The sequence below is a fragment of the Podarcis pityusensis genome (assembly GCF_964106645.2).
Source record: "Podarcis pityusensis genome assembly, chromosome: 5".
In the NCBI taxonomy this organism is placed as follows: domain Eukaryota; kingdom Metazoa; phylum Chordata; class Lepidosauria; order Squamata; family Lacertidae; genus Podarcis; species Podarcis pityusensis.
In genome coordinates, this window is record NC_138032.1 from 24,024,524 (window position 1) to 24,096,612 (window position 72,089).

Below are 72,089 nucleotides of genomic sequence, written 5' to 3' on the forward strand. Positions count from 1 at the left end.
TATGACTTCTTCATGCGTAGCTAAATACACAGAATATTTTAAATGATCTGTTTGGTACTGACGCTTGTTGCTGTGTTGGCTCTAGAGGTACAAAACAGGTAAGGAGAGGGAGCTTTTGCTATTTCAGATTCCGCTGTTTACTCAAATGGGATTGAAAAGCACATACTTGACGCTTCCACTGAAATGGATGTTTAAAACTTTGGTCAAATGCACATTTACTTGTGTGTAAATCCATTTTAAAACTCATTAGAATTATTTTGTTGTTGTTGAGTCGTGTCCAACTCTTCGTGACCCCATGGACCACAGCACGCCAGGCACTCCTGTCTTCCACTGTCTCCTGCAGGAATTTACTTTCAAGTAAATATATATATGGGATCAGACTATATTGTTACAGACCACCCCAGTCCCTGCCACATGGGATTCCAGGGGTCTTGGCCTTCAACCAGGGTCTCTGCTCCTTTGGAGAACTGAAGATGCGGCAGAGGCTGTCTTAGCTTTCAGAAATGTGATTTATTCACATGTTTACACCTGAATTTAGATCAAGAGAGTCCAGATCTTACAGCATGGTCATCTCAAAAGGGGCTTGTTCCCCACAGCAGTGCAGCACTGCTGTCCAAGGCATCGCTTCCAGGCTGCCTTCAGCCAGCCTACCCAAGATGGATCTCTATGGGTTTTTCTTCTTCCTCCCAGCACACTCAAAACCACTCTTTTCCTGTCACCTCTCACACAAACCCCATTACCTTCGCAACCTCTGTCTGCCCAGGCCCAATGATTCCTCTTAGATGGGTCATTAACCCCTTTTGTCACGTTAACACCTTTGCTCATCACTAGCCTGGCCAGGCTGGTTTGCATACAGGGTTGCCATACAGTCATACCTTGGAAGTTGAACAGAATCTGTTCCGGAAGTCCATTCGACTTCCAAAACTTTTGGAAACCAAAGTGCAGCTTCTGACTGACTGCAGGAAGCTCCTGTAGCCAATCCGATGCCACGGACGCCACACCGGACATTTGGCTTCCGAAAATCGTTCGAAAACCAGAACACTCACTTCTGGGTTTTGATCATTCGGGAGCCGATTTGTTCGGGAACCATGGCGTTTGAGATCCAAGGTACGGCTATATTTCAAAGAGTGAAAATTTTAACACAAAAGCTGATGAGCTTTTTCACCTATTTTTAATGAACATCACCCAAATATCCACAATTCTGATATGGGCTGGCTGCCATATTCCTGGGTTTTTCAGGACATTTTTGCTGCTTTACAGAAATTCTGCCTGGTCACCATTTTCGAAGAACGAATCCTGGCTATGTCGAGGAAATTCTGGGCGTATGACAGCCCTCCATAAGCCAGCCCAGGGATTCCTTGTCTGGCACAGTTCTGCAGCTCATATTTCCATTCATGTCTCAAATAAGCAAAATCCTACCATTTATTAACGTCTAGGGTGTAGGGCGCCCCCCCAACTTAAACAAAATAATGCTTAATTCTACATGGATCCCACTGGACAAGCAGGTTTCATGATGGAGGGTGGAAGTCGGAGAACGAGCCCCTTCTGAAATCTGTTACTTGAAAGTTGACAACTACTTACAACTTGATGTTTGTATTTTGAAACCCCATCATTAAGTTCTATAGTTCTGGGTAGCTAAAGAAAACCCCATCTTGCTGCATGGTAAGGCCAGCTCTATGTTGTTGTTGTTTAGTCGTTTAGTCGTGTCTGACTCTTCATGACCCCATGGACCAGAGCACGCCAGGCACTCCTGTCTTCCACTGCCTCCCGCAGTTTGGTCAAACTCATGCTGGTAGCTTCGAGAACACTGTCCAACCATCTCGTCCTCTGTCATCCCCTTCTCCTTGTGCCCTCCATCTTTCCCAACATCAGGGTCTTTTCCAGGGAGTCTTCTCTTCTCATGAGGTGGCCAAAGTCTTGGAGCCTCAGCTTCAGGATCTGTCCTTCCAGTGAGCACTCAGGGCTGATTTCCTTAAGAATGGAGAGGTTTGATCTTCTTGCAGTTCATGGGACTCTCAAGAGTCTCCTCCAGCACCATAAATCAAAAGCATCAATTATTTGGCGATCAGCCTTCTTTATGGTCCAGCTTTCACTTCCATACTTCACTACTGGGAAAACCATAGCTTTTACTATACGGACCTTTGTTGGCAAGGTGATGTCTCTGCTTTTTAAGATGCTGTCTAGGTTTGTCAATGCTCTATGTGTACAGAAAAATAGTCAGAAACAAAATGCTTCTTAAAAATAAACAAGAAGTTTGCAGCCGACTCCATGCTGCTCTAGGCCCCTGCGTTTTTACTTTTTATTTTACTTTTTATATGTTTGCAGAAGGACAGGACAATCTATATCACTCTGATAGAGGAATAGCTAGGATTAGATTTTTATTTTTAAAGGTCTACAGAGGAAGTATACGGTCTTCATAATCAGACAATAGTATGTTTGCATTGGCAGTTACTCATACGTTCGCGAATATGCCGTCTTATCTGAAATGTACATTATGACTAATTTATCTCATAAGCAGTTTCACTGTGAGCTCTGTATTACAGGAATTTTTGGCTTGTCTTCAGCACCAATTCATATTGCATAATTTATAGATGACATAATCATACCAAAAGAAGGTTAAATGAAGAAAGGGGGGGTATAGACTTCCTGAGTTGCTAGCCCTTTAGCACTGGAAATTGCCACTTGAATTATGATAAGTGTGTGTAAGAGAGCAATAGTATGTCTAGAATCTTTCTTGCCTTTTTTTTTTAAAAAAAGAGGAGCTCTTTGATACTTCCAAAAAAATAAAAGGAATGGCTGGCTGCATACATACCAGTCATTTAAACCACATTAACCCTCAAAAGAATCCTGGGAAGTATAGCTTACCCCACCCCTCACAGAGCTACAATTCCCAGCAACCTTAACAAACTACAGCTCCCAAGATTATCTGGGGGAGGGGGTAAAGGTGCTTTAAATGTGTAGGCAGAGAATGGAATAGATGTCAATTGATCAAGAGGCAACCTAGCATGTGTGTGCATTACATTGTAATTTAAGGTGCTTCCAGATGGGTGTTTATTGTGAGATTGGTACTCCTCCTGAATGCATGTTTTGGGTACTACTACCACTACTAATAACAATAATTATTATTAATTTATTACTTATACCCCGTCCATCTGGCCCCACCACTCTGGGCGGCTCCCAACAGAATATTGAAAACACGATAAAACATCAAACTTCCCTAAACAGGGCTGCCTTCAGATGTCTTCTAAAAGTCAGATAGTTGTTTATTTTCTTGATATTTGGTGGAAGAGCCTTCTGCCTGGTTCCCTGTAACCTCGCATGACAATGTTGGCACCCTAATGGCAGCCCGCATCCCCAACCACCTCCATCAATGTTTTAATATCTGGATTGAACTTTCCTGGGGGAAATTGGGTAAGTTGAACCTATAGCCATCACTTTCTTTGCGATATCTTAGCATCACATTCTCCCATATGCTTTCGGAGAGGCAAGCCATTGCTTGCAGCTGCCTCACCAAAGTGCTTGCCCATCCTTGCAGACCACTGCAATGCCTGGAGACCAGACAGTCAAGTCGTGTTTCCACAGCAGTGACCAGAGGAGGAATGAGCACTGGGGGGGGGGGGGGGGCGCAGAGAGAAGAAACTCCATGGTGCCTTTGCAGTAACAAAACCCGATGCTTTAATCTGCCTCACCTGCAGCAAAACATGTCTCTCCTGTATCGGTCTCTATAGCCACAGCAGGCACTGCAGCTGTCCGACACTTTGACACACTCCTGTATTGTTTTCTGAGACAGACGGATGCCAAGAGTATCTTACCCATTGTAAACGCAGCCAATTGCTATGCTCTGCAGGTGAGGGCTTCCTGCAGATACCATCTTATCGGGAAGTCAGTGCTGCAGAATTTAGAAAACAGGACACTCTTTCCTTAAATATTAGACCAGGGGTAGGCAACCTAAGGCCCATGGGCCGGATGCGGCCCAATCGCCTTCTCAATCCAGCCCACGGACGGTCCGGGAATCAGCATGTTTTCACATGAGTAGAATGTGTCCTTTTATATAAAATGCATCTCTGGGTTATTTGTGGGGCATAGGAATTCGTTCATTCCCCCCCCCCCCATATAGTCCGGCCCACCACATGGTCTGAGGGACAGTGGACCGGCCCATGGCTGAAAAAGGTTGCTGACCCCTGTAGTAGACAGACACCACCTCTGTTGTCTTTTAGATGCCCACTGAAGACCTCCCTCCTCCAACAAATCTTTTAACTAGAGATCATTCCCAATCTGAATCTGTATTGGAATTGCTTTAACAATATTTCATTGTCTTCTATTCTGTGTCTTTGCCAACCTGGGCTCTCTTGGGAGGAGGAATATACTCAGGGCTTTTTTTTCAGCTGGAACTTGCAGGAACTCAATTCTGGCACCTCCCAGATGGGCACCATTGCCATTATAAGAGAACAAGGAAGGCGTTTGTGGTGAGTTCCGGCACCTTTTTTTCTAAGCACTGTATATACTTTTAAATAATCATAGTCATAGTCAAAAATAATACCGATTTTACAGAGGGTTAAACTGAGTCAACTTCAGAACCAATTACTCAGGATGCCACAGTGATTCAGTGGCTGAAGCGTTAGTCTGTGGGTGTTCCTTTTGGCTTATCTAGCAAGACCCATTGTGCAAGAGGATAAAGTGACAAAAGATGGTTGTAACAGACTAATATAGCTACCCCTGTGGAATGTGCCATGTATGTGTTATATAAGTTCAAATTATAGGTGACGACATTAATTGATACCTGGGAGACCAGGGTTCAAATCCCTGCTCAGCCCTGAAAACTCACTGGGTGACCTTGGGCCAGTCACTGTCTCTCAGCCTAATCCACCTCACAGGGTTGTTGTGTGGATAAAATGAGGAGGAAGAAAGCTACCTTGTATGCCACCTTGAACTACTTGAAAGAAAGGTGGGATATACTGTACTTCTGCCATTCAGAATAGCATGGGTTTAAAATATCTCAGCCTCATAATGCAGAGGTTAACAATGGCTGCTAACAATTATTATTTTTTTTTTAAAAAGGAAATGAGAATCATCCCTAACACAGGATGTTCAGTTATTCCAGTAAGATTGGATGAAATGGGAGGAGCAGTCCGATCATTTACGGAGTCCTCAAATCACAAATTTGATTAGTTCATTTTTGGAGAGCGGCTTCTGTTTCATTAGTGTTGGTTTGCCGGTGGAAAAGCGTGGCATAAAATCTTTATTATTTGGGCATTATTTGGGTGGAGAATGAGGAGGTCTTGAATGCAACCCAGTCCCACTGACCTTATTTGTATAATACCCTGCTTGCAGCAGACGGTGAATTCTCCTAAGGAGAGCATAAGCTCCACCACATATTGCCACTTTCCCATCACTGAGAGGGAACTTGTTCTACAAGCTCAGACATCTTGGCTCTGAGTAATCTTGAAAGAATGTGTCCTCCTTCGCACCCATCCATTCAGCAAGAGCAGAGCTTCAGTAACAACCAGGGACATGGAGTTTAAAGATGTGTAATGCAATTTTTGAATGCCAAGGCTGCAATGCTGTGCCAATCTACTCATGCATAAACCCAATGGGAGCGACTCCACCTTTAAATAACTCGTGGCAGCACTGCAAGCTACATTTCATTTAAAGTTGCACCAGAGGAGACTTTGCCATCTCCTTCCAGCGTTTAAAATGCTAAGCCTTTTAACAGCAAGCCTTTCAAGTGGGATTTTGTTCACAGTTTTTATCTGCCTCGGATTGAAATGGTATTTTTTACATGTGTTTATTGTGGCTGTTTTTATTGTTAAATCCCTTCAGGATATTGAATGCTAAGCGATTAATGAATGAAATAAGTAAGAAGTTCAATCCTGCCCGTGATGGGACTTAACAAATGCAGTAACTAGAGTAAAGTTTCTCCCACTAGGCAAATTGAGAGGAACACCTCTATCCTAGTACACTGAGGCCACATTCACACCATACATTTAAATCACTATGATGCCACTTTAAAAAGCCATGGCAAAGAACCCTGAGAACTGTAGTTTCTTTAGGGTGCTGAGAGTTGTTAGGAGGTCCACGTTCCCCTACAGAGCCACAATCCACAGGGCGGTTTAACAGCCAGTCCCTTTCCCAGGGAACTCTGGGAATTGTAGTTCCAGGATGGCTCCTCATAACGACCTTAACAAATTACACTTCCCAGGATTCTTTGAAGCTGTTTGAAGTGGTTTCATGGTGCCTTTCATGAATGTGGCTCTAGTAATGGAACCCACCAGAGAAGAAGAAGAAGACGAAGAAGAAGAAGAAGAAGAAGAGGAGGAAGAAGAAGGGTTTGGATTTGATATCCCGCTTTATCACTACCCTAAGGAGTCTCAAAGAGGCTCACAATCTCCTTTCCCTTCCTCACCCACAACAAACACTCTGTGAGGTGAGTGAGGCTGAGAGACTTTAGAGAAGTGTGACTAGCCCAAGGTCACCCAGCAGCTGCATGTGGAGGAGCAGGGAATCGAACCCGGTTCACCAGATTACGAGTCCACTGCTCTTAACCACTACACCACACTGGCTCTCATGTGTTCCTGGGCTTAATCCTTAGTGGAGCCCCACGACCTGATGTAACAGCTAAATGATGCTAGGTGGGCCACTTAGACATCACCCGAAAAGAGGACAAAAGAGGGCAGAGATTTACAGGAAATGTGCAAATGTCCGTTTTTATGCACGAGAACATAAAATGAGCCCGTTGAATCAGGGCAAAGGCCCATCTACTCCCACAGCAGCCAACCAGGCTTTTGCTCTCCCCTTCTTAGAAGAGTTTTTCATTTTTAAACTAGACCTGGACTGGAAGTATCTTCAAAGAGAGGAATCCCCATAAATAGAACGTGTCTGTAAAGCAAGACACATGACTTCCCCAGAGGTGGAACCAAGTGGAAACTGCTACCAGAACTCAAAATATATGTAAGGGAGAGTTGCTCGGGAAGTCCAACACAGGGTGCTTTCTAATGGGTCGTTCCCCCTCACCCAGTTTTAATGAATGTGTGTGTGTATGTGTTTTGTTGTTTTTGTAAAGACACCCTTGAGCTGCCTGCAGTGAGACAAGGCACCTAATAAATTTAATTAATTAATTAAGTCCTGCTGAATGCATTGTGGTAATGGTTTTCAGCGTAATCCGCCACACGTGTTAAGAGCTGGAGAAAATAGCTCCTTAGAACTCAGCAAGAGGCAATTGGTGGAAATCACAGTTGTGTGTTGTTTGGACTGCTAGAAGCAAAATGATTGGCTTGTACTCAGGTAAGGATCAAACAGATACAGGGGCATGGTGACAGATAGATAGATACCAAAGTATCGCTCGTGGGGCCCCTCAATCCTCTGGAGAAGTTGGCCCCTCAGCCAGATAGAGAGGCCTGGGAGGCAGCATTCATCCCCGGCCCTGAGGTTCTTCACCCTAGTCTACTGTTGTATCACTCATCTCCCCCAAAATGTGAAGGCTATGTCTCCTTACAAGGCTCTTGTCAGGCAACAAGGCTCGTCTTACTCTGTATCATTAAAGGAGGACTGATGTATATTTGCTTCAATTGCTTTGGCTCTGGCAGAAAATTCTGTGATATCCCTGAGAAGAAGACCACTGTCCGGAAAGGCCCTTGAATTGTGCCTAGAAAGAAGACAATAGGGAGCCAGTGCAAACTTTGGAGCATTAGTATAACAGCTGTGGTGAAAGTAGATTACATGTTTTGCTGGCACCATGCTATTATCCCCAAACTCTATGCACATTCCATACCAGCCTGTCCCATTTTTGCAACCGTAACTGTCTCCTTGTGACTCACCCCCTCTGCAAAATTGTGTTCTGCCCTTTTCATGGGATGCTTTTTGTCTCCAAATAGATATCCCCATGGTCTCTCTCTTCTTTTTGTATATAATTTTTATTAAATGTTCTGTTTTACAATTTAAAGTACTCATTTTTACATCCTTAAAATATCAGCAAATTCCCATCTTCTTCTTCCATGGTCCGTTTTACATATCATAAATCCCTGCATATTTTACAGAAACTATACCATTCAGTATTCCATTATTCCATCCATCATGACTTATTTACACTGTTTAATTTATCTTAATGCTGCCAGCGTTTTCAGCGGCACACAGTTATTTCCTATATATTCAATAAACATTTTCCAGTCTTCTCTAAATGTATGTTCTTCTTGTTCTCTTATTCTGTATGTTAAATCCCCAAGCTGTGCATATTCTGTCAACTTAAGTTGCCACTCTTCTTTGGTTGGGACCTCGCTCGTTTTCCATTTTTGGGCTAACGAAATACAGTAGTTGAAATAAAAAAATTCCTTCCTGTAGCACCTTAAAGACCAACTAAGTTAGTTCTTGGTATAAGCTTTCGTGTGCATGCACACTTCTTCAGATACACACAGGTAGCCGTGTTGGTCTGCCATAGTCGAAATAAAAAAATTCCTTCCTGTAGCACCTTAAAGACCAACTAAGTTAGTTCTTGGTATAAGCTTTCCTGTGTATCTGAAGAAGTGTGCATGCACACGAAAGCTTATACCAAGAACTAACTTAGTTGGTCTTTAAGGTGCTACAGGAAGGATTTTTTTATTTCGACTATGGCAGACCAACACGGCTACCCATCTGTAACTGAAATACAGTAGTGGCATACATAAATATCCCCATGATCTCAATACACAAAACTGGGTTCCCAGATTAATGCACATGTCTGGGTGATCTTCTCAGTTACAGATGACAGACAAGCTAGCAGGCAACTACTTGACTGAGATGTAACTTACAGCTTGGTTCTCTTGTATTGGCACCACATGGTTTTCCTGCTGCGAGTGCTTCCCCCTTCACACACACACACACACACACACACACACACACGCCTGATCAGCATCAGTGCAGAAGACAAGCCAAACAGGGAACTGCACAGGCATGAGAACTACACTTTTGCTGATTGAGCAAATAGTTTGTAACATCAGCAAAGGGAGCCCAGCCAGCATTATCCTAAGAGCTGGCCTGTCCCCCAGATGAGAACAACAGTGGAAGTCTATCCAGATTACAATTATCCATAAATTCTAGAACCTGGTGATGTCAGAGGCTTGCAACACAACTGGCCCTAAGGGTCTGTCTGTCTGTGTTGCAGTGAACAGAAACCCACACTGGCCTGGTGTTGGTTCACAGCTTGGCTTGCATCTCTCCTGTACGTGACTCTTAAAATTGCTGCTGAATTACAGGTAAGCTCTATGCTAGAAGAGCAATAATGAACTGGCCCTTGGCAGAAAACCGGTCAATAAGTATGTTTCTTTCTTCTTTTGGCCCACTGTTGGGGGACTTTGGGTTGCTTGCAAAAGCAGCAGTTCAAAGCAGAATACATGCCGAATAGATGGACTGGGAGAGATTAATGTATATCAGATACAGAGCTATCTCCTTTATCCATCTGTCATGGAGGCTTTATCTGAGTTCCCTGCATTGCAGGGTTTTGGACTAGATGACCCTTGGGGTCCCTTCCAGGTCTATAGTTCTGTGATTCTATGATACTTCTGCCTAGGCTTTTGCTTGTTTTCTCCAGGTACCAAGCATTTTGGGGATGGGTGACTCGAAAACTACAAGTACATAGAACTACCTTTGAAGGTGACTCAGAAACTACAATGAATCCAGAATGTGGCAGCTAAACTGGTGACTGGGAGCAGCTGCCGAGACCATATAACACCAGTCCTAAAAGATCTACATTGGCTCCCAGTACATTTCTGAGCACAACCCAAAGTGTTGGGGCTGACCTTTAAAGCCCTAAATGGATTTGGCCCTGTATACCTGAAGGAGCGTCTCCACTCCCATCATTCAGCCTGGACATTGAGGTCCAGGTCTGAAGGCCTTCTGGTGGTTTCCTCACTGCAAGAAATGAAGTTACAGGGAACCAGCCTTCTCAGTAGTGGCACCTGCCCTGTGGAATGCCCTTCCGTCAGATGTCAAGGAAATAATCAACTATCTTACTTTTGGAAGACATCTGAAGGCAACCCTGTATTGGGACATTTTTAACGTTTCATGTTTTACTGTGGTTTTATAATTTGTTGGAAGCTACTCAGAGTGGCCAGGGCAACCCAGTCAGATGGGTGCCATATTATTATTATTATTATTATTATTATTATTATTAGTGGAATAGTCTTTTTCCAGCTACATGCTAGTATTTTAACCCATAGTAAGAAACCTTGAAGAGCTGCGGCCAATCAGTGTAGACAAAACTGAGGTAGATGGACCAATGGTCTGACTGGGTATAAGGCAGCCCCACCACCACTTTCTGGGCACTGCCCAGGAGAAAGGAGCAGAACCACTGCATAACAGTGCCATTAAGTTCAATGGGTCTACTTTGAGTAAAATGAAGTTGAATACCACCCCAAGATAAAAGAATAAAAAATTAATACAATATTGACAATTGAGGAAAATAGGTAAAGCTGGTAAAATGATGAAGCTATCACCATGTGGAGATATGGATTGGAAGAAATTTTATTTTAAAATTATTTTATTTTTTTGCTGAATATGAAAAGAGAAAATTAATGATAACATGCCCTGTGTTTTCTTTGCTGTAAATTACATTTTTCTATTTGTTTGCTGCAGGTTACTGTTGGAGCTGCAATTTATTGCAATTTTGGAAAAAGGGAAATACTGTAAAAGGGAAAATAATGCGTCCAGGATTGTGCTATTGTAAGCAACAACTTCCCAGCCGAGGGGGTTAAAGAGATGTCAAGTTCAAAAGAAGCATACTGAACTCTTCCCACTTTCGCTGTTTAACATAATGGTTCAGATTCTACTCTTGATGTGTCATTCCTCCCATGTGACAGGATATATGACTGTAAAGTTGGCAGGGATTTTGCTCTTTATGCTACGCTGTGCTCACAAGTGGCTGCAAGGAATGATAATCTGCTCATTGGCACATGTATTGAGCAACAGTCATAGCTGGAATGAAAGAGATTCCTTCATTTCCTGTGTCTGTATGATAAGAAACAGAAACTGCTCAAAGGCTGCCAGACCACCTTCCTTCTCCTGTCAGGACTTTTAAAGTACATATACCTGTAAGTGAAACATACATAGTACAATCTACTCAACACATGGGGTTCAGCAGGTAAGCAAGTTATAGCATTGCAGCCTTAAGCAGACTGCTTTAATGAAAGGAGTATGAAGGAAGGAAACAAAAAATGGGATGAGCACATGGACCATATCAAGAAAAGAAAGCCCATATCAAATACATTAGAAAGTAAAAGCTTCACATATAATTATGCAGAACACATAGACAAAATTTTATACTGTATTTACAAAAACTGAAAATGAACAATACAGTGGTACCTCTGGTTACGTACTTAATTCGTTCTGGAGGTCCGTTCTTAACCTGAAACTGTTCTTAGCCTGAAGCACCACTTTAGCTAATGGGGCCTCCCACTGCCGCCACACGATTTCTGTTCTCATCCTGAAGCAAAGTTCTTACCCCGAGGTAATATTTCTGGGTTAGTGGAGTCTGTAACCTGAAGCATATGTAACCTGAAGCGTATGTAACCCGAGGTACCACTGTAATGAGAAAATTACCCATCAGGATAAGCGCCTCAGAAACCAGACTCTTCCCAAATATTTTCCTGAGAGGGGAAGCTTTTACAGCAAAAGCCGCTAACTATGCAAATTAAAATCACATTAATTCCAATGGACTTGAAAGGATATTAATGTTGCAGAATCCCTTACAGCCAGGTTGGGTATTCTGTGGCTCTCCAGATGTAATCAGAAGTCAGCTCCTCTGGCCCCCAGCCAGCAAGGCCAAGGGTCTGGCATGATGGACTTTGTAGTCCAATGACTTCTGGAGGGCCACGAAGTACCCATCCCAGCTATATAACTTCTAGACACTTTTATCACTCCTCACTTCCTCTGACCTCAGGAGGGGGAATATCATTGATGTGTCGCTTTCTCTCCTTCGGGATCTTAGCAATATAGATTTACAAGCCCAAGGCATGAAAAGATAAGGCCACTTAATGATCATGCCTGTTAATCTTTCCCAAGGCTGTGCTGCGCTAACTTCAGACTCTGGCTTTTTGCAAAGGAGCTATTTGGATACAAATCTCAAAAGAACCAAATCCTGATTGAACTCACACTCCTTTCCCGTTCTGTACAATGGCAGTATTCGAGGGCTTAAAACAAAACAAAACAAAACAAAAACCCTCTTCATGATTAGGATTCGAGAGTTGGCATTGAATACGTGCAGGATAGTGTTATCAACGGCTACTGGTCATTATGGCCCCATGTTATCTCCAGCATCAGAGACAGCATGCTTCTGAATACCAGTTGTTGGGAATGACAAACTGGAATGTGTGGTTACCTCCATGTCCTTCTGGTGAGATTTCCAGAGGTATCTGGTCAGCCAGTGTAGAAAACAGGAGGCTGGACTACCCAGGCCAGCCTAGTAGCTGGAGGCATGGCGTGGCTGTGCCTTTCTCCTGACCTCCATCCAGCAGAGTCACTACAGCATACAGAGAGTGGATGTGGTGTTGGGAAGATTGGTGCAGTGCTAACACGGCAGCAAGAGCACCAGATTGGCTCCACCAGCGTGTTTGCACCGTGCCAGCCCCTCTCTCTCCATCTCAGTATACTGCCGTGATGGAGTAGGTCGAAGGTCAGGTGAGTGGCACATACAACAACACCCTCTACTGGGTCAGCCCATGCCAACCTGCTGCCTTCAAGATGTTTGAACGAAGGCTGACATAGGCCTTTCGTCTGATTCTGCAGGGTCTTACAGCATACTGATGAATCTGTTAAGGAAATAATACTTGCCCTAGCATAGGGCAAGAGAAGCACTCAAGTCAATACAGGTAGGTTTGAGCTTAGATGTGTGCTGTGCTTTTTTATTGTTGTTGTGTGAATTCTTTTGGGAAAGCATGATCAAACTTTACGTGTAAATAACTAAAAATATATTTTTGGAAATGGGTTAGATGCTGCAAGCTGAATTCCCAGCAGTCTTTCTTGAAACAAAATTGCCACAGAGGTCACTTCCAGTTCAGCCTAGGGCCATTTTGGCTCATGTTGATAAGTAGAACCCCAGGGTTACAAAACTATAGTTGCAGGCCCTCCTCAACCAAACTGGGGGTCTTCCAGAGGTTTTGGGCTACATCTCCCCTCATTCCTGACTTTCGACATTGCTTACTGGGGCCAATAAGTGCAATGGGCCAAAGCGTTGAGATTGGCACCAGGTTGACAAAGGTCATTCTACGCATTCCCTTGCCCGAAGTCCTCCGGTGTTTGTCAATCTAATGGTTCAAGCTTGAGGGAATGTAGTCTGAGCACATTTTCTGCTAGTGCCTGTCCTGTCTCCAACAGCAAAGAGGCTTTCTGGCAATCACTGACTCATTCTGTTCAAACACACCAAATTGGCATTTGTAGCTAAAGGCAGAATGATGAAACCAGATCTCTCTCTTTTTTTTCTTTTTCTTTTTAAGAAAGTGACTTTCCTGTTCAGCTGCTGTGTAGATTTGACCCAAGGCAGTAGCAGTATGTTTAATTTGATAGTAGACAAAACTCGTTTGTTCCTACTTAGAATCATGCACTGAAACATAATATATAGGAGAGGGAAAGGTAAGCAGGGGGAGTCCTGTTTCCTGGATGGGGAATATTTTTCAGTCTGGGGGTTGAATTTCCCAGTGGAAAATATTCATACTAGCAGGTGAGGCAAAGGATGCTGCTCTAACCATTGTACAGGCCACACTGCAGTCATGCAAAAGGACAGAGGCTTCCAGTGGTGGGTGGTGCCCACTGGGACAGGTAGGGCAGAAAGAAGGGAGAGCAAATGTAGGTGGCACAGGAGCCAATGACAGGCAAAGCCATCTAATTCTAGATCTGTTCCCATCCACCTCCCTGCTGAGTTCAAGAGGACAAGACTGTGACTAAGTAGGAGGGGGAAGCTGATCACTCTGGGAAGATTGCATTTCTCAGAGCTCCCTATGCACACTACCTTAAACTGTGTTTCATGTGTCTGTCATGAGAACCCACAATGGGGCATTTTAGGGTGGGATGGACAGGGACCCAGTGGATCCCAAACAAGTGTATTCCCCAGAAAGAGGCCCAGTCAGGCCCCTGTGGTGCAAAAGACTGGAGCTGGGTTTTTTTTTTTTCCAGAATAAGAGAGAGGAAGGGAAAGGAGGAGGAGAACTAGTTTCTGCTCCTGCCACTAATGCAGCAATGAAATAAAATACATATAAGCGGAGCTAGGAGAAGGGGAGACGACAGCAGCAACAGGAAGAGGAAAAGAAGAGTTGGGGGTGGCTCCTGCTGCTTGCCTCAGGCTGCCTATACCTTTGCGCCGGCCCTGCACACAACTCAGAGAAAGATGTAACATTTAAAATGTGGGGTAGCTTTCTGTCAGGCACAACTGTTGAAAACCACTTCCTTTTCTTTATGACTGAAACCATGGGCCTTTAAAACAATTATAACTTGATTTATACTCAGTGGGGCCTCAAGAAGCTGGGGGGTGGGGGGGAATCATTTGTACATTGCAATTGGAGTGTGTGGGATGTTAAGGGAGGGGCAGTACCTCTCATGCTCCTTCTAGGGTAGTTTGTCTCTCTACCCATCTGGCTCTAGTCTGCATATTGTGTCATGATTGTGTTATGTGATCAGATTGTACTGTGGACAAACCTACAGGGAGATTATATCACACCTTTCGCAACATACATACGACCTGTCTGATTGCAACTCATTGACCTGAGTGTGAAGAAGTTCCCAGCTCTCCTGCAGGTTAGACCAGCGGTAATATTTCTTCTTTGTCTCAGTTCAACCCCAGAACCTGAATGAGGGCAACTCCAAGATTTGAAAGTTTGAGGGCACAACTACCAGCTAACTCCCCATTCAGTGCTGGATGAATTCAGTCAGTTTTTCCTTTGCCAGTACTGTAAAAGTGTGTCACAAGCAATCTGGCATACGAGGGGAGAAATAATTGGTGGTCAAAAGCATGCAGTCAAACCCCAGGTTCCAAACTAAGAAGCTTTAGTCTCATTAGGCAAAAGGGATGAGGAAGAAATTTCCAGCAGAGGATAGGACCCAGAAGACAAGACCTGGATCACTCAGCTTAAATTACAAGAGAAAGTATTTAGGCTAAACATTAAGGCTAATGTCCTCAGGATACTAGCTGTTGGACAGTGGAAGAGACTGTGTTGGAAGTTGGTGGGTTCTCTAGCTACTGTTAGAGGTTTGCCACAGACTATCAAAGAACGTTAGTTGCCATTCACTGGGCCCCATTGGCCTTCTCCTGTCCTAACCCTAATCTTATAGTTACTATGAAAAGGTTTTCTGGAAGAGAGAAAGCTTGAAAACCACTATTCTAAACTCTGAGTTTGTCTGTAAACAAATTTATGGGCTACCTTCTTGGGCACCACCTGCGCAAGTTCAGTGATGGTGATTTTATTAGTCACTTGACACATAAGTCTTACCTATTACATAAAACACATATTCCAATTAAAAATTCAGAGAAAGTGATAGATCACTTGGAAGAAAGTTCATTTTGGCAATATGTAATGTTTACTGAGGCCCCAAAATAGGATGAACAGTACATAGTCTACTGTACTTACACTGCTACACCATCAGTGGTAGGCTTGAACATTTACCTTACTAACTTTTGTAGGAAACTCAAACAGGTTTCTATCTTTGCAGTTCAGTTTATCTGTCATGGATAGTTTAGTTGAGTTTTAGTTGAGATTCCAACATTGCAGGAAGGTTGGACGAGGTGACCTGTCCAGCTCTACAATTCTATGATTCTATGCCTTACCTCACATTGGTTATTCCTTAGAATTATAATAGTCTATGGTTTGTTAAATGCATTAGTCAGAGGAGGAGGGCATCCTATCTCGTTGAGCAACGTGAGGAGTCCTTTTCAGCTGACAAGGTCAAAGTCCTTCATCAGGTCTATGAAGGCGATGCTCTCGGTATTTCTCCTGCACTGGAACAGTGAGAAAATCATGTCAACTGTTGACCTTTCAGCTCGAAAGCCACATTGTGACTTGGGATAGACCCAAGTTTCAGCAAGTAACTGTAATCCCACAGTACTCAGAAGGGAGATTCCACCATGGTAGTTGTTACAATCACCTTTGTCCTTATAGCTCAACAACTCTTGCTCCCTAAAAAAAATTCTCAACAACTCTGGTCTATCCTCTAATGACCAATGTGTAGATCACTGCCAGTTTTTTAAATAGTGTGAGTAGATCCCAACCTCTTGGGAGTTGGACGTGCCTGTTATAAGGGGTCACAATGCTGGAGTCACACAGATCTTGTGGCACGAATCCTTTTCCCCAACACTGCAAGAGGAGGCCATGGCGGTGTGTCATGAGGGATTGAGGCTGGCTTTTAGCACTTCTGTTGGGATTCCACCCTGTCCTGCAGCTTTCCCATGTCCCTGGGAGTTGATGATGTTCTTCAGCTTGTCAAGGGAGGGAGGGACACCCAGCTCTTCCAAACATCTGGATGCTGTCAGTTGCTGTGTTGGATACCATGTTTCATCATGAATACAGTTCTTGATAGTGCTCTGCCCTTTGCTGCTTAATAATAATACAGTGGTACCTTGGGTTAAGTACTTAATTCGTTCCGGAGGTCTGTTCTTAACCTGAAACTGTTCTTAACCTGAAGCACCACTTTAGCTAATGGGGCCTCCTGCTGCTGCCGCCCTGCCGGAGCCCGATTTCTGTTCTTATCCTGAAGCAAAGTCCTTAACCTGAAGCACTATTTCTGGGTTAGCGGAGTCTGTAACCTGAAGCGTATGTAACCTGAGGTACCACTGTACTAATACTAATACTTGAATTTGTATTGTTTATATTTATTTCTTCATTTGATTGCAAAGGTAATCCAACTACTCTGAACTTAGCATCTCAATGGGAATCATCTGATGGGCTTGTTCCAGCCCTGAAGAATGCACAATTATTTTATAGAGTATGCAGGATACAGCTGCCTTGCACGGAAGGGAGGAGTCAGCTATTTCCATTGTAGCAACAAAGCATGCAGGTTTTCCCAGTAGGAACCTGTCCATGAGTTTTGCTTCCATGGGCTTTACTGCTTTACAGATCAGGTCCTTTGAGACGGAGGAGGAGAGAGAAATGAAACATTCATTTTTTATTTTTTATTATTATTTAGGGATAAAAAAAAAATAGAGGAAGCAAGCAAGTGCTGGGTAAAAACAAAATAAAAACAAAATTGGCTGCATGGTAAACGATTGTTCTTCTGGGGATATACTGTATTAGCTCATTCAGAACCGAAGCCATTTTATTTCCAGGTGTCTTGAAACTCAGTACAAAACATACTGAGACTATCATAATAAAACATGATTGGAGCTGAACTGTTGCACACAACACAGGCATTAATAATGCTTTTTATATGAGCGCCTGGCCTATGTTATACATAATTTATTTTTAATTCTTAGGTGCTTAATGTGCTTCATTTTTTCCCCTCTACATCAGCAGTTGGCAGCAGCTGTAATGTGAGAAAACGTCTGAATGATCATCGCTCTTAGACTCAACATTTATGATTGCTTAAGGGCTTTGTGTCTCTGACAGCAACAAATAAAGTTCGCTTGCACACAACTCTGGGAAAGTCACTAAAAGATAACACGACCAGAGAGAAAATCCTAAGCATCTGAAATAAATACAAGCTAAGCATTTCCCCCCTAAATGTGTTATCTCGGCCTGAAAATTTACTGCTGGCAACAGGGATTTCTGGAGTCTATTAAAGGAAAATGCTATATATTTATGTTGCACAAGGCCTATAGATGAAATCACAGCTGCACATATAAAAGCAGCCAGTTCTCTTTTAAGCAGGGATTCCAAAAGGCAGGGACCCACAGCCCATATTCATGTAAGTAATAACACTCGTTTGATAGAATGAGGGTACCTGCAGGGACACACGTCTGAGAAATGAAATCAAAGGGCGGACATCTTCAAACATCACTCCTTCTTAGGAAAGCAGATCTCATAGTGGTTTCTTTTTCCTTTCAAAATATGTTTTGTTTTAATCGCCTACTAGTGATCTGGCTGCAGTAATAGCCACGGTGATCTCAGATTTAATATTCTTAACTACTTGGAGCCAACATAGTCCCGTCAGCTAGAGAAACCATGGAGCTGGGTTTATTCCCACCTTAGCTATTCATGGCCTTGGACAAATCACTCTTCTCTTATAGTCAATATGGTGCCATCCTGATATGAACTTCAACTCCCAACAAGACCAGCCAGCATGGCCAATAGTCAGGGATGTTAGGAGTTGTCGTTTGCAACATCTGGAGAGCATCACATTGGCTACCCCTGTCTTCGCCTAAGGCAGGAGTGGGGAACATGTGGTCCTCCAAATATTGCTGGACTCCAAGTCCCATTGGCCCCAGACAGCAGAAACAAGGATTAAGGGATGGTGGGAGTTTGTATTCCAGGAAATCTGGGAGACCACAGAATCCCTACCCCTGGCCTTAGGGGATATCTTCACAACAGGGATGCCCCATCCCATTTTGCCACCTGAGGCCAAAGCCTCTCATATACCAGGGTTGTGTGGCTTCACCTGCAGCTTCTGGGTTATGGTGAGATCTTGTGAGAAGTCTGTGAGATTTCACTGGAACCAAGAAGCCACAGTCACTGCTCCTTGCTTCTCTGGTGGTGTCAGCTGGAGTGTGTGCCCACCCCCAGGGAGAAGTGAGAAGTGATGGCAGTGTTAAGATCTCATGGGAGCTCAAGATCTCGCGAGATCGCCGGAAGATGCTGCAGGTTCTTCTTCTCACTTCTCTGGCAGCAGTGGCAGAGGTGGAGAAGCAGCCCATGGGGTGGGGGTGGGGTGTTGCCTCTTGAGATTCCGCCACCTGAGGTGGCTGCCTCAGTCTGCCTCATGTTCACCAGTTGCTTCACACGTTGAAGTAACTGCCGTTCCTGCTTCCTGGGAATGGGGTGCAGCCTTGTGCTCATCTCAAAAAGGAATTGGACCTTTCCAATGCGGAAAAGTCACTTCTTGGATCTACATCACAGATTCTATTTGCACAAAGCTTCCTTCACAGTCGTCCTCCTCATTTCCCCACCCTCCTTGCCTTGTACCTTTCCACAAGGAGAAAAATAAATAAATATTGTCTTGGACATCAAGATGGAGCAGCTCATGAAAATGTCCCAAAGTAGATTTTAGAAAGAAATTGTGCAGGTAATGTGATATGTCCCTTTAATTTCGTTTTCTAATTATTTGCCTTCATCCAGCAGTACTAATGCTTAGTACTGCTTAGTGACAGAGCACTTACCTGGGCGCATTTATGTAGACTGTCATGTTAGAATAAGAAATAAGAAAAATGTAATTATTTAAGTACCTACATTAGATCAAGACTCTTCTCATCAGCAGCACCGTGGACCTGAGAGATTTCTAAATCATGATTTCATCTGAGAGTAAAGCTAATTTGGAAGAGGAGATATTCAAAGCGGAATCTGTCGTGGTGAGTTTCCCAAGTCCAAGCACTCATGAGTGAGAAATTAATAACTTTAAAAAAGAGAGATAAAAGGCTTCATCTCTGAAATTGGCTCAACAATTTTCGATATCAGATTAGCATTTTTCTTGCAATTCCTATCTCCTTAGTGGAACATCCTGTAAGGGAGTGCCTCTAAATTCAAACTATTAACATATTCCATTGCACAATGATATTTTAAAATAACCCAAGTGCCAAATGAAATACACAAAGAACTGGATCGTGATAAGGGTCCAACACTGAGACGTTGCCCTAGCATTCCGCTATCTTCAGTGATCAAGACTGACCACTTTTTATTTGACTTGAAATATCAATTAGTGTCAAGCTCTTCTCTTGATACAGTTCCTTATTTCACCTAAATCAGCCCCTCAAATATATATTTATATATAGTGGTACCTTGGGTTATATACGCTTCAGGTTACATATGCTTCAGGTTACATACACTTCAGGTTACACACTCCGCTAACCCAGAGATAGTGCTTCAGGTTAAGAACTTTGCTTCAGGATGAGAACAGAAATTGTGCTCTGGTGGCGTGGCGGCAGCAGGAGGCCCCATTAGCTAAAGTGGTGCTTCAGGTTAAGAACAGTTTCAGGTTAAGTACGGACCTCCGGAACGAATTAAGTACTTAACCAGAGGTACCACTACATATATAATCTTATACAGAACACTTATTGACTATTCCTGTCAACCAGTTTTATTATTAATAATAGTTTTCACAATAATACTTTATACAGTGGTTAGCATTTAATAAGTGTGGTACACAGATTTAAAACAAGATATCTCCACCCCACAGAAATGGTCTATAAGGAAAAGGTGATAAAGAGGGAAGAGGAAATCAAGTAGAAGCCAGTTATTTAAGTTTTGTAGTACTTAGAATAATCCGCTTGAATGTCTCATCTCTGCTTTCTTGCTTTCCAGACTCAACATAAAATATTGAGTCTTGCCATAATTTAGCTGGCCCCCCTAGACATTATATAATTTATTTATTCTGAGTATTTTAGACCTTTTAGACTGAAACTCCCCAGTGCAGGTGATCCCAGTGGGGCTCCCTGTCAGCACCAATCAGTTGATTTGCTCTGGAAGTGAAACCTGCTTGCAGTGGAACGACTAGGAGCTCACTCTAACCTCCTGGTTGTTCCTGTGGAGTCATATCCTTACCTGCTGCATACCTGCCCCCACATATGGCAAAAGGTGTGATACCATTGGGCATGCTTTGGTGGAAAGGGCTTGGTGGGCCAAATGGGTGAAGCTTTTTGGGCCAAATTTGGCTTGTGGGTCAGAAGTTCCCCACCCCTAGTTTGGAGGATTCTTCCCACTCTATTTCCAGCTTCATTTGGAGGAATTTTAATTAACAGTTTCTTTATTTTCATGCTTCTGAAAACACAACCAGCCCCTTCTGTGTCGTGGTGGGTTATTCCAATCCACTAAAATGATTCAGTGATCAGTGCATCCTAACAATTTGTTTGCCATTCAGGAGGGAGTCCTTGACTGCAGCTGGTGCAATTATTCTAGAACTGATCGAGAAGAGATCGTATTGTCTTCACGCTGCCATCAAAGGGATCGAGGAACTCTTTGATCCCTTCACGCTGCAATCTTGTGCTTGCTTACTCAGAAGTCCAGTTATGTTGTGTTCAAAAGGGATTACCCCTAGGTAAGTATGCATCAGGTCGCAGTCTCAGTTCCTCTCTTCATATCCTTGGTGTTCCTTCTGACTTGGTGGGGTTAAAACAAGAAATATCAAGTTGATGTGAAGGAAGGTAAGGTGGTTCTCATGTGGGACTGTGCCCATTTTGACTTGCTGAAATAGAGGTGGTGAATGTTGCAACCCCTTTCAGCCCAATTGCAACACAAACTCTTTGATCCATGGTCAAGCCAGTAAGTCTCAGTGACACGTTCCTGTGCATTGTTTGGATTGTAAAGGTGCCCTTGTGGAATTTGCCTTTGATTTCTGCACAATATTTGTCTATTTTCAGTAAGCTGTCATGCAATAACACTAATCATTTTGTTTACTTGGCTTGACTCCTATGTAAAAAACAGATTCGAAGGACTTCTTAAGGCATAGCTCAAAGTCTCTTGTTCTGCAGCTCCTTCAAAATTTATGGAAGAGAGATAACAATCCTTTGCCACAGAGACACCTGTTGCCTGGTCAAACTCTTCATATCCCAGGTGCAGTTCTAAGGCATGTTCATTCCGTTCAGAGTGCTGACAGCTTTTCTTTATACATTTACAGTGGTACCTCGGGTTACATACGCTTCAGGTTACATACGCTTCAGGTTACAGACTCCACTAACCCAGAAATAGTACCTCGGGTTAAGAACTTTGCTTCAGGATGAGAACAGAAATTGCACAGTGGCGGCACGGCAGCAGCGGGAGGCCCCATTAGCTAAAGTGGTGCTTCAGGTTAAGAACAGTTTCAGGTTAAGAACAGACCTCCGGAACGAATTAAGTACGCAACGAGAGGTACCACTGTATTGTATTCATGGAATACATCAAGTATAGAACGTTCTTTGATATGCAAGCTTTTCGACAGGATTTGGTGCATCATGTACTTGCATGAGTTGATTTCAGTGAACATGGTGTGTATCGCAAGTGAATGCTTCCAAGACACTTGGGCTTGGTTTGCATGTAGTGGCAAACCATGGTTTGGCTATTTGTGCTTGTGCACCCCTGTCTTTCTTCTCCCTCATATGCTCCAGTTCCACAACTGACTTCCTGGTGAGCAGCAAACCAAGGTTTGCCATTACATTCGGATGCAAGGACAGAATATTGCTTTCATTTCTTGTCTGCAGGCAGAAGAAGATTCAAAGCACACACACACACACACACACACACACACACACACACACAACACACACAGATAGATATAGATTTATAACATTTATAAAATACAATCCTAACAATAAAACAAAAATCAAACCACATCATAAAAGCATGTCAACAAACAGGAAATAACATTTATCGTTGCAAGCTCTATTACCTTGCTGGAATAAAACAAAAGCTCTTCCATAAGTTACCCAAAAAGGTCTCCTTGCCTCACCTACTGTACTTCTGTTGGTGGTGGAAGCAATGAAGAAAGCTTAAAAAGAAAATGAAGATCTTGAGCAGAAATCCCTGAGCAACAGCTTTGGGAACCAACCCTCATGGGAAGTCTGGAACCACTAAAAAGCCATAGGAAGATAGGGTGCTGCCATATACTGAGTCTGACTATTGGACCATCCAACTCAATATTGCTGACACTGTCTGGCAGCTGCTCTCCAGGGTCTCAGGGATGGGTCTCTCCCTGCCCTGCCTAGAGAGATTGAACCTGGGTCTTTCTGCATATGGAACATGCCAGGCCATGGCCCTTCCCCATGTACGTTATGTGACAGAAGACTGCCTCTTGAGGCGGTGTCCTACAGCCTAACCCAAAACGGCTGCGAGTTGCTTAATAGTTAACATGACATTAGTTGATACGTGCAAAGAAGCCCATCCTTTGCAATGGGCAGAGATTGTGTCACTTCTGAGGAGGGCAAACCTGTCAAGAGCTCCACTGGGAGCTTCACTTCGTGCAAATTCTTCTTCCTTTTAAGGAAGCACAGATGCCATATCACTGTTAGATGCAGCAAGCGCCGAAATACTCTGTGGCAATCCATCTACATGGAGTTGCTGAGCAAGCACTTCTGGTGGTTCAAAGCTAGCTGTGAGTCAGGAGGATGCATATTTTAACTCTCTGTGTAACAGGGCTTCCAACCAAAGCATCTCACAACTTCTCTCCTTTATTCTGAAAGGTGGCAGCAAGGTAGCTGCATGTACAGCAACTCCATGCAATAAGGTATTTGTCAGAAACAGGTCCTCGCTGTAGCTGCAGATATTTTAGGAATGCTATCAGAAATGCCTGAAAACAGGGCATTGCAACTTCATGGTGAACCGATTTACACAGAAACCTTAGCACCATTTGCTTACAAGTGGTGCCAATGTGAGTGGTCATTGAATGTGTGATTTGGGTTGTTTTAGAACACTTTAAGACATGGGTAGGCAAACTAAGGCCCAGGGGCCAGATCCGGCCCAATCGCCTTCTAAATCTGGCCCGTGGATAGTCCTGGAATCAGTTTGTTTTTACATGAGTAGAATGTGTGCTTTTATTTCAAATGCATCTCTGGGTTATTTGTGGAACATGGGAGTTGGTTTATTATTCCCCCCCCCAAAAAAAATATAGTCTGGCCCCCCACAAGGTCTGAGGGACAGTGGACCGGCCCCCTGCTGAAAAGGTTTGCTGACCCCTGCTTTAAGAAGTCAATGGATAGCTCTTGTAATCCACTCATGTGTCTAATACACATCCATATGTAAACCTGTATCTTACACATGTGTTCACTGAAGTATCATTTGGGGATTTTTACTGGAGATCAGGGCACATGTAAACTGCAGAGGACATTGCTTTAGAATACCAGTATTGCCTTGCTTACTTGGGAAAACCAGTAAGAATAGACAAATGCCAGTATTAATGGTGAAGGCCATGTTGGAAATGAACTGTAGATGCAGGTTGGACCCACTCCTATTTCTTGTCTAGATATTTATTTTATCATGGCATGTCTTTCCTCCCAAGAGCTCAAGGTGGTATGTATGGCTTTCCACTGTCACATTTCATTCTCACGACAACCCTGGGAGGCAGGTTAGGCTGGCCTCAAATCACTCAGTGAGCTTCATGGATTGAACTTCATGGCTAGGTGGAGATTTCAACCCTGATTCCTCAGGTCCCAGCCCAATACCCTAACCACTGCATCACACTGTCTATGCTGGCTATATTTGGCTAGATAACCAATCACAGCCCAAGTCATTATGCTGTCTGCAGGTCAGGTCAGTACTTAAGATACTGTTTACTAAGCACTCCATCCTTTACCACCCAGGTTAGGTCAACAAACCTGTTGCCTGGATACCACTGTGGAATGAAAACCAAGAGCAGTCCACAAATATGGATGAACTCTTAGGAGCCACTCGACATCTGGAGCTTGCTTCCCAAATAGGTACGTCATTATATCCTCAGTATTGGATAAAGCCAAAATGGAGAAGGATGCTGAAAGTTTTGTCACATGTACGTCCCAGAATTAGTTGAGTGCACCACCTCTCTCACCCAAATCCATAAGCGGTGTCATTTAGCAACAGTGTCTACTACCATCAGACAGACGTCACAGTGATGTGTGTTATAACAGATAATCCATGCCCTGTATTTTTTTGGAGACGCGCCCCAATTATCTGGGCTTGTCCTAATAAACCTACTGAATGCTTACACCCACTTAAAAAACAACATACTTTCATTGAGTTTTCTGACTAACGTAATGCAAGTGGCAAATTACCCACATGGCAAGGCAAATGAAATAAATATTGAAAGAACCAAATAAAGAACAGCAGACCCAGCACTGCTCTGAGTGTAAGATAATTGAAAGGCCAGTAAAAATAAGGAAAGGAATCTTTCCTAGTCCTGAAATGTTCACAGTCTATCAACCACCTCATGTCTGCCTAGTGACTGTCATGGGATGAAGCCGAGAGATACCCTGGTGAGACTTTAATGTCCTACGGTTTAATTGCTTGCTTGCACCCTAGCCACATATGACAACAGAGTTCCTGGCATTTTGCTTCTTCCGGTCAGCTGCAGAATGCCACCCAACACAGGAAGACATTGGGAGAAATTAGACACATGTCTCCAGATCAGCCGGAGCACATGAATGGGAAATCATGAGACTGCTCCGATTCTCTCATGAAACTGGTCATGCAAATGTCTCATCAAGGTAGCAATTCAGAGGGAGGTGTTTCACATCCATCAGAAATGATTCAAGGGCGAGGAATGACTCATCAGCCACAGAGCTAGCTGAATAACTGAGAGTTCACCCACAGAAACGCAAGAGGCTTATAAAATAAGCAGCTCGCTTGCATCTGTCATAACCACTGGGTGGGTAGAGATCCATTCAGTGCATTATTGATCATTTGTTTTATTTCAGAAAAGAAAAACAAATCACTCAAGGTAGCTCAGCCTGATAATAGAGTATGCCATCTAAAACCAGTTAAGAACCTATTAAAAGCAAATGCAACAGGCAAGAGCAGCTGAAAGGCAGATCCCAATACAGTGGTACCTCAGGTTACATACGCTTCAGGTTACATACACTTCAGGTTACACACTCCGCTAACCCAGAAATAGTACCTCGGGTTAAGAACTTTGCTTCAGGATGAGAACAGAAATTGTTCTCTGGCGGCGCGGCAGCAACAGGAGGCCCCATTAGCTAAAGTGGTGCTTCAGGTTAAGAACAGTTTCAGGTTAAGAACGGACCTCCAGAACGAATTAAGTACTTAACCCGAGGTACCACTGTACCTTGCAACACAAGTAAGCCAACATGGTGCCTTCTAGATATTTTTGGACTACAACTCCCATCCTTCTGATCATTGCCCGTGCTGATGGGGCTTATTTATCTATTACAATCATTTATATCCTGCATTTCAACAATACAAATCCTTCCAAGGTGGCTTACAAGAAAGACAAAACCAATCGGGTGGGGGTAATTAAGGCTCTGAAGGGGTCTTTGCTTGCCTCTCTTTCTCTGAGTCCTTCTCACAGGGCAGTTGGTGGTATATATGGCACAGGGAAGGAGAAAGTTCAGCTGGCAGCGGCTCTAAGGAGGTCTTTGCCTGTCCTCTCTCTTCCCATCCTAAGGAACACCTTTCCCATGGGGCAGTTGGTGGTAGAGGGCCCTGTACACAGATGCTGGAACAGGCTCTGAGATAGTCTTCCATCTGCATCTCCAAGGTCCATTTGCACTGTACATTTAAAGCAGTATCATGCCACTTTGAATAGTCAGGGCTCCCTGGCCCCACGAGAATCCTGGGAAGTGCAATTTGTTAAGGGTGGTGAGAATTGTGAGGAGACCTCCTCCTTCAGTTCTCAGAGTGCCCTGGGAAGATGGCTTGGCTGTAAAACCACTCTTGAGAATTGAAGCTCTGAGAAGGGAAGAGGGGTCTCTTGACAATACTCAGCACCAAACTACCTTTCCCAAGATGCTTTGGGAGAAGCCATGTGTTATGTACTGAGTTGAATGGGATTCAGAATGCAGCAGTCTGATTGGTCCACAGGAGCCACCCAATCCAGCTCCAGGTGGAAGTGAATCCGCAACCTGATTGGCCTACAGGTGAATCCCAGAATTAGCCAGTCACGTGGGGCCCATTGTGTAAATAATGTATATAAAGCAGACATTCTGGGGGAACTTCCATTCCTCCTCACCACTATGAGCTGAATAAAGAGCATGAAATCCACTTCCGACTCCATGTATATTTCACCATGGCTATTTAAAGCGGTGAAATAGTGTTTTAAATGTCTAGCACAGATGGGACCCTAGAATGGTAGTCCCAAACATCTGGCAAACACCAAGCTGCCTACCTCTGAGTCTACATCATCAGCAAATTCTGGCAGTAAATGTTATCAAAGGATAACCTTTTTAAATAAAATGAAAAACCACCTTCCAAAACAATGGAAGGAGATACCAGGTGATTTCTTTTGCTAATGCATAATGCATCCTGCAGCTTCAGAGTCGGGACAGGAAATGTTGGGGTCTGCACTTCTGCAGCTCTTTCAAATGGGAGAAGATACTGCAGGGCTACAAAGGTTAGGCTCAATGGAAATGTCCCCTCAAGAATCCAGGACCAAGGCTATGATGTCAGGATATATTTCTTAAGTAGTGGAACAAGTCATACCATGGTGAAGCAATGCAATGCAATTGCTTTGTGTAGCAGATTCTGAAGGAACATCACGTTTCTGCCTTCAACCTCTCTGTGTGCCTTCCCACCCCACACACCCCACACACCGTAATGGAGCAGCAGGGTGTCACATTTCTGCTTCAAGGGTAAAAAAAATGTCCAAAAATGGCACTGGCATTGAAAGAAGTGAAAGTGGCAGTAATTGCAGAAAGATAAAAATGTTCTGAATCTAGAAAAGACTGGGGGTTCCCCAAACACATGGGAAGTACATCGTGGGCTAGAGTATGCATGGCCGACCAGAGTGAAATAGCTAATAAATTCAGAGTAAACTTGCAGAGTAAGCCCAACGGTGGAAAACCTTCAGAACTTAAGAAGGCATACGTTAACCCTATTCCAAACTCTGGTCAGAACTGGGGGAACAGCTGGCGGAGCCAGCCAGAGACTGCCAGAAAGGGGGGAAGAGCCTTTAAAATAGAGTTTGTTCTTACATACACACCCTTTTTGCCAGTGTAACTTCCACTGGGTTGCTAGGTCACATGCCCAAGCTGAATGGAGATTAGAACAGGGGTCATTCTGCCCCTGCCCTGCCTCCCCTTTCTTGGGACTTAGTGCTGGGTCAACCAGCTTCAGCTAACCCTCAGTTGAGATGGGATAGGGAACTTTCCCTAGGCTTGCCATACGTCCGGAATTTTCTGGACATAGCCGGTAAACACCCATTGGTGTTCAGGTGGAAATCACTTGAATGTCCATGAAAATTTCAGAAGTCAAGATTTTGGTGAATTTGCTTCAAAATAGCTCAGCGACTTCCTTCTTTTCTTGAGATTTTGCAAAAGGTGGTGTCCGGATTTTCACTTTTTGAACTATGACAACCCTAACTTACCCCAATGCATCTCTGGCTGAACTGGGATGAGGGACTTCAGACCGGGTAGCCCTTGTTGAACCCAGAGAAAGAGGATGTTGACAGCAATACTTAGAGATTAAGCTGACAATAGCTCTAGGAAGCAAACCATGACATCACACTCCTGGGTCCTTCTTTTTCCTGGGGAAATCCAGGTGTGTGTGTGTGTGTGTGTGTGTGTGTGTGTGTAGCATATTTCTGGCAGAATGAGCCACTACATAAATGTGCTCCCTATGGTTGACTGTCACCTCCTCTTCCTTTTCTGGTGTCTCTAATACCCAGAAGGAAAATCCCCATAGTCAGGGTTTTGTGGCCTTCCTCTTCCTTGCATACTTCCCTTTGCACGCACACACACACGAGAGAGAGAGAGAGAGAGAGAGAGAGAGAGGTGGAAAAGTGGGCAATATTTTTTAAGGAAAACAAATCTAGTCCAATTTTTTTTAAGTGTTTCAAGAAGCAAGTTGGGGTTACAAGTGGACCCTGAGTCATGTGGGGAAGAGAGAGATTCAGTGGCGTAGTGTGGGGGGTGCAGGGGGGGCCGGCTGCACCGGGCGCAACATCTGGGGGGGGCGCTCGCACTCGCAGCTCTCTGCCCCTACTAAAATCCACGGGTTAGGGGGCACAAATTACTTGCCTTGCCCCGGGTGCTGACAACCCACGCTACGCCACTGGAGAGATTGAAAGCTTTACACTGAGTTCCTTCTGAAAACAGCTACATTGTGCACCTTCTCTCCCTTTCAAAAATCTGTCAGTATATTTGCACTGGCCAGGCTGCCCCGTAAAATGGTACTTATCTGTTAACATCTCATTCCTCAACCCAGTTCATTTTATTCTGAAGCGACATCTGGGATGATTTCACAAATGAGCTTTCCAGATGGGCAAAAATTCAGCGGAACTCAAACCACAATAAATTAGATTACAGTGAGCACAGAATAAATTTACGACCTGCTTTTCCTACAAGAAAATCAAGATTTGGTTCTTTCCACCCATGCCCTACTTTACAACAACCCTGCAAAGTAGATTAGGCTGAGAGGTCCAGAAATTGCATTGAAATAGCTTTCTTTCACAGTCACGTTGCCCTCACAGGCTGGCAATGGCACAATTCAAGGTAAGAACAAACAGGTTGTTTATTTGAGCTCTGCAGTTTGCATTTGCAGAGTTCTTTCCCATCAGCAACACCCCGGCTTGCAATCATTCAGAGCTGTTTTGAGTTCTGTTTTCCCGTAGTGAAGATTCTGTAATCATGATGATTTATCTATGTAATCTGGTACAATTGCTCCCAATTAGTCTGATTAATATGGCCAACACATTGAGACTGAGTGGGAAGGGATGTTGGTAGTAGTTCAATTTTATAGCCTAATTTAAAACCAGACAAGTTGGATTTCGAAATGTAAAAATAACCATGAGGAGTTATGTAAGAATAAACCAGAGACCATAGAAGGGGATTTAAAACAAAATAAAACAAACCTGTGTACATGATACAAGTTGTTGGTGGAGAGATTTCCCAGGCCGTTTATAATAATAATAATAATAATAATTTATTATTTATACCCCGCCCATCTGGCTGGGCTTCCCCGGCCACTCTGGGCGGCTTCCAAAAGAATATTAAAATACTATAATACATCAAACATTAAAAGCTTCCCGAAACAGGGCTGCCTTCAGATGTCTTCTAAAAGCCTGGTAGTTGTTGTTCTCTTTGACATCTGGTGGGAGGGTGTTCCACAGGGAAGGCGCCACTACCGAGAAGGCCCTCTGCCTGGTTCCCTGTAACTTGGCTTCTCGCAGTGAGGGAACCGCCAGAAGGCCCTCGGTGCTGGACTTCAGTGTCCGGGTAGAACAATGGGGGTGGAGACGCTCCTTCAGATATACTGGACCAAGGCCGTTTAGGGCTTTAAAGGTCAGCGCCAACACTTTGAATTGTGCTCGGAAACGTACTGGGAGCCAATGTAGGTCTTTCAAGACCGGTGTTATGTGGTCTCTGCGGCCGCTCCCAGTCACCAGTCTAGCTGCCGCGTTCTGGATTAGTTGTAGTTTCCGGGTCACCTTCAAAGGTAGCCCCACGTAGAGCGCATTGCAGTAATCCAAGCGGGAGATAACCAGAGCATGCACCACTCTGGCGAGGCAGTCCACAGGCAGATAGGGTCTCAGCCTGCGTACCAGATGGAGCTGGTAAACAGCTGCCCTGGACACAGATTTGACCTGTGCCTCCATGGACAGCTGTGAGTCCAAAATGACTCCCAGGCTGCGCACCTGGTCCTTCAGGGGCACAGTTACCCCATTCAGGACCAGGGAATCCTCCACACCTGCCCGCCTCCTGTCCCCCAAAAACAGTACTTCTGTCTTGTCAGGATTCAACCTCAATCTGTTAGCCGCCATCCAACCTCCAACCGCCTCCAGGCACTCACACAGGACCTTCACTGCCTTCACTGGTTCTGATTTGAAAGAGAGGTAGAGCTGGGTATCATCCGCATACTGATGAACACCCAGCCCAAATCCCTGATGATCTCTCCCAGCGGCTTCATGTAGATGTTGAAAAGCATGGGGGAGAGGACAGAACCCTGAGGCACCCCACAAGTGAGGGCCCAGGGGTCTGAACACTCATCCCCCACCACCACTTTCTGAACGGTTTAGACGGCTGTAGTCCATTTCATTTCAATGAAAGTCTTTCCATCATATTTTCATCATTCCCAAACATCTCTATTACATTTCTAAAATGGAACTACTGGACATTTGCTCAGTGTTGTTAGTCTCCCTGGCAGTCTAGCTCAGGATTCCAATCCCAGCCAACCCCAGGTCCCATTTTCTTCCATTTGAATTATTTTAACTTTAATTTTTAATCCTAGCCTATCACAATGGCCCACATCAAGCTAGAGTATAGAAAACAAAACCCCCAAATTACCACACATCCTACCCCCATGGCTCTTCTCACCTTGCGAAACCAGCGCTCTGTTTTGTAACTAAACAAAAAACAACAACACACCATGTGTCAGAAATTTGCTTTGGTGACTCCACTTAAGCAGCAATCCTAATGGAACTTGCCTCGCAATTAGCATGCATAGGATTGCACACTGTTAACACTGGTATTTCATGCTGTTGATTTATTGTTTCCTTAAGTGTCCTCACTGGCCATGAATGAGCCGCGTGCATATTTTCCACTGTCAAATACTGGAAGCTGTGCAGTCACAGAAAAGGGCAGACAAAGGCTGCGTCCCATATGTAAGGCAAAGCTGTTTAAGGCATGTGCTGCAGTGGACACGCTGCAATGGAATGCAGAAATGTCCAAAAGCTGCCAGTTGCAGCTAGAACTTCCTTGCGGTGCCCCATTTGCTTTCACAAAGACCGTAGCTCAGTACTTGAGCATCTGCTTTGCATGCAGAAGGTTCCAAGTTCAATCGCTGGCACTGCCTGGTAAGAGTGAGAATGGCCTCACTCTTTAAATCCCAAAGAGACACTGCCAGTCAGTGTAGGCAACACCAAACTAGATGGAGATAATGGCATGTTCTCCTTATGTTCATATGGTAATAGGTAAAGGTAAAGGGACCCCTGACCATTAGGTCCAGTCATGGCCGACTCTGGGGTTGTGGCGCTCATCTCGCTTTATTGGCCGAGGGAGCCGGCGTACAGCTTCCGGGTCATGTGGCCAGCATGACTAAGCCGCTTCTGGCGAACCAGAGCAGCTCACGGAAACGCAGTTTACTCTCCCACCGGAGTGGTCCCTATCTATCTACTTGCACTTTGAGGTGCTTTTGAACTGCTAGGTTGGCAGGAGCAGGGACCGAGCAACAGAAGCTCACCCTGTTGCGGGGATTCAAACTGCCGACCTTCTGATCAGCAAGTCCTAGGCTCTGTGGTTTAACCCACAGCGCCACCCGCGTCCCTCATATGATAATGCTTCTTGCTTAAATGGATGTGTGTTGGCCAGCTCTTGCGGTTTGGCTATGGGTGGCCTGCGATCTCACAAAAGCACACTGCACCTGTGTGGAGGCAGCGATGCTTCTCAATACCAGTTGCTGGAAACCACATGAGGAAGAAGAGCTCTTGTACTTGGGTCATGCTTGTGGGGTTTCCTACGGGCATCTGGGTGTGTGTGTGTGTGTGTGTGTGTGTGCAGTATGAGAACAGGATGCTGGACTAGCTGGGCCAGCGCTTGATCCAGCAGACTCTTCTCATTTATATTCCTTATGGATATATACATTTGTTCCATTTTCTCTTCCCTAGAAGAACACAGTGTGCAACAGCTGTGACATTCAGCACTGGTCGGTCACCTTCCACGTGGAAGCAAAGTGGCAAATGGAAGGAAGTGATTGTCTGGCAATAGGGTGTTGCAGAGCTGTGAGAAGACATGTTCTTTTTTTTTTATAAAGTATTTATTGAAGTTTAAAGATTGCAAAAAAACAGAAGAAAAACAAAAGAAAAATATGAGCAATAAACAATTACAAAGCCTCAAAAACAAAAATAAATACAGTAGTACAAAACATCAACAATATAAAAAGAAAAAGAAAAAAACCAAAAGCATTTAAAGAAAAAAAGAAAAACCCAAAAGAGAACAAACAAACATACAAAAGAACCACATATTTTCATATCCTTATCTTTCATTTGCTTATTTCCTCGACTTCCTCACACCTCCTTTTTTGTATTCTAGTTCAATTAAATATTCCAGCAAGTCCTTTCCCTCTTTCACAAATTTAGTTCCATGATTTAACTTAACGCAGTTTTTAGGCTTAAATTTACCTCTTTACCCAATGTCAATCTATTCATACTTGATTCTTTATAATATTTCTACCAAAGTCATATAACTTCTTTCCAGCATCTTTCTAACATTCATTAATTTTAGAATATTTCTGTAAATAAGCTTTGAATTTTTTCCAATCTTCTTCCACCGACTCTTCTCCCTGGTCTCGGATTCTGCCAGTCATTTCCGCCAATTCCATGTAGTCCATCAGCTTCATCTGCCATTCTTCCCTGGTAGGTAGGTCTTGTGTCTTCCAGTGCTTTGCAATGAGTATTCTTGCTGCTGTTATAGCATACATGAAAAAAACTCTGTCCTTCTTTGGCACCAATTGGCCCACCATGCCCAGGAGAAAGGCCTCTGGTTTCTTTAAGAAGGTATATTTAAATACCTTTTTCATTTCATTATAAATCATCTCCCAGAATGCCTTAATCTTTGGGCATGTCCACCAGAGGTTGTGAGAAGACATGTTCACTTGTTGAGGACTGCCTGTTGAGGAGGCTTGAAGGCAGCTGATATGCACAATCGGAAGCTGGCTGAGGTCTGGCACTCTCCTGGGTTCCTATGTTTGTTTGTTTTTAAATTTTATTTATGCTTTTCAGGTTTATACATGTCACTAATTTTACAATCATTTTAACATTTCAAAACTTGACTTCCTTCCCCCTATTTCTGCGGTTCCTTAAATTTATTTTTAACATCTTCTGCATATCCAAATTAACTCACTTTGCTCATTTATTAATCTACTTTAAATATATACGCTTATAAAACTGCAGGTTATTGGAAAAATCCTGCCAATGCTCTTATCTGTTTACAATTTATCTGTCAATATTCAATAAACCATTTCCATTCATTTATAAAAACTTTGTTATCTTGATTTCTTATTCTTCAGGTAAGTTTTGCCATTTCTGCATATTCCATAAGTTTTTGTATCCATTCTTCCTTTGCTGGGACTTCTGCTTCTTTCCATTTTGGGGTGAGTAACATTCCTGCCACTGTAGTAGCATACTCAAATAAGTTTCCATACAGTTTAGGTAGTTCTGTCCCTATAATCTCCAAAAGAATTATGCGTTCCTATGTAAGATGTAGAATATGTTTTAGTGAGTCGACAAAAGGAACTATCCTGCGTGAAAACGCAACGGTACTGTGGAGACAGAATTCTTGGTCAACTATATTTTTTTGTTGGGATGACAGCGCAATCCACTTTGGCTGCAGCTGAGCTCAGTGGAGAGAACTTCAGATCCTGGAGTCTATAAAGAAAAACTATAAAGTGAGTGTGAATTTTTAATAACAAGACGCAAGAGAAGATCTGTTTCATCAAGGGATGGGTGAGGCATGGAGAGAGGCAAGAAAGAAGGCATAGCAAGAAGATCCCTGTGCAAGGACCAAGTAGAAATTGTCTTGTAGGAGAGAAGCAATTGCAGAAAATTGGAGATACTCTGTACTTTAAAGGAAACGCCTTGCTTCTAAACTAGCTGCTGAGGGCTAGAGTAGAAGAGTAGTCACAAGATACACCCTCTTCTACATGTATAGCAGAGGTGGGGAACCATTTCTGGCTCAAAGGCCACATTCGCTGCTGAGGACCAAGGGCCACTGGAGGGCATATTCCACTGGAAACAGTTGGTTTTGGGTGATAGCAACTGCACTGCAAAACTACCTATTTTGGGTGATCCACTATGCAGTCACCTATTTCGGGTGATCCACTATTTGCAGTCTTTAGACTATTGTCAAAAACTTACTTATTTTGTCAAATTTTATTTTCTCTGCTGGTTAGCGGGTGGGAGTATACATTTGGTTTTTGTTACTGCGCTGCCAATGTTGTTTTTGCTGTTATGGGGGAGGGCTGCTTTGGATGTATGCTGTATGTTATATTAATGTTTATATTATTCTCTCCCCCCCCTTCTATTATAAATTGTATTTGTTCATAGATTTTTCTGTGTGAGTTGCTTGGAAACCTTCTTTGGTGACAGGCAATTACTAAGTTTAATACATAACCATTGCCCGACATATGCCAAGAGCTCAGGTCCACTCACCTTTTGTAGTTCACTGGAATTAAGATACACAAAAAAATAGAGATATTAATCACCTTTAGCAAACACTGAAGAACCTGGCAAAAGATGAGTGTGCTTTCCTAATACATGCCAATGATCTTGATCAAAGGCATTGCCAGTTACTCAGACAGGGAAGAACAAAAGAAATCATGAGACACACACACATGTGTTTCACCAGGCTGGCTTAGCCACCCAACAGGTAAGACATGAATATAAATAGCTGGCACAATTATGGCTAAGAGTCACGGGGATTTAGCCTCAGTGAGTTCCCCATTGCAAAGGGCTGATTAAACTACCATTGTTAGATTGCCATACTTCCTCAGTGGTGAGGTAGACGCTGAAGTCAGCATGCTGAATTTGTTTTATGATCTTTACAGGGCTGGTTGCTGTTTTAATGTGCTTTAATATGTTGAATTATCTTGGGTGACATCCAGGGCTGTCCATCCACTTGCACAACAGAAATCTACTTGGGGAATTTTTTCTTTCTTAAATAAAGTTTGTAAAAAGAGGGGGTGGGGAGGGAAATCTGATTGCACAACGGGAGTTCTAGTTTCTTGTTTCCCCTTCCAGCCTCCTGAACTTCTCAACACCCTGAAGCTGATTTGGGGGGGCACACAGGGGAAAAGGGGGGGGGGGGAATCCCACTGTTGAAATGGGTGCCCCTATCGGTTATTTTAAAGCTCCCCGGCCCCTGAATATCCAGCCTGTGAATAGTTGTGTACACGTGTGGGGTACACGTGGAGTATATTTACGTGTGACAAGCTTTTAGCAGTTTTATACCTGGTAACTGCCTTGGTTCCTCTCAAAGAATTATGGGAATTGTAGTTCAGGGAGTATACTAAGAAATTCCTACCACACTCACTTTGCAGTTTTCCTGGAGGAGAAGCAACGACCGTTAAACCAATTTAAGCCAGTAGTGTACAAAAATCCCTGTTGTTTGGAAAGATATGTGCATTTGTGCAATCCCCGCATGTGCATTAACACTCTAGTTTATACACAGCTGCTATTTGGGGGACCATCTCAGACCCCAAAATAGGCAGATGAGGCCTTGTTAGTGGTGCCCAGTGCTGCGCAGTTGGCAATAGCTCACGTCAGGGCCTTTTCAGTGGTGGTTCCCTGATTGTGGAATGCCCTCCCTAGTGAGGTCCACCTGCCTGCATCATTATTAATCTTTAGGAGGAACCTAAAAACATTCCTGTTTACGCAGGCATTTAGTGGCTGAAGAATACTGTTCCTGACAACCTCAAGATTATTGGATGAAAGCTGATTTTTAATTGTGATCGCTTTGGGAATGTTTTTAACTATGGTTGTTTTTACAAGTTTTAGAATGTCTTTGTTTTGTTTTAAAATTGCATAGGTATCTGCCACCCTGGGCTCCTTGGGGAGGAAGAGCAGGATATAAATTCAATAAATAAATAAATAAATAACTATGTTAGTTGCATGCACAAGTTACAGTTTGAAGTACCGTATTTTTCGCTCTATAACACGCACCCGATCATAACACGCACGTAGTTTTTAGAGGAGGAAAATCCGTAGGCATGCCACCCGTAGGCATTCCCTCCATAACACGCACAGACATTTCCCCTTACTTTCTAGGAGGAAAAAAGTGAGTGTTATGGTGCAAAAAATACGGTATACACTAAATTATATAATACCTGTTCTTTAAAGAGAAAATGTCTTTAAAAAGCCAAAGAGATTTTTTGTGTGTGTCACTTACCTATAGTCTCCTTAATTTTTGAAGCTGTCACTTTTACTCCTTTTTTCTCAAGCAAATGACTAATGAAGTCAAGACACATCCCGATTTACATGGTAATGCACCAGTAAAGCAGCTTAATGGTCCAAGAGCTAACATCCAGGTTTTATGTATTTATTCAAGTGAAAATGAAGGTATTTCTGCCACAAGGCTTTTCCATGTCATTTTAAGCTGTCTCTCAATAATTCTTGCCACTGTGACTAAGCTCTATACTCTTGTTAACAGTTTACTAGACAGGTGCAAAGAGGAATTAAAAGGTTTGCATGGTGGGATTTGGGGGGGGGCAGGCACATTATATAATAATTTTTTAATATGTGCACTTTTCCTGAACCCGCTGAGCCCCGTTCATCAAATAAATCAGGTAAATGAACCATAAGGCAGCAGATCTAAGACTGGATTTTTGAGAAAGTTCTGCAGTCGCCACTCCTTCTGGTTACTGCTGATCACCCTCACCCCAAGACAAACACTTCACTTTCCCAAGGAAACTGTGTAAAAGTTAGATCCCATAGAATGAATCGGAGGGCATGTTCACATCACCGCTTACTCTAGATCCAGTGCACTCCCATTGCTAGTTTTTGAAGCTGCATACACACAACGCGGGTGGCGCTGTGGGTTAAACCAGAGAGCCTAGGACTTGCCGATCAGAAGGTTGGTGGTTCGAATCCCCGCGACGGGGTGAGCTCTCGTTGCTCGGTCCCAGCTCCTGCCAACCTAGCAGTTCGAAAGCATGTCAAAGTGCAAGTAGATAAATAGGTACCACTCCGGCAGGAAGGTAAACGGAGATTCCATGCTGGTTCCATTCTGGTTCGCCAGAAGCGGCTTAGTCATGCTGGCCACACGACCCGGAAAGACTATCTGCAGACAAACGTTGGCTCCCTCGGCCAGTAAAGCGAGATGAGTGCTGCAACCCCAGAGTCGGTCACGACTGGACCTAATCGTCAGGGGTCCCTTTACTTTTACCTTTACCTACAACTTTAGCCACAACCCATATCGATCCTGCAGCTCCTTTTTTATATATGCATACAATGTTAGGTGAGAAAGGAAAGGGGGAAAGAGATGGAGGGAGAGTGGTTAGTGGGGTGGGGTCAGGTGGCAATACTTCTAGTCTTCTACTTAGTGTACATGTGGGGTTTTATGTCAGCGTCGCTTGTGGGTTCTCTTTACTATTTGCTTGTATTTCTTTGGTGAGGAGAGAAATTGGGGGTGGCCTAGGGTTGTCTCTGATTGGCTGTAGTGAAATTTGTTTTTGTGTGCGAGTGGTGTGTGTGTGTTTGGATCAGGTTAGCCAGATTGATTCATATGCTGTTGGCGGGCTCTTGTTGTTGTCTTGTTGGGCTGTGTATGTGATAAAGGGGTGAAGGCATCTTCTTCTATTTGTCCCCGTGTCAGTTTCAGTTTATTGGCTAGTTTTTCTAATACAGTAAGGCTGTTTCCCATACTATTTAGTACCATTGGTCTATGCTTACTCCTGACAGGTCTCTCCAGTGTCTGGCTGTGATGCTTCTGGCTGCTGAAAGTAGATGGGTTATGAGCTCTTTGTGATGTGAGTGGGCATTATTATCTTGGAAGATGTTCAGCAGGGCCAGTTCTGGGGTGACTTCTAATACTTGCTTAGTTATTTTGCATATTTATTGTATGATTGATGTCCAGAAGAGTTGGGGGCATTCCCATCACATGTGAAGGTATGTGCCCATGGAGGTGCAGCTTCTCCAGCATTTTGGTGAGGTTCTTGGGTGTATTAGCGCTAGTTTCCGTGGTATTAGATCCTGCAACTCTTTGACAAATACTGCTGCTTATTGTGTTTTCCCTCAAACCAGCTTCAGTCTGACTAGAAAAGGGCCTTCTGGTGGTTCCCTCATTGAGAGAAGTGAGGTTACAGGGAACCAGACAGAGGGCCTTCTCGGTAGTGGCGTCCGCCCTGTGGAACACCCTCCCACCAGATGTGAAGGAAATAAGCAGCTATCTTATCTTTACAAGACATCTGAAGGCAGCCCTGTTTAGGGAAGTTTTTAATATTTAATGCTGTATTGTTTCTAACACTCGATTGGGAGCCGCCCAGAATGCCTGGGGAAACTCAGCCAGATGGGCGGGGTATAAATAATAAATTATTATTATTAGTAGTAGTAGTATTATATTATTATGCCACATTCCCATTGTGAACGGTGTGCACATTCGAGACAGCCATTCCACATGCACAGATAACAGCTTCATGAGTAAGACAGGGGCGGAGGAAGGGAGTGCAGTGGGGGCGGGTCGCTTTGGGTGTCACCACTGAGAGGGGTGACAAAATGCCAGGCAGCACTCACCGCAGGGCCTGCAGTGCACCCAAGCCACATGTCTCTCCTGGGAGAGATGCGGTGGCCTGGGTGCACGCAGACTCCACGCTGCCCAAATGGTCCACCCACTGCCTCCCCCCCCCCAGCTGTAGGGCAGCTGATTGGGAGGAGGCAGGCAGACTCTGGAGGCCCTGCGGTGCACCCTGCCCCTATGGATGGCTCACCCTGCCCCTGGGAGCGTGCCCAGGTGCCCAAGTGGCTTCCTCCGCCACTGGAGTAAGCGTCCGGGGTGTGGGTGTGTGCATGGTCAGCGAAACCAAAAAGGTCCTGCATATTGGGTGAAGATATCCCCACCCTCTCTCTGATGTGAACAACACTGTGTGAATGTGGCTTGAAATGCACGGGTTTGGCAGAACAAGCTCGCTGCATTTTACGTTGCTAATGTGAACATATCCTTAAGTCTTGAGAAGCACACCAAGCTCAAAGAGGAAGTGGGAAAGAGCATCCTCCTCCTAACTTTCTCCTGCAGCTGCATGCAATTTTCCATGACCAAGGAGGTAGAGGGTGGGGGAGGGGGGTCTCATAGGCTTTGTGGGTGAAAAAGGAAGATCACATGAGGCACCATGGCACCCATGGGCCACCACAGTGGGGACCCCAATAATAATAATAATAATAATAATAATAATAAATTTTATTTATATCCCGCCCTCCCCAGCCGAAGCCGGGCTCAGGGAGGCTAACAGCAATCAAATAATCAAACAATCAAATAATCCAACATTCTAAAAACATTTCATTATAAAAATTAATTATACAATCACATTTAAATACTTAGAAAATTATTTATAATTGGAAATATAAAAGATGCAAGTGGAAACAAAAAATATGTGCCCTCTTTGTTGGAATAGATGTTAAGATTATAAGACTTGGCACATATGATAAAACTACTTTTAAGATTAGAGAAGATATGCAATTGAAAAGTTTTGGTGAGAAATGGTCCATCTGTATAAAAACACACACACAGAATAATACTTTTTAAAGCATGTCGTCTTTTGTGTTGTTGTTGTTAAGAGTTTTGTCATTGTGACTGCAATGGCACTGTTTGTTTGGAAGATTTCAAAGGGGTTATAATATCACCATCTTGAAAGAGGCAGTGATATGGCCACTCTTGAAAAAGTCCAAACTGAAACTGACCAATTGGCTTGTGACAACTACCTCTCTGTTGTCAATTCCCCCTTTCGAGAGAAGGTGATTGAGAGGGTTGTGGTACAACAGTCATAAATACTCTTGGATGAAACTGGCGATCTTGCCCCATTCCAGTTGGGTTTCAGACCTGGTTATGGGACTGAATCAGTCTTGGTTGCCCTGGTGGATGACCTTATCAGCAGGACTGGAGGATTAAAACCCTGTTAGTTTTACTTGATCTCAGGGACTTCTGATTCTATCAGACATGGTAGCTTCCTGAACCTGCTCCGTGAAATGGGCAATGTTTTAATATGGTTTGGTTCCCACCTTCAGGGTCAGTTTCAGAGAACAGCGTTGGGTGATTATCTCTCGTTCCCCTAGCAGTTCTGCTTCAGCGTGCCTCAGGGTACCATCCTGTCCCCGTTTCGATTTAACATCTACATGAAGCTGTTGAGAGCTGTCATCGGTATGCGGATGATACTGAGCTCCATTTCTCTGTAACATCTAAATCAGGAGAAGCCATGCAAGTTCTGGACTGGTGCCTGGTTTCAGTGGTAAGCTGGATGAGAGTCAAGGAATTGACTCTCTGAGTCCTGCCAAGGAGGAGATGCTGGGGGCGAGCGGTTCCTAAGTCGGGATTATTGGTCAATAGCCTGCTTTGGATGGGGTCATACGCCCCTGGAAGGAGAAGGTTCATAGTTTTGGTGGGCCCTTGGATCCATCTCTGTCACTAGAGTCCCAGGCTATGAGTGCCTTTTTACTAGCTACAGTTTCTGGACCAGGATAGACTAACCACTGTCGTCCATGTGCTGCTAACCTCCAGATTGATTCTTCCAAGGTGGGTCTGTCCTTTGGGCTGATCTGGAAACTGCAGCTAGTGCAAAATGTAAAGGCGAGTCTACTAACTAGGGGTGGAATATTGCCAGTATATTGCTGCTGAAAGAATTGGCTGCCAATTGGCTACTGGGCTAAGTTCAAGGAGCTGGTACTGATACATAAAGCCCTGCATCCCTTGGAACCAGAATGCCTAAAAGATTCTCATTCCCTTCATACCCAGCGAACTAATGCCAGTGTACTGGAAGAAGCAAAGATCACCAGTGTTGAAGCAATGATTCTTCAACATCAACTTTGCTGGACTGGTCATGTTGTGCGGATGCCTGATTATTGTCTTCCAAAGCAACTACTCTATTCCGAACTTAAAAATGGAAAGCGTAATGCTGGTGGTCAACGAAAGAGGTTTAAAGACTGTTTTCAAGGCAAATCTAAAAAAATGTAGTATAAACACCAACAATCAGGAAACACGTGCCTGCGAGCGCTCCAACTGGAGAACAGCCTTTACCAAAGATGTCATGGGCTTTGAAGACACTCGAACTCAGGATGCAAGGGAGAAATGTGCTAAGAGGAAGGAATACTTGGCGAATCCACACCATGATCAGCTCCTGCCTGGAAACCAATGTCCCCACTGTGGAAGGACATGTGGATCCAGAACTGGCCTCCACAGTCACTTATGGAATCATTGTTAAAACTGTGTTTATGGAAGACAATCTTACTTGGCTATGAGTGATCGCCGAAGAAGAAGAAGAAGAAGAAGAAGAAGAAGAAGAAGAAGAAGAAAAAGGAGGAGGAGGAGGAGAAGAAGATAACTGTGTTCTACAGGAGGGCATCCTAAAAAAATCCAATCCTATCAGGAGGTCCATTTCATATGTCAGAATTGGGCCTTTATACATGCAGTTGCTCCATATATGTTTTTATTGTATTGCTCTGGGATGGCTCATGGGAAGCAATTAATAACCATAACCAAATGAATTAATTCATAACCATAACCAAATGAATTAATGGTAGTTTAGATTTTCATAAACGGGATTGTGCATGAATTCAATGTTTTAATAGTTTAGTTGGAAATGTTACCCACCCACACAAACACACCCACACAAAACTTTTGTACAAGACAACTGAAAGTAAGAGATGAATATTACTAATGTGGAACTGGATGTGCAGATCCCGGCTCCATGATACTACTTAATCCACGTTTATTGTTCCATCACAAAACTTCTAAAATTAGATTCGGTGTCAGCAGAACAAATAGGGGCTGACTGTTGGCAGACTAAATATAGCTTAAGTTGCAAGTTGGGTATATGTTGGGGCAATCACATGATAGTTTCATAATGTGCCACCAGAGACTTCTCCTATAAAGGAGAATGAATATGAAGAAGCAAGTGTGTGAGCAGGGCCAAACAGGGCAATGCTATTAACGTCTACTCAAACGTAGTCCCATGGGACATACTCTCAGGTAAGTCTGTATACAACTGCAGATGATGTACTGCTGTTGTACAACTCCCATTCATTTCGGTGGGCCTTCCAGAGGAGAAATTATTCACAGGTTGTACTTCAGTTCACAAAACAAGCACAGATGGGCAATAGCTGTCATCACTGAGTTTGATTCTCTAGGGGTCTTGCTCATAGTACAGTGGTACCTCGGGTTACATACACTTCAGGTTACATATGCTTCAGGTCACACACTCCACTAAGCCAGAAATAGTGCTTCAGGTTAAGAACTTTGCTTCAGGATAAGAACAGAAATCGGGCTCCGGTGGCGCGGCGGCAGCAGGAGGCCCCATTAGCTAAAGTGGTGCTTCAGGTTAAGAACAGTTTCAGGTTAAGTACGGACCTCCGGAACGAATTAAGTACTTAACCCAAGGTACCACTGTACTTTTTTTCAGTTCACAATTCACCACCACCACAAGCACTACAATTCTATGAATGAGTGGGTTGGTGCTGTGCTGTTTTGGTTGTGATTGTATGTATACATACAACATATAATGATCTATTTAATCCTATAATGCTTAAATGTTTTTAAATGATTAGGGTCCTCCCCCCATGTTTTAGTTGTTCTTTTATCTGTAAACTGCCTTAGGGCAGTTTAGGGAAGAAGGCTGGGTATAAACAAATACATAACAAAATCAGAGAATTGCATAATTGGAAGCGACCCCGAGGGTCATACAATACAGTAATAATATTAGCAAACTTGCACAGGGTGGGGGTGGAGGAAGGGAACTTCACCGGCTGAACTTCTGCCTGTCTAGTTGTTGTTAAAGGAAATGTGTGTCTGTGTGTGGTGTGTTTTTTTTAAAGGCAATCCTTAACTGACACAATTCACCATTCATCGGCAAAACCAGCCATTTAGATTCGTTGCAAAGAAATCCATAAAGCTGAGCGGGGCGGGGAGAGAACCGTCTTTCTCTACAGCGCAGCTTAGAACAACCCCAAAATACGTTTTTGTTTTGTTTTGTTTTTTAAAGTGAAGGGCTTCCCATCTCCCCATTGCTTATTCCAGCCCTGTAATGCGCGCGGCCGCATCTCTTCTGCTGGGTTACCATAGAAATAGAGGCACGGCCAGAGATGTTTGCATTCAGCGAAGTGGCCGAGGAGCGAGGGCTTGATTGGTCGGTCGCCGCAGTAGAGGAGTGGCGGAGGGTCAAGGAGAGGTGAGCTCATGCGGGGGGCGGGCGAGCCGGAGCTGGCAAAATGCGCGCTGCAAAGGGGGCCGTTGCTGATTAGAGCCCTGGATCGCCCCCCCTTCTCTCTCTCTCTCTCTCTCTCTCTCTCTCTCTCTCTCTAAATGGAAGCGTTTAAGCAGCGATCTTTACAGAGACAACGCCGGCCCTCCGTTTTAACTCGCACGTGCCCGAGTTGCATGAGGAGCCTTTGAATGGGTCTCGACCGCATGACACCTAGCGCCCTCGCGGGGGTACTGCAACCCTGCAGCGAAGGGGACGGCAGCGAGGGGCTCTTGGAAGGCTGGTCCAACCTTCCATCAATCGCGGAATTGCAAGAGTTGGGAAGGGACCCTGGGGGTCATCCAGCGCAACCCGCTGCAAATGCAGGAATCTTTCACCCAACGTGGGGCTCGAACCCACGACCTTGAGACTAAGAGGCTCTTAGCTCTACCTAGTGAGCTATCCTGAGTTCATTCCTGGCCTCCATTTACCTGATGAATACACCCCCGCTGCTTAATATCAGCTCCCGTTGCGGTTCAGGCCCAGGCACAACCCATCTTTCTGCATAGCAAGACCCTTTGAAGTGGAAAGTTAAGACGTTTTTGAAGCTTAAAATAAAACTAAAAATGCAGAGCTCTGGAAAAAAGCACCGCCTCACATTTTAGGCACCAAAGCTGCAGAGCTTTATAGACTTACCTGGGAGTAAACATAGTTGAGCACACTGTAGGACCTGCTTCCTAGTAAATATGCATGGGGTTGCGTTGGGTTCAATAGGGTTTACTACCAAGTAGACCCGGATATTGGACGCGGGTGGCGCTGTGGGTTAAACCGCAGAGCTTAGGACTTGCCGATCAGAAGGTTGCGGTTCAAATCCCTGCGATAGGGTGAGCTCCCGTTGCTCGGTCCCAGCTCCTGCCAACCTAGCAGTTCAAAAGCACGTCAAAGTGCAAGTAGATAAATAAGTACCACTCCGGCAGGAAGGTAAACGGCATTTCCGTGCACTGCTCTGGTTCGCCAGAAGCGGCTTAGTCATGCTGGCCACATGACCCGGAAGCTGTATGCCGGCTCCCTCGGCCAGTAAAGCGAGATGAGCGCCGCAACCCCAGAGTCGGCCACAACTGGATCTAATGGTCAGGGGTCCCTTTACCTTTACCTTGTGCCTGGACATTCTGACCTAGGGCAAGCCCCATTGAACTCGGTGGGGCTTACTTCTGAGTAGATGATTGATTGATTGATTGATTGATTGCATTTATAACCCACTTTTCCTCCAAGGAGCTCAAAGTGAGGTAGGTTAGGCTTGTAAAGAATCGCACCATTACTAGGCTTCTTTATGGGCAGCAGGGAGAGCTTTTCCTGTTATCAGGTGTTTTGAAAATGGGAGGGGGGGGGAGAGATTAGTTCCGAAAGGCAGTTTCCTACAATTATTTTAACCAGCAAAATATTTGTGCTGCAAGGTGAGTTTAAAGCATTTGACTGACTGGAGTCAGGATTTTTTGATTTATTTTTTTAATAAACTAAAGCACCTTGATTTTCTTATTGAAGGCTGTGGGATGTTTTCTGAATGGGCTGTAATTTCCACTCCATAGATCAATAGGTCAGAGATCAGAGATAGTTTTGTTGCTGCTACTGTTGTTTTTGGAACTTGAATGGGAAATTCGGGGAGGAAAAGAGAGGAGAGTTTCTCGCCAGAGCTAGGGGCTGCAAGCTCTGAGTAGAAGCAGCACCAGAAACTGTCCTCTGGGGATCTACTGAGGTAGTTCCTGTTTGCCCTTGATGTTGCTCTGCTTGCATATTTGTAAATAAAGCAAATATTACAATACCACCCTGCACATGTGTATGTGTGATCTCCAATACTATCTCATCTAAGAACGAAACTGAAACCAATGATCCTGTCTCTGGAACTTCTCTCTGGCCAGAAGTAGGCAGATGTACACCATACCTTTCAAGCACATTCAATGTGCATTTCAAGCACATGCCTTGCCCCCAAAGCATCCTGGGAAGTGTAGTTTGCTAAGGATGCTGGGAACTGTAGTTGATTGAGGAGGAAAACCACAGTTCTAAGGGTTCTTTGGGGGACGCCATGAGCTCTAGAAGCACATTCGATGTGCTCTAAATGTATGGTGTAGATCTGGCCGTCGTAACACTTGTTTGGGAGTAAAGCAATTCAAATTGGGGTCAGCTGAGGTTAGGGTAAAGGCATGGCCCTATACCAGCCTTCACTAACTTTCTTCCCCCCTGCCAGATGTTTTGGACAACTCCCATCAGCCCCAGCTGTGAAGTGAATCCTTCCTTCTGCCTACCCCTGGACCTGCTGGGCTGCCAGAATGAGCATGCAGCCTTCGCTGTGAACTGTGAGCTCCTGTTTGGCCAGTTACCTTGGCTAAAGCCTTGCAAGAGTTAGGGCAGCATCTCTGCAGAGCCTGCAACACATAGTGGGTCCCAACACTGTGGGATGTAGCAGCAGGGTGTACGTGCATGTGAGTGTGTGTCTTGTTGCAAAATGGCTTAGGCAGGCCTTGACCTCTAAGACACTCTATAGCAGAGCTTTCCAAACTTTTCATGTTGGTGACACACTTTTTAGACGTGCATCATTTCGCGACACAGTCATTCAGTTTTACTAGCAAACTGGAGGTTAAACTAACCTCTTTCCAGACCTGGGAGGAGCACAGGGAGTGTTTGCACGACAAACCTACACACTGCAGCCAACACACTAAAGCAGAGGTTTTCAACATTTTTGGGTCCACGGCTCCCTTGACCAACTACATTATTTCTGCGGCACCCCTGTGGGGCTCAGGAGCCCAGTTATGTCACCCCTTGCTGGCAGCCCCTCACTCTTTTTCAAACACCCTCCCTTGTGGAGGGTTCCCTCAGCCTCCTCTCCTCTCCCCTCTCCTTGGGAGTCCTCTGGGCAGCCGCTGCTGCCACCCCTGGTCTCTCAGCTGCCCCACTGCAAAGAGAGGTGCCTCCTCACACTGCCCCACAGGGGTCTGGGAAGCACACCCTTGCCAGCCTCTGATCAGCCTGGGGAGCTTGTAGCCAGGGCTGCTGCAACAAACATCTTTGCAAGCCTTTGGGAGGCAGAGACGTGAGAGGGCATCAGAGGAGGGAGGGAAGGAAGGAGGGACAGAGGCCAGTGTTGCCCACGGCACCACTGACCATCATTCAAGGCACCCCAGGGTGTCACGACACACTGGTTGAAAACCACTTGGTTGAAAACCAGTGCACTAAAGGGTCACGGCACACAGTTTGGAGAGCTCTGCTCTATAGATTTTTCTGCAACAGGCTAACATAGCTATCCCTCTGGCAGTTGTAAACCAAATGTATATTCCAAATAATATAGGGGCTACCAGCATATTTTATGATGCAGAAATGCAACAACAACACTTATGGAGTGAAAACATCCACATTTCCCCCCATTCGTCTTCAAATGAAGAATGCTGAAGCCATGTTTAGATTTAACAAGAGCTCTTCAGACGGATCTTAACCTTACAAAAGAAAACAAAAGAAAAGTAATAAATGGGGCCAATCTACCTACCTATCTCTTCAGTGCTGAGGAATCTGATTACCCAACATATTAAAAGCATGACGACAGCTTGGTTATTGCTTTTTCCAAGCTGCAGATTTAGAGATTTTGTACGATTGTTTGAAAAGGAAACAGTGGGGCGTGGAAGTCGTATTTGTTTGCTACATTTGCACCCCACCTTTCCTATAAAGAGCTTGAGGTATTGCACATGTCCCACACCCCCCTAATTTATTCTTGGAAGGACCCTGTGGTTGGGCTGAGAGACAGTGATAGATCCAAGACCATAGTCATCTTCGCAGCTTGGTGAAGATTTCAACCCTGGTCACCCCTGTCCTAGTCATAGCTGTCAACCGTCCCTTATTTGGCGGGAAAGTCCCTTATCCCAGCATTGTGTTCCGCTGCTGTCCCTTATTGATGATGTCCCTTAAATTTCCCGGGTTTCAAAGGAAGCAGTTCCTCTCCTTCCCTGCCTGCCGGCCAGGGATGAGGGAGGCTCTAACTGTGTTGCTTGGCTGCGTTGCTTCCCTTATTTTGGCTGCTGATCCCTTATTTTCAAATCTGTAAGTTGACAGCTATTGTCCTAGTCCAACACTCTCTAATGTGGTCTCCTCAATATGTTGTGGACTACTAGCTCTGTTATGCTGGGTGGGGCTGATGTGAGTTCTAGTCCAGAAGATCAGGAGGTTACCACCTGTCCTTACTTTAACCTCTGCACCAGGCTGGCTCAGAGGGGCCTAATGTGATTTTATTCACAAAACTTCCACTCTTAATATCCTGTATTGACAATAAAGGGTTAATACGGAGTTATACAAAAATACCAGCTAGGAGGGACAGGTGTTTGAAAATGGAAGTCATCAAACAGAGGAATGTCATTGTATAAAAAGACACTCTGTGTAGGGGAAATCGAGGACACTGGATTATGTTGCGGAAAAAGAAATAAATTAGAGATACAAGTATTGAAGGCTTCTAAACAAATATGTCTAGATAGCGTGGGATGCCTCTAATAGGCAGTCCTTGAGAGCTGGGTAGAGCGGAGCTACTGCTGCTGCTATAATTCTTCTTATTATTTTGGCAGGATAGTAAATAAATAGTCCATTCCAGGTTGGCTTATGTGGGAAGACCTGCTGGCCTGACCATTGGCAAGGGTCTCTTTTCGGGCTCCATTTTGAACCCCAGGCTCCATCTTTGAATGCATAAGCAGCTCCCTGGCTTCTAAAGGCTGCAGGTACGGTGGGCAGATGCAAAAAAAGGACAGGACTCCTTACACTTTTAATAGCTGAGTATAAGAGGCAATTTCAGCAGGTGTTGCTTGCAGAATCATCATTTCTTCATTGCAATTATTCCCACCTTCTCCCCACCCCCGCACAATGAAATGTTTTCCCCTTACATGCTCCTTAAATCTCTTCTGGGGTTTTCCCCAACCCTCCAGATCAGATTTAAGGATGGTACAGAACTCACATGGGGAGGAGCGGATGGGAATCCTGTTGCACCAGCACTAAGCCTTGTGCTCGTGCAGCTATTCCGTTGCATACTGCCCCGTGTCTGCTGAAGGGTTCAGTATGTGGTAGATTTCCTACACCATGACATAGCTGTCAAGCGAATTACAGTGGTGCCTCGCAAGACGAAATTAATCCGTTCCGCGAGTCTCTTCGTCTTGCGGTTTCTTCGTCTTGCGAAGCACGGCTATTAGCGGCTTAGTGGCTTAGCGGCTATTAGCGGCTTAGCGGCTATTAACGGCTTAGCGGCTTAGCGGCTATGAGCGGCTATGAGCGGCTATTAACAGCTTAGCGGCTTTAAGAAAAAGGAAACAAACTCGCAAGAACTCGCAAGACGTTTCGTCTTGCGAAGCAAGCCCATAGGGAAATTCGTCTTGCGGAACGACTCAAAAAACGGAAAACTCTTTCGTCTAGCGAGTTTTTCGTCTTGCGAGGCATTCGTCTTGCGGGGCACCACTGTACAGCGCAAGAATGAATCACACCTCAAACCCTTCTAGAGGGCCAGGGCTAGTCTTAGCGCTGTCACCATTCCCAAATATTGGGCTGTATACTAAAATTCGCCCAATACATTTTGCTGCCTGAGGCAAATGACAAGATGATGGCTCCTCACATTTCATGTACAAAAACTGACCGGAATTGTAGCTGAATCATACTCGGATGCTGTCAACGTTGTCTTCTGCTGCACCTGAAGGCAGCAGGCTAGCTTAGGAGAAGCAGAGCAAGGCATTGTACGCACACAGTTCCCTCCTCTTCCCATTCCTCAGTATCCAGGAGCTGACTCACTCTGCCTAATGGGAGGGCCGGCCCTGAGCCACACAGGAATGGAGAAGTACCACCATGCAGTTGCTCCCATCATCTCACAAATGTATAAATGACTTGAGACTCTGACTGCAGGCAAGGTCAACATTAAGGGCTGTTTATTATGGTTTATTATTTATCTTGTTTATTACACTGATATCTTTCCTATCCTCCAAGGAGCTCAAGGCGGCGTACATGATTCTCCCACTCCTCAGTTACGCCCAACAACAACCCTGTGAGGCGGGGAGGCAGTAATTGGCTCAAGGTCACTCAGTGGGTGGGGATTTGAACTGTGGTCTCCCAGGTCCTAGTTTGATACTTATAATCACTACACCACACTGGCTGTTGAAGAAATGCCTTGACTGGATGCATACAGGTTTATTAAGCTGTGATCATTTACATCAGGGGTCAGCAAACTTTTTCAGCAGGGGCCCGTCCACTGTCCCTCAAACCTTGTGGAGGGCCAGACTATATTTTTTTGGGAGGGAGGGGAAATGAACGAATTCCTATGCCTCACAAATAACCCAAAGATGCATTTAAAATAAAAGCACACATTCTAGTCGTGTAAAAACACCAGGCAGGCCCCTCAAATAACCTAGAGATGCATTTTAAATAAAAGGACACATTCTACTCATGTAAAAACACGCTGATTCCTGCACCATCCGCGGGCCGGATTTAGAAGGCGATTGGGCCTTAGTTTGCCTACCCATGATTTACATCATCATTTTATTTCCAGGTTAAGAAAGGAATAGCTCTCCTTTCAAGATTTTTGTGATTACCCCACGCCCCAGATGTTTGCTATCTTTCCACTCCAGATTTGATTATTCATCTATTAATCCCCATCCCCACCCAAGCAACTGCCAATTTAGGAAATACTCAGAGAGGACAGTAAACCTCCTACATCCCCAGTGTAAGCATTTTTTATTTTGACAAAGCAGTAGAATGAAGCAGATCAAAACATTGACTGCAGTAAATTGTTAAGAGGATGAAAACAGCAAGCTTTTGGTGTGCTTTGGAGGAGCTGGTGAAAGGCAGAGAATCTATTTTGGGTGCAGTTAAAATTAATAGGATACATTTCAGTTTCCTCTGTGTATATAATTTCCCTTTAAATCTTAGCTCGTTGCTCTCCGACTGTCTGTGCAACACAGAAATTATTCTTAGACTACTTATTATTCTAGCAGACTTCTCACCTCTATTCAGTGTGACTCATGGCTGGTTTACACCTGTATATTCATAAAACTAGATGACAGCTGCATTGTATGTTGATCTAAGTGTGTGAATGAACCGTTGCAGATCTAAAACCTTAGACAAATCTTTTAATATCAGGCAGTGCCACGCCTCCTTAAAAACAGCACTGAAGTCAATCCTCACAGTCAGCTGCTAGTCAAGTAACACAGAGCTATGTGTGAACCAGCCTTTAACAGGTTCTCAAAGACTTATTGGCTCAAGCAGCCCAAAGTGCCTTTAAGTGCATTAAACAGTGTTGTTGTTTTCTATCCATGATCCACAACCCTTTCAAAAGTGAACATCGGTGGTCTCCATCATCTTAAGGTGAACTTCTCTCTTCAGTTAGGTACCACAACATTGTTGACCACATAGCATATTTTACTTTCATTTATTGTCCTGTGTTTATACAGTGGTACCTCGGGATGTGAACGAGATCCGTTCCAGAGTCCCGTTCGCATCCTGAACAGAACGTAAGATGTGAGAGCTTGTCTGCACATGCGCAGGTCATGTTTTGCCACTTCCACGCATGCGTGTGACGTCATTTTGAGTGTCTGCGCATACGCGAGCGGCAAAACCTGGAAGTAACACCCTCTATTACTTCCGGGTTGCTGTGGAGCGCAACCCGAAAGCGCTCAACCTGAAGCACATTCAACCCGAGGTATGACTGTATCTCAATTCTTCTTCCTGAACTTAGGCAGGGAGAACCAAATGCACAAATATAAGACAGGGGACACATGGCTTACAAGCAGTACGTGTGAAAAGGATCTTGGGGCATAACATGAGTCAACATGAGGCAATAAAAAGCTAACACTATGCTGTTGTTGTTTAGTCGTTTAGTCGTTTAGTCTGACTCTTCGTGACCCCATGGACCAGAGCACGCCAGGCACTCCTGTCTTCCACTGCCTCCTGCAGTTTGGTCAAACTCATGCTTCGAGAACACTATCCAACCATCTCGTCCTCAGTCGTCCCCTTCTCCTTGTGCCCTCCATCTTTCCCAACATCCGGGTCTTTTCCAGGGAGTCTTCTCTTCTCATGAGGTGGCCCAAAGTATTGGAGTCTCAGCTTCAGGATCTGTCCTTCCAGTGAGCAACACTATGCTAGGCTGCCTCAACAGAAGTCTAGTGTCCAGATCAAGGGAAGTCATAGTACCACTCTAGTCCGCCTTGGTCAGACCACACCTGGAATACTGTGTGCAATTCTGGGCACCACAATTTAAGAAGGATGTTGTCGAGCTGGAATGTGTACAAAGGAGGGCAACCAAGATGGTCAAGGGTCTGGAAACCAAGCCTTATGAGGAATGGTTGAAGGAGCTGGGTATGTTTAGCCTGAAAAGGAGGAGACTGAGAGGAGATATAGCCATCTTCAAATATCTCAAGGGCTGTCACATGGAAGAGGGAACAAGCTTGTTTTCTCCTGCCCTGGGGGTAGGACTTGAACCAATGGCTTCAACTGGTAACAGGGGACAGGGCCTTTTTAGTGGTGGAACCTTAGCTTTGGAATGCTGTTCCCAGAAAAGCTCACCTGTTGCCCACTCTGGTGACTTTCCACTGCCAGGCAAATAACTTTCCAGGCAGTTGAAATTGTGTTGATCTGTTTTACTCTGGTTATTTTTTATTCAGCTGCTATAGATTTTTTGTTTTTAGCTTATTTTTCTGTTTCAGCTGTTTTGTAATGTTTCACCATAAGCAGCCTTCATCCTGTGTTTGAAGGGCTGGGTGTAAGTTCTAATAAGAAAATAAATAATAATAAATTATAGAGACAAGGCTAGCATGGGGGCACATTTTTACACTGACTGTCAATAATGAATTCTTCTGTGCTACAATATTCCTGTTTGGGGAGATGGAGAGGAATGTTTCACTTGAGTGCTTTAGGAAGGAACATAGGGTGTTTCCTGAACACATGTGCTGTAATTCTCCTCATAATGGCATTCTCTTTGTTGTTCTCCATAGTTTTGGCAGCATAGTTGCCAACATAAGATGCTCGCAGACGGCATCTGTCGAATTTCCTTATCATAGTGGTATGTTTTCCCTTTCAGACTGCACATATGCAAATATATTGTCAGTGTCTCTTTTCCCTTCCGCAATTCGGTTAGCTGGGGGCTTTCCCATAGAGTTTGACTTTCCCAAGTGCATTTATTTCAGAATTCAACCGCCGAGAACGTGCTCTTTTCAGCAAGAAATGCAGGGAATGCAGTGCTGCAGAATCCGTCTCCTGTCAGCTCCTTCTCAGAATCAGCTGTTAAACAGACAACATGCTCCAAAAAAGAAACAGGCTGCCCGAAGCAGCTTTATTCTGTAAGTTGAAACATCCCATCTGTGCCACATAATTAACACTTTGTGAATACTAGAGGGCCGTGAACTTTGTACAGACAAGCATGGATTCCGAGCCTTGCTAACACAGATTGTTAAGCATGTCAGCTGCTGCCCTGGGCCAGGGCTTGAAATGGTTTTTAATTGCTTGATGGGCAAATCACTTTATTCAGCCTCCTTGAATTGAAGGGTGCATGCAGACGTATGTTGTTTAAATGGGCACTGGCTTTGGTCGGATGTAGCACAAAACTACGGTTTAGTATTACATGCACAAGCCTTGAACTTATGCGTTCTCTCCCTCCAGGGAAAAGCTTATAAGCTTTTGCTGCTATTTTTAACTAACTGCAGTTTAGCATTATTTCTGAACCTAGACAAGCAGTGGTTACTCTTAACTATGTCTTATTAAAACAATCCAGTTTCATACCATAGCTTAAGAATCTGGGTTCTGAGTGTGGGTGTAACACAACCAGTGCCGGCCCACCTATGAGGCAAGTTGAGGCAACTGCCTCAGGCAGCAGGATTCTCAAGGGCAGCAGACCCAGCTGACCAAGGAATGCATTGCCTGCTGCTGCTACGGTGCACCATTTTGTGGTTCGCCTCAGGTGCCAAAATGCATTGGGCCAGCCCTGAACGCAACTGTGGTTCATCGAAAATGGAAGTGAAAGTTTCTGATCCCATGTTGGAAGAGTGAGCGAGAAAATATGGGGATCTGATATTTGCCCAGGCACATTTGCATAATGCTAAGCTTAGCATTCCGTTTGAACGAGGCCACTATGGAAGTGCACTCACTGTGTTGATTGAAATTTCATAGCCAGTATCAAACTTGGGAGCTTGCTTCAGAAAGTAAGGTAAAGGCACCCCTGACCGTTAGGTCCAGTCGTGGACGACTCTGGGGTTGCGACGCTCATCTCGCTCTGTAGGCTGAGGAGCCGGCATTTGTCCGCAGACAGCTTCCAAGTCATGTAGCCAGCATGACTAAGCCGCTTCTGGCGAACTACAGCAGCACGGAAACACCGTTTACTTTCCCGCCGGAGTGGTACCTATTTATCTACTTGCACTCTGATGTGCTTTCAAACTGCTAGGTTGGCAGGAGCAGGGCCCGAGCAATGGGCGCTCACCCCGTCGCGGGGATTCGAACCGCCCACCTTCTGATCCGTAAGCCACAGGCTCTGTGGTTTAGCTGCAGAAAGTAGCTGTGCACAAAACTAATAGGCTGGTGCTTTTGATGTCTTAGATCCACATCCTCAGAACAATTTCACAGTTTTTAAATGGATGTAAACATAAGGCAGTAAACGAACATAGAAATAAGTAGACATTCACATTGCACTTTCAAAAATAACAATGCAGGTAGCCTGCAGGAAAAAGAAAAGCAAGACAGACAGGAGAGATTGGTATTTGAATCACAGATAAGTATGTCAGCTGAATGTATTGTGAAGGTAGAATGCAGGCCAGCTCCTTCCACTAAGCCCTAGTTACCGTATTTTTTGCACCATAACACTCACTTTTTTCCTCCTAAAAAGTAAGGGGAAATGTCTATGCGTGTTATGGAGGGAATGCCTACGGGTGGCATGCCTACGGATTTTCCTCCTCTAAAAACTATGTGCGTGTTATGGTCGGGTGCGTGTTATAGAGCGAAAATTATGGTAAATGTCTGTTTGCATGAACCTTACACTTGTCTGTATCAATGAGTCTTATACCTGTTAAGAGTAAGACTAGAGGAGCTTGAATATGAATAATCTAGCTAAACTTTCTTGTAATTTTTTTTATATAAAAAAGCATTATTATTTTTTTAAAAAACAGCATTTGCTTGTGAATCAGACTATAAAAATCAGGAAAAGGGTGTTGGAAAATTAAGCAGCAATTTGGGGAAGAAGCAATTGTGGACTCATTTATTTATTTTGTACAGTAGTACCTTGGTTTCCAAACAGAATGCGTTCCGGAAGTCAGTTCGGCTTCCGAAATTTTCGGAAACCAAGGCGCGGCTTCCGATTCGCTGCAGGATGCTCCTACAGCCAATCAGAAGCCATGGAAGCCACACCGGACATTCGGCTTCTGAGGCAAAGTTCGCAAACCGGAACACCTACTTCTGGGTTTGTGACGTTCGAGTTCCGAGTTGTGTGTGAACTAAGTTGTTCAAAAACCAAGTTACGACTATGCTCCATTTACAATCATTTGAAGCTAAGCTCTTCTGAAATCGCTCTGGCTTACTTCCGAGTTACCTTATGGAAGATCTTCAGGAGAAGAAAAGGCTAAGGAGTTAACCCTACACAAATCTGGAGTGGAGTCCCTAAGATGGTTGAATGGTGCCTTGTACGCCTCCTTCCAGTAACTCCTGCAGCCAAGTTGGTGCCAAACTTATTGCTCTGCTTTCCTTTGGACCACAGGGAGGCTGAGAATGGGGTCTTGTTGTTTTGGCAGCCCAGGACCTCCAAACACACTGCCCAGGCTTCCACCCCGGAGAGGTCATGTTGGTGCCACTAACACAGCAAAAACAATGTGGGAGGAAGCAGTTATGAGTTACTGGTCTCTGCAGCTACAGCAGGTGCTGTGATTCTCCAGCAGTTTGACTTCCCCTGGAGATGCACTTCATTGTCTCTTAAGAAAGATGGATGCCTCTTTACTAGATTGCCAAAATTCTGATCAAAAGGTTCTGTACCAAGTCACTATCTCTGAATAATGTTTCCGCAGTAGTTTTTGAAAGGGAGCCTTAAAAATATCCATTTATTTTTTTTGTAAAAGCTGATCACAAATGTAGGGTTTTGGAAGTCGCCAGCAAGTTAACACTGTTACCAGAGACATCCCTATCCAAAGAGGGGGAAATATGGCAGCCACCTTAAACACTTACAACACATTTTATCTTTATACAAAGGGAAATAATATAGTGGCTGTGATCCAGAGCACACCATCCCATCTTTATCAGATGGAAACTGAGCATAAAATCTGCCCATTGATGATTAAAGGGTGCTTCCAGAAACACAGTATAGTAAAGTCAGTACAGTAGTGGAGTCATTTTTTTGGCTGGTATTCTTGGGGGTTTTGCTCTCGTTGTCGGAATTTCTCATCCTTTTGATCAATTTGAAAAGAGAAGATGGTTCGCTCATCTAAAACATTCCTCTCCCTGGACTGTTCAAAGCCTTGTTTCATCTACTTCAGCAGCAACTCTCTCACCCACACAACTAAATGTTGCAGATAGGAAGGGTTCTGCAGCGGTGACATTTCTTCTTCAACTCTTGTGTATTTACTTCCAGAGGTGTAAAACCGGTGGAGTTCCAATTTCAGCTGACTCACAGCTACTGGAAATCTTACCGTGGTAATAAGTGACAGCCCTAGTTGAGGACGTATGCAAAAGATGCAGATCCATTTCACTGGGTGGAATGTCCTGAAAGTGCTACAGGACTTTTGACCTCTGTTTATTGATACACAGCCTTAAGCTTCAGTCCTTCAATTTTACAAGCAACAAGCAGCCCTGATGCTTCTTAAGCATTGGATCTAGTCCTGTTGAGTTTCAGGTGGGATGTGGAAGAAGCAAAGTATTGGTACAGATTTGGGGTACCAGAATTTAGAGGTGCAAAGTGTCCATAATTCTAAGAAGTTAGTGAAAGTTGGAAATTATTGAATGCTGCTGTTGTTGTTGTTGTTCTTTAGTCGTATAGTCGTGTCCGACTCTTTGTGACCCCATGGACCAGAGCACGCCAGGCCCTCCTGTCTTCGACTGCCTCCCGCAGTTTGGTCAAACTCATATTTGTAGCTTCGAGAACACTATCCAACCATCTCGTCCTCTGTCGTCCCCTTCTCCTTGTGCCCTCCATCTTTCCCAACATCAGGGTCTTTTCCAGGGAGTCTTCTCTTCTCATGAGGTTGCCAAAGTATTGGAGCCTCAGCTTCACGATCTGTCCTTCCAGTGAGCACTCAGGGCTGATTTCCTTCAGAATGGAGGAAATTGAATGCTAGAAATTACTAAATGCATGGAGTCTTCCCCTGGGATTGAAGCATGACAGATGTGTTGATGGCCCATCAAAGGAAGATGCTTGGATGTATGAAACAAGGGTGTAACATGGGTGTTAGATTACATAGATGAAAAATGTTGTCCTTTTAAAAAACAGAGGTCTGAAACTGTTTCTGTTTTGCCAAACATTTTGGGGGAATTAATTTGATTTAAGGTTCGGCTTTTGTTCCTTATTTTATGTCATTTAATTGATTTTATTTTACACCACCACTGTATTGTTGTTATGAATTTGGGGCAGTGGGGACAAGTTCCCCATAATCCTAACTTTAGTAAAGGGCAGAGTTTAGCTAATATTTGGAGCACGAAGGGAAGATTCCAGGCCAGTGAAAAATACAGGCTGAACCAGTTCTCCTGTTCAGGAGATTGCTGATAGTGACGCTATTAAGAACACAAGGAGAATTGGTCAGAAACAGTGTAGCACCCTGCTTGTGGTTAACGCTTAGCTGGAATGAAATATTCAACGCAGCAATAGAGAAATTAAAATAATAATTTATTTGTCAGACAAATAAATGAGAGGCACAGTGGTATATGGTTACCAAGCTCTGGCCTGGTCTCCTGCCATTATGGCCAGCACTTATATTCCCTCAGCCCAGCCCCCTTGCTCCTCCTTTGGCTGCCTCTGTCCAATCAGCCTGGTTGAATTTCCTATTGGCTGATTGCTATAACCAATCCTAAAAGATACACCCATTTCCTATTGCCTTTTATGGGATACAAAAAGCTATATATTCTTCTATCTATAAATGACAAATAAGTAGTCATATATCTTACATTTGTCTCAACAAGGAACCTTAATTACCAGCTCACCTCTTGCCCTCCTTGCCCTATTGCCCTCCAAAACAGATGGTTAATAGTTTTAAATTTTTATCTTAAACAGATGTCAGAGATCTTGGGTTCACATTCTCATGCATCATCAATGAAAGATCTCCTTTTTGGAGGTCTTTAAACAAAGGCCTGACAACCATATGTCAGGAGTGCTCGATGGCGTCTCCTGTCTGGCAGGGGGCTGGGCTCGTTTGCCCCTCTGGTCTCCTACAGCAATATGACTCTATGAAATAAGAATTTAACATTTCTTTCTTTCTAGATCCTTTGCATAATTACATTTAAGCCAGTATATTTCATACATTATCATAGATAGCTTTTTAGAAGAATAAACCTTCTCAAAGTAAAAGGAAGGAATAGTTTACAGCCTCAAAATAAAATAGGAAAAAAGCCTCTTCTTCTGTTTACACTCCCCTTCTCCAGCCAGTTGCTTTCTTTTCCATTTGCTCTTGGCCTTTAACCTTAGGAAGATATGTCTCAAATTTAATGGGAGGCACATGGTTTTATTTTACTATTTACCAACTCTTAATTATGTAGGGTCAGTGTAACCTTGCTCTCAACTTGTAATTCCCTTTTTACGACTTTGAGAATTGTTTTCTGCTATAAATCAGGGGGCCCCCTTGTCCAGGAGGATAAACATCTTGCCAAAGTACTTAGGCAGCTGGTCTTCTGCCTGGCATAAAACATTTGAAAATCTTTAAGCTCATTTTAAAATACAGACCCTAATCAAACTATAAGCCTTGATAAAAATGCAGGCTATGATTAGATGCCTCATTAGAAGAACTGAGAGGGGGAGGTTGCCAGGGTTAACAGAGGGTGTGATGTCACCACAGGAAAAAAGGTGTGCTTTTAAAACAGAGGTTTCAGACCAGGGGTTTTGGGAAAGATGAAGAGAGGAGCCAGAACTCATAGAATCATAGAACTGTGGATTTGGAAGGGGCCCCAAGGGCAGGACAATAATATTCTACTTTTCCTCTTTTTTTAAGGATACAGTCAGGGCCTGCACGATTCCCTGGGGAAGAGTCTGAATTGCCAATTCCTTTTTTTTTTTTACATTTAGAAGAAGCAGAATACACTACCTGCTGGCCAACTTGCAAAACTGAAGGAACTTTGAGCAAATGGAAAGTGGACACCAGTTTAGGCCACACCAGAAATACTGGTCTATCTGGTATGAAAGAGGACATTTGGAGTGCCTTCAGTAATCCCAGCCATGTAGCTAAGTACTGTGTGCTGGAAACCCCCGGACTTGAGCTTCTTCATGCTCAAACACATGGCAGTAAAGTCACAATACCCAAATGAAGCACACTTAACTCTGGCATAAGCTGCAACATTCTTAAGGGCGCACCCCCAATATTTCTGCTTTATTGACGTCGGAAGAAGCACAATAAAAGTGGGAGAAAAAACACCCAGGAACATTTGTGGTATATATAAAAAAATAAATCATGGGATTTCAGCAGAAGGCTATGGGACATGTACTGACTGGAAATGCAACAGGGTGACTTCACCCAAACTTTTGTAGGCACCTGGGTATAACTGTTCTGACACCATCATGAGATCAAAGCATCATGGATGAGCAACAAAAAGGACGTCTGGAGGACCCTTAGGCATTGCTAAAATAAACACATTACCACGAAAGAAGATGCAAATCTGCATGTGCCAATTTGTACATATAATTCCAAATCTAGAACCATTCGCTGCAATTTCATTAAAATATAATGCCCCTCACCATAACAGGGAACAAGACTATGATGTGTGTGCCTGCTTAGTTTTGAAACCCAGGGGTGAAGTGTTTGTGGGCACCTTCAAGACCCCTGCTGCTCTTCCTTCTTACAGTTCTTTATATTTCAACCAGAAAGCCGGTGTGGTGTAGTGGTTAGAATGTTGGAACCGGCACCTAGAGATATGTGATGAAGGTGCCAGGTGAGCCTTCCTGGGGAGAGCACTCCACAAGTGGTGAGCCACCACCAAAAAAAAAGGCCCGTTCTTATGTTGCTGCCTTCTGGACCTCTTGAGGAGGAGACACATGAAGATGGGCCTCAGATGATGAGCACAGGATCCGGGTCAGTTCATATGAGGAGAGGTGGTCCTTGAGGTATTACAGTTCTGAGCCATTTAAGGCTTAATAGGTCACGACTGGACTTAACTGTCAGGGGTCCTTTACCTTTACCTTTTTAGGCCATAATAAGCACTTTGAACTGGGCTTGGAAATGGATTGTTAGCCATTGCAGTTGGGCCAGGACTGGTATTATATAGTATGATCAAACTGTCATGCCCCGGTGAGCAACCTGGCTGTTGAATTCGGCACCAGCTGAAGTTTCTGGACCATCTTCAGAGGCAAGCCCCATGTATAACATGTTGCAGTAATCTAACATAAGGTAAAGATAAAGGGACCCCTGACTATTAGGTCCAGTCGTGACCAACTCTGGGGTTGCGGCGCTCATCCCTGGCCAAGGGAGCCGGCGTACAGCTGGTCATGTGGCCAGCATGACTAAGCCGCTTCTGGCGAACCAGAGCAGCGCACGGAAACACCGTTTACCTTCCCACAGGAGCGGTACCTATTTATCTACTTGCACTTTGACGTGCTTTTGAACTGGTAGGTTGGCAGGGACTGAGTAACGGGAGCTCACCCCGTCGCGGGGATTCGAACCGCCGACCTTCTGATTGGCAAGTCCTAGGCTCTGTGGTTTAACTCACAGCGCCACCCGCGTCCCTAACCTAGACATTACCAAAGCACAGACAACAAAAGTTAGGTTATCCCTGTTCAGATAGGGACGCAGCTGGGCCACCAGCCAAAGCTGATGGAAGGCACTCTGTGATACTGAGGCCACCTGAGCCTCCAGCAACAGCAAAGGATCCATATGTACTCCCAAGCTGTGGAGCTGCTTCTTCAGTGGGTCTGTAACCTCACCAAGAGAAGGCATCCATCTGGTTTAGGAAACCACCCACTAACAAGGCCTCAATCTTATCTGGTTTGAGCTTCAGTTTATTGGCTCTCATCTAGTCCATTACCAAGGTCAAGACAATGGTCCAGCACATCCACAGCCTCTTCACTGTTTTGTTTTTGGTCATTGTTCTCTCTCCATTTTCTAACACATTATAAATGAAAATACAATAGCCCTGGCTCCACAGGTGCAAACTCTCCTTAGATCTGAGCAGGATTCATTTGGCATCCTTACCCAACATTTGGAAAACAGTGGTGTAGAGTTCAGTAGGATGCAAGACCGCGTCAAATTTAGGGGGCCCTTCTTGCTTAGTTTTTAATGCAAAATACCTTCCGTGGCAGACATATCAAAGCATTCTGAGTAATTCTGGAGTTAATATAAATAATTTGAAACCCACCCTAGGTCACTGAAGATATTCCACATTTGTAATACTGTGTACGTGAGATCTTAAATAATTCAGCTTGACAGCAGATTCCTGCATAATTAGATTTAATGTTAATATTGTTTAAAGGTAAACCAGGCCTTTGCATTTGCATGGAGAAACAAGTTTTCACTGGTAAGCTTTACACTGTTAAAAGAGTATGACATGCCTTATAACAACTTTGTTTGCAATCGGTATTTCATGAACTCTCTCCAGACTTCTTTTTTTGTGTGTGTTCCTGTGCCAGAAAGGGGCACGTGTTTGTCCTTGAAACTAAAGTAAATCAAAAGAATCTCTAATTTATTTTCCTCTACCCACTAAATGTTCCTCCTCCCATTTGCCCTCCAGTTTACAATCGCTAACCCTTTCATGGATGGGTGAGCTTGGAAAATCATTTTGAATGGAAATTGGCTGAACCGGTTAGCAGACTTCAGGTAATTATACCTTGGAGGCTTGTTGGTAGATCAGATATTTGAGAGTAATGTTTCAAGCTACTTTCTCAAACTTTGTAACCATTAAAACTTAAATATCTTGCGCAGCAGAAGAATGTGTGTTTCTGTGAAAGAGGCACAAAAGGTGATTGTTTAATTGACTGGAGGAGAGGGTGGAGGGGGGTTAAAGAGAGAAATTATACAACTAAGGAACAACAGCTACACCCTCTTAGAGTAAGGATCTATAAACTGAAGAAGGATTCTTGAACTGGGTAACAGAAAGGACACTCCCTTGGGCAAGACATGAGAGAGATGTGCTGATAAGAAGATCTAAAAGGAGAAAGAAATGGGTTAATCAAGGGGTTTCATGTTTCTCTGTTCCTTTCCCTTCTTTTAATTTCTTATTAATTTCATTAATTTGTATACTGTGTTTAAAGTGGGGAAAATCTGGCACAAAATTGCCTTTGTTTCTGACCCTTTTGTTGCAAAGGGTAGCTAAGCCAAAACTTATTTATAGAACAGGCTGAAAACTAGCTGATGGTTGTGAGCTGGTAACTTGAGAAGCTATGGTGACACGGAATGTTCATAAACATTATAGCTGCTCAGAGGTAACACAGAGAGACATAAAGAAATGGAATTAGCATGGGGTGCACTTCTTGGTGTCAACGATCCTTACTACGATTTGTAGAAATTGCAGTTTTGGCTGCTGAAGCAGAGCAGGGTGCTGGCACAATAGACCTAGTCTTTATTGCTTTTGGAACATAGCCAGTGAGCCTAGGTCACCAGTTGGCACATTTTCGCTCTTCCTTTGATACATCGGCATGGGCGACTGTATCATTACATCTGCCAAGTTGAAACCTTAGGAATGCAGCCCTTGGTCAGTCGTCGGTATTGTAGGCCCTGCTAAGTAGTCACAACTCCACATTTCCACCTGTTCCTCCCGCTACAAACTTCAGTGACATGCTTCCTGTACATTTGCTTTGGGGCTAAAGACCCCCCATGATCAAAAGGAGCCTTACCAGCTTTCTCTTGATATGAAGGACAGTCCTGAAAATCACTGGTGTGCCTTAAGAGTGAAGAACTTTCAGCAAAGGCCTGAAATTTTATATACAGGCAAGGAAATGTAGTGTTCGGAATCTCTAGTTCAGAAATCTTCACATGTAGCTATGGTGAATGACCTCCAAAGAGACAGTTGACATGATCAAGCTTGGACAACACCAGTCAGTTCTAGGAAGGAAGGTGGCATCTGGGTTCCACCAATGTGATGTAAAAGCTGGCTGCATGGGACACGTAAATCACAGGTACCTAAACAGATCCAATGGATTCACTTGTGGGATCTGACTCACCCATAGCTGTCAACTTACAAATTTGAAAATAAGGGACCAGCAGCCTCAAAAATAAGGGATCAGCAGCCAAAATAAGGGATTTTCTGGACACAGGTATGTTCAGCTTCTGAGCCCCTCCGAGCCAAAGGCAGAAAGCCCAGCCAGCAGCCAAACGAAGCCTCAAGTAGTGGTTCCCACAGCGCAGCAACCCGGCAAAGGGGATGCAGCAAGGAAAACCACCGTCACCTCTCTGCTAGGAAGCGCTGAGCAAAGGCGAGTCCCCAGGCAACACAGCCGATTTGATCGGCACAAGGCATGCAAGCTCCACCCCCCCCCAGTCGTTCTTAGACTTCTTATTGGGTGAGCAACGCAGCCAAGCAACACAGTTGGAGCCTCCCTCCTCCCTGGCCGGCAGGCAGGGAGGGAGAGGAGCTGCTTCCTTTGAAACCCGGTAAATTTATGGGACATCATCAATAAGGGACAGCAGCGGAACACAACGCTGGGATAAGGGACTTTCCCGCCAAATAAGGGACGGTTGACAGCTATGGACTCACCCTGATCCACACATTGCTCTCACTAGACTAGCTGTATGGTCAGTATAGTCCTCTGTCACTAGACTAGATCAGCAATATTGTGGCTGGTATTGTGTGAAGGGCGTGTTGGAAATCAGATATTTTCTTCTACATGTGGAAGTCCTATGTAAAGATAAGAGATTTTGAAGGAGAGTCTTTCATGAAATAGGATTGATGATAGGACAATTACTTTGGAGCCAAACATTGCTCCATTCATCATCCTTGATGAAAAAGGACAAGATGGAAAACACAAAAATCTTGTGACTAAAATGCTTATAGCGGCAAGATTAACAATAGCCAGAAGATGGGAAAATTCTGGGAGAAAACTTGATGAATGAATAGTATCAGCAAATATGGACTACCTCAACAAATAAAAGACAGGAGAAGCTTAACAAAAAACAAGGAAAATTTTCAAACAGCATGGTATTGCATACATACATTGCACAAAAGTAAAATGATTGACAGCCTCTTGCTGCTCATGGCTTACTGTAGAAAGATATGTCAGGAAACACTAATCTTGAAAAATAACACAAATGGTCTTTATTTGATGGACGATATTGAATTCTTAAGCAGTTTTCCATATTTGGTTTTCCCTAGTTATGCATTGCACTTTGGGGATATTGTTGTACATAAAAAGTTTAATAAAAGCATTCACAAATATTATAATATTGTGGCTGACATGAACTCTCCCAAGTTTTGCAAACATGTGTTCTAACCATTGCTGTATCCTTAGCTCTCTAATTGTCAGGCACTTTTAAAAGTTGGCAGCTGTGGAGAACTTTCTGATGTTGAGGTTGGAGCTCTCTGGTACATACGGCTAACAATAAAATGTATAAATAAATAAAATTATATCGAAACCTGGGCCTTGGCAACAATATTGGATCTCTATTACAGACACCTGTGGCTGGTCCACATAATCAGTTACTGTGTGTTAAATGTACAATGGTTTCTTATTGATTTCATAGTCTTTCCTCAAAGTTGCGGTTCCGTTGAGGTGTAAATAATACTCATTTTTAATACTCTATTTCTCTTATTTTTCCCACTGATGCAGATTTTGAATATGTGCTAGTGACTAATTATGTGCTATATTTCCATCCAGGTAAATCCTAGATGAATAGGAAAGGCTATCTTCACTTTTAAGGACTCAAATCGCCATTACTTAGTAAGGTCAGTGATCGTAATGCAAAGATAAGGTAAATAAAACTTAATTTCATGCATATGATGGACTTACGGCTAGGATACAAACCTTGCACAGTGAGTAAATCTTTAAGGCTATATTAAAGTTTGTTTGTGGCTTTTTGTGACATTTCCCCTGGCTGTAACGATTCTAAATATATTTGGCTAATTTCTCTCTCTCATATATATAGACTCAATGAAAGGGGAAGGAAATGCACCCCTGCAGGATCTTGTTTGTAAACGAGGTGTAATTCCAGAGTAACTCTGCACACTTCACTTGGCTTGTGTTTACACTGGTTAAATAAAGGTGACCCTCTTGCCTACAGTCTTTCACCTAGTTTTTAAAAAGCCTGTCTATCCACATTGCTGCAAGGTGCCTGCAAACCACAAATGAAGTGTTTGATGTCTGGGAATTATACCCTGGTCCTTTCAACAAGGTCCATGAAATTTGTGCAGGCTGCAATACACCATACCGTATACCACAGCCCAAATGTTGTTCTAAAACTGTTTATGTGTGCTGCTGCTGCTGCTGCTGCTGCTGCTGCTGTTTTCAAGCAGTCCTAATGATGCTTGGCTTCTCATGCTCTTCTCCTTGTCCAGACCCAAACAAAGGGGATGGGGCAGAAGTTGAAAAATACCTTGCAGGGCAAGTGAGGGTTGTATACAGAACCTGATTGCCTTCCTTCAGATATGTCCATACTATGAAACGAATGAATCTTAAGCTTCAAGGACCCTAATCCCGGAGGGGCCCCATAAGTGACTTTAGTTCACATTCCTTTTTTTAAAAAAAGAGTCTAGTAGATCCCATCTGAATCACACAATTCAAACTTTTTGTATATATTTCGACAATCACAAAGCTTGAGAGTCAGTAGCATAGATGGTGCAAAGGTGAAATGTCATGGGATAGGAGCCAACTCCTAGGGGCCGAGGTCCCTTTGGCCCCCTCCAACAAAATATTTGAGGGAGCCCCCCCCCCAGTTGTTGGACATTGCCATTCAAATGGTGTGTGTGTGTGATCGATTATGTGGGGCAGAGCTTACCTGCCCCCTCCCCCATATTTTATTCAAGTTGGCACCCCCTATGTCACAGCAAGTTGGCTGTTCTGCCGTGGCTAATGCAATTCCCCCCCTCCCCTTTTTTTTTTGACAGAGGTCAAGACCCCAGAAAAGCAACAACAGGGTCACCTAAGTACTTAAGTAGATACCAAAAACGCAAACTCATGGGAAATTTGTGGTGATCTGTTGTGGTACAACCCCACTGAAGAAGACAACAGCGGTTACCCAGACCTTGTTGCTGGTTGAGAAGGGGCCCCCATAATAGTTCAAGCTTCAATGCCCCCAAAATGTAGGTCCACCGCTGTGTCCATCTAGCCTTGCCTTGCCCAACCTGGTAATCTGGTGAACCAGGTTTGTGTCTCTGCTCCTCCACATGCAGCTGCTGGGTGACCTTGGGCTAGTCACACTTCTCTGAAGTCTCTCAGCCCCACTCACCTCACAGAGTGTTTGTTGTGGGGGATGAAGGGAAAGGAGAATGTTAGCCGCTTTGAGACTCCTTAGGGTAGTGATAAAGCGGGATATCAAATCCAAACTCCTCCTCCTCCTCCTCTTCTTCTTCTTCTTCTTGTAGCAGCCTAGAACATCTGGAGGGCACCAAGTTTGTCCATGATGAGCTAGCCCAATACTGTCCACTCAGGCTGGGAGCATAGTCCAGAGACTTGGGAAGAGAGCTTTTCATGTCACTTGCTTCTTGAACATTCGACTGGAGATGCCAGAGATTGAGAAGAGGCCCTATGCCCCAAGGCTCTTTACATCTAGCCAAGGTGCTTTGCCTCTCTCTCTCCCTATCTCAGTGGTAAATCTAGCTTCAAACTGCCCCTCTATCTCTCCTTCTAGACTTCAGAATATCACCCCCTGAAGACTGCATCCCAGATCATAAAAAAGCAAAAACCAACAACAATATCTGCCCTCCCTTCCCCACAGGTGGGCGGGGTTTGCGGCACTGAGTGGGGCTCACCTGGGCAAGTGCCACCCACCTGCTTGGGCCGGCCTTTGACCCACCCTCGGCCAGGGAGGACAATGGACGGACGGACGGGGGTGGGCCTAAGGCCAAAAGAAAAGAGGCTGTCTCCGTTGCCCAAGCCTTTTTTGCTGTTCTTCCTTCCAGGAAGGAACAGCAGCAACAACAACAACACCTTACTTCTTCTTTTTTTTGTATATAATTTTTATTTATTTTCCAATAAAAACAAATTTATAACACAAGTAAACATTACGAATTCATCGCACGTCTTTTTTCTTTTAGACTTCCATCAACATGTCTGATAATTTTCCGTAGTTATTACATATCTTCACATTTCTTCATTTATATTGCACTATGTATATCTTATCTTACCATGTTATTTAAACAATATTTCTACCAAACCTTCTTACAGAGCTTCTTGGAAACTTACAAACGTTATATCATTATCACAAATATTTTTAATATATTCTGTAAATTTATTCCAGTCCTCAGTGAATCTTTGGTCCCGTCGATTGCGAATCCTCCCTGTTAATCTGTCCAGTTCTGCATAATCCATTAATTTCGTTCTCCATTCTTCAATCGTGGGCATTTCTTCTTGTTTCCATTTCTGGGCCACAAGAGTTCTAGCTGCTGTTACGTCATACAAAAATACTTTCTGATCCTTCCTTTTTATCTCACCACCTAAAATTCCTAATAGGAATGCTTCTAGTTTTTTAACAAACGTATATTTCAATATTTTCTTTATCTCATTATATATCATTTCCCAGAAGCACTTCTTTTTTTTACATTCCCACCACATATGATAAAATGTCCCTTCTTTCTCCTTACATTTCCAACATTTATTACTCACCTTATACATCTTACTTAATTTGACTGGTGTTATATATCATCGATATATCATTTTCATAACATTTTCTTTAATTGTGGTGCATGCTGTAAATCTCATCCCTTCCTTCCATAATTTTATCCAATCATCAAATTGAATGTTATGTCCAAAATCTTTGGCCCATTGAATCATAACTGATTTAACCTCTTCATCCTTCAAATGCCATTCTAATAGTAATTTATACATCATAGATAAATTTTTAACTTCATTATTCAATACTTCTTGTTGAAACCTAGATTCTTTTTCAAAATAGCCTCTTTCTGCAACCTCTTTTCTAAACATTTCATTAATCTGAAAGTAATGCAGCCAATCATTTACATGTTCTTTCACTTCTTCATATGGCTTCATTTTCCACTTACTTCCTTCTTTCTCGATTAAACTCCCATATGTTATCCACCTCCTAGTCATATTGATCTTTTTAACACTCATCATCATCTTTTTAACAACACCTTACTTCTAGTCAATAAGGACCACTAGGATTCTTTTGTTTAAATCTCTGGGCACATTCCCAGTGATTCAGATGATCAAATTTGCAGCCTGTCCCCTCCCTCTCTCCCCAAAAGGTCAGGTCTTTTCATAATGCATAGAAGTTTCTCCTGGAAAATAAATAAATGTAAATGGGCAGCTTAACAAAAAAAAGAACATTAAAAGTTCTTACCTATTTTCATAGGCATTCCCCTCCTCCCCACCCACTCCTGTCAAGTACTTTAGATCACTGCAATCCCGTTTCTCAACACCAGCAGTTTCCACCCCCAGACAAACCGGCTACTCAGCCAGCATTCACCATTAGCAGAACAAAAAGACTGGAATCCTTTTCAGATAAATGCATAGTAGGAGAGCAGGGGGAGGGCAGGATTGCAGTGGCAGGCTCTCCCCCTGTCCTTCACATAGTCATATGGGGGTCCAAAGTTTCATACTATTGTAACCCAAAACACCTGGAGCGTAAAAAGCTGGTGAAGGTTTATCGAAAAAGAGACCCTATCTGAGCAACTATATATATACAGTATATATATACATGGGCAGACCTCTAGGCCAGCTTTGACCCCTTGTAGTAGTTGAACAAGCAAAGTGTTCGCCTCCAGGCAGGTGCATTTGGGAGAGTTGCATTCTGCTCACTGTGCTTTTAGTTCTTATTTTAAGGTTAATTTAAAGCCATCAGACCACCCCCATTTCTACTAGGAATCCAGCTCTCATTTCCTCCATTCAGGCTCTATCATATTAGCTCACAGTTTTCGCTCCAAGGAAGAAGCATCCCACTACTGACCCCAGTTTTATGCTAAGAGAGGTTCCAATCTTAACACTACAGTGTTTCCTTGGGAGAAGAAGGCACTAGAGCAGGCATAGGCAAACTCGGCCCTCCAGATGCTTTGGGTCTACAACTCCCATCATCCCTGACCACTGGTCCTGTTAGTGAGGGATGATGGGAGTTGTAGTCCCAAAACATCTGGAGGGCCGAGTTTGCCTCTGCCTGCACTACAGAATTGCAGTGGTTATGCAACATTAATTTACAAATGCTTCTGTAGTAAATCTGTACATCTGAGCCTGATTCCCAAATAGGGCCCCCTGTATCCCAAGATACTTCTCATTTTAGCCAGCTTCATCTGCAAATCTATCTTCATTTGTTTGCCTGTCCTTGCCTCTAGCATGGAGAGCAGTTACCTCCTGAAGGCTGGATCCTAGCCCGTCATAAAAAAGCATCCCTCAGTAATTCAAGGTCAGTAAAGTTCCTTTCTTAAAGTCTCCAGCCGGTTAATCACAGTGATCAAGGTGGCCAAACCCATGACACTATCCTCTTTTTGTTTTTGTTTTTAAAATAACCAGCAAAACATATGAGGGTAATGAAGCAAACTTTGAACAAAGCCCAACTCTTTGTGTAAAAGAAGCTGAGATCATATGAAAAGCTTTCTTTCAGATTATGAAAGACTGCCCATAATTGCCTTGAAATGTATTTGTAGCTGGTTCTTACCCGTAATCAGAAGCAGCAGTATGGCTTTATTACATTTTTAATAATGCCACCATCTTTCGCCATGAACCTAAGATGTTGCAATCCTTTCACCACAGCATAAACAAGCTGTGTTTTATTCACTTTATTTGTATCTTTGAAAGGCTGCTGCATGATCTCATGTTCTCTGTTCTCTCTGTGCCTTTTTATTTGCTGATGTAACACAATGATCCCTTTCAATTGCATTTATGCAGTACTTTGCAAAGAAGCAATATCCTTAAAGCATTCATGCCAATGTTTGCTTTCCAACCGAGGTGAATCTCAAACCACCACCCCCAGACTATGAAGGGCTTGGTTTTCAATCCTATCCTCCTCCTCATTATTATTTTTAAAATTACCATTATATATTCATATGTGCGGTGATATAAATATATTTCAAACTTTTGGGAATAGCTTATAGCAGTTGATCTCCCTTCCCATTACATTTTTGGGTGTTGCAGGGAGTTTTTCGTGCTGCTGGATTTTCCAAACACTGACTGTGGACAGTTCCTGACACAGTTGTGTGCAGACTTCCCTTTGTAGGCCATGGGAGACAGAGATCTTTCCACTTTTGTAGCCAACAGTGGAGAAGTCCTCCTTCCATGCTCCTTTAGTCAAATGATACTTACTGTCTCTGAACCGAAATGTTCAGGTTGAAGAAGGGTGTCTTGACTCAGTTGGGGAAGATGTCCTTAAACCAAGGGTGGGAAACCTCAAGGTAAAATTTACATTTATTGTTCTGTTCCCCTTTGTCTCTAGAACATGGGTAGGCAAACTAAGGGCCGGGGGCCGGATCTGGCCCAATCGCCTTCTAAATCCGGCCCGCGGACAGTCCAGGTATCAGTGTTTTTTTACATGAGTAGAATGTGTCCTTTAATTTAAAATGCATCTCTGGGTTATTTGTGGGGCATAGGAATTCCTTCATCCCCCCCCCCCCAAAAATATAGTTCGGCCCCCCACAAGGTCTGAGGGACAGTGGACCAGCCCCCTGTGAAAAAGGTTGCTGACCCCTGCTCTAGAACTACACAGCATTGATACATGGCAAGTTGATCAGACAGAAATGTGGTCCTCAGACTTAAAACTATTCCCCAACCTCTGCCTTATAGGTAGATTCACACTTATTCTTTCAGATATTTTATACTGCATCCCATGCAGTTTATCCAGTGCTGTATAGTCATTGGAAGAAGAGAGGCATGCTGGCATTAATTGCTGGGATTCAAGGGAAGCAACTGTTTCAGCACAATGTGAAAGCTGTGATAAATAGGATGCTGCTAAATTAACTACCTTAAATTAATTGCTAGCTTCACTAATGCAATATACCATCACGTTTACTTCTCCTCTCTGCCTCACAAGCAAGCTTTCTGTTTGGTTAGAGCTGCGTAACCATAAGAAGTTTCAATTTCAAAAATGGGGAAGCAACCATTCTGGTTTCTTTGTTCCATCAGCCTAGGTGTACCCTGCCATCTAATTACATCTGTGCGGGTGGTGCTGTGGGTTAAACCACAGAACCTAGGACTTGCCGATCAGAAGGTTGGCGGTTCGAATCCCCGTGACGGGGTGAGCCCCCGTTGCTCAGTCCCTGCTCCTGCCAACCTAGCAGTTTGAAAGCACGTCAAAGTGCAAGTAGATAAATAGGTACCGCTCCTGCATGAAGGTAAACGGAGTTTCTGTGCACTGCTCTGGTTTGCCAGAAGCGGCTCAGTCATTCTGGCCACAAGACGCGGAAGCTGTACGCTGGCTCCCTCGGCCAATAAAGCGAGATGAGTGCCGCAACCCCAGAGTCGGTCACTGGCCTTAATGGTCAGGGGTCCCTTTACCTTTATGCACCATATATTTAAATCACATGACTTCCCTCAAATAATTCTCAGAACTGTACTTTACCTCTCACAGAGCTACAGTTCCTGTGATTCTTTAGGAAGGAAATTTACAGTATGCACACAGCCCAGATCTGCAAAAATTCCGCATGTTCTATCAGAAGCCTCTTACAAAGAACAGATTTTTCAGACAGAAACGCCTCGCCCACCTTTTTCTCCCCCCACCTCCCTGCCCAATTTGTTTAACATCCAGCCTGATGAAGAATCTTGTGGAAGCTGAAAGCTTGCTCATTATGTTATGGCATTTCAGCTGGCCAATTTACTGTATATAGATATTGGCATCCCGTGGTCCTTGGAACTGTTTTTTCTCCTACAATTTTTGGTAGTTTGGTAGTGAACATCACCGCTTTATTGTGAATGCTAGGCAGATTATTTTGAGAATAAATGCTCTACAGTGTTTAGAGGTCGCTGGGGAGGGGAAAAGAATGTGTTGTTTTAGGTTACCCCAGTGCATACTTTCTCTCTCCTTGCAGCTTTGCAATATAGCTAGCATCCTTAATTTTAGGATTCCATGGCACTTTGAAGGTGTTTGACTGTGAGTAGCGTTTGTGTTTTCAAGAAGATGATCTGCTTCCCAGTTTTGTTTTACCCTTTCCAGCTTATCACTTTTCTACCTTTCAAACCAAGGAACTAAAAATACTCTTGTCAAAAAGATTAGAAACTGAAATGTGAGCTGAATGATAATTTGGAGTGGAAGCATTCAGATTTTC

General features: G+C 43.9%; 2 long non-coding RNA genes across 6 annotated transcripts; both read left to right on the forward strand.

Moving 5' to 3' along the window:
• Positions 1–9,108: 9,108 nt before the first annotated feature.
• Positions 9,109–17,579, forward strand: LOC308478021. Of its 4 annotated transcripts, none has more exons than XR_013986814.1 (4): positions 9,109–9,224; positions 10,603–11,057; positions 12,751–12,833; positions 17,457–17,579. It is a non-coding gene; the product is annotated as an uncharacterized lncRNA (long non-coding RNA). The 4 variants fall into 4 exon arrangements; XR_013986815.1 differs by lacking the exon at positions 17,457–17,579 and adding an exon at positions 14,659–14,761 and having other exon boundaries at positions 10,603–11,107; XR_013986816.1 differs by lacking the exon at positions 17,457–17,579 and adding an exon at positions 14,659–14,761.
• Positions 17,580–24,366: 6,787 nt separating this feature from the next.
• LOC308478549 lies at positions 24,367–59,342 on the forward strand. Of its 2 annotated transcripts, XR_013987141.1 has the most exons (4): positions 24,367–24,478; positions 43,415–43,565; positions 52,763–52,915; positions 58,742–59,342. It is a non-coding gene; the product is annotated as an uncharacterized lncRNA (long non-coding RNA). The 2 variants fall into 2 exon arrangements; XR_013987142.1 differs by lacking the exon at positions 43,415–43,565 and having other exon boundaries at positions 24,369–24,478.
• Positions 59,343–72,089: the final 12,747 nt, after the last annotated feature.